At 37.6% G+C, this 55706-nt stretch overlaps 5 protein-coding genes and 1 long non-coding RNA gene across 10 annotated transcripts; 3 read left to right on the top strand and 3 right to left on the bottom strand.

Moving 5' to 3' along the window:
- Positions 1-380: 380 nt before the first annotated feature.
- On the top strand, positions 381-3939 carry LOC114458137 (uncharacterized). Its single transcript, XR_003672987.1, has 3 exons — positions 381-564; positions 3179-3238; positions 3308-3939. It is a non-coding gene; the product is annotated as an uncharacterized LOC114458137 (long non-coding RNA).
- A 17-nt stretch (positions 3940-3956) lies between these two features.
- grcc10 (gene rich cluster, C10 gene) lies at positions 3957-7920 on the bottom strand. The gene is made up of 4 exons (XM_028440437.1): positions 7731-7920; positions 6961-7014; positions 6711-6887; positions 3957-4313 (listed from the first exon to the last, which is right to left on the bottom strand). Exons 2-4 carry the CDS (start codon positions 7010-7012, stop codon positions 4174-4176), a joined length of 369 nt encoding a protein of 122 aa, XP_028296238.1. The 5' UTR covers positions 7013-7014; positions 7731-7920; the 3' UTR covers positions 3957-4173.
- saysd1 (SAYSVFN motif domain containing 1) lies at positions 7804-13010 on the top strand. The gene is made up of 2 exons (XM_028440436.1): positions 7804-8116; positions 12081-13010. The coding sequence occupies exons 1-2, from the start codon at positions 7931-7933 to the stop codon at positions 12402-12404; spliced, it is 510 nt and encodes a 169-aa protein (XP_028296237.1). The 5' UTR covers positions 7804-7930; the 3' UTR covers positions 12405-13010.
- Positions 13011-13641: 631 nt separating this feature from the next.
- Positions 13642-23283, top strand: bpnt1 (bisphosphate nucleotidase 1). Of its 5 annotated transcripts, none has more exons than XM_028440430.1 (10): positions 13642-13796; positions 15271-15416; positions 15505-15609; positions 16870-16977; positions 17095-17143; positions 19559-19636; positions 19765-19856; positions 19914-20111; positions 20356-20461; positions 23057-23283. In XM_028440430.1, exons 2-10 carry the CDS (start codon positions 15300-15302, stop codon positions 23206-23208), a joined length of 1005 nt encoding a protein of 334 aa, XP_028296231.1. In that variant the 5' UTR covers positions 13642-13796; positions 15271-15299; the 3' UTR covers positions 23209-23283. The 5 variants fall into 5 exon arrangements, with proteins under 5 accessions (XP_028296231.1, XP_028296235.1, XP_028296233.1 ...); XM_028440432.1 differs by having other exon boundaries at positions 13662-13796; positions 15293-15416; XM_028440431.1 differs by having other exon boundaries at positions 13694-13820.
- Positions 23284-23910: 627 nt separating this feature from the next.
- Positions 23911-32947, bottom strand: LOC114458134 (serine/threonine-protein phosphatase PP1-beta catalytic subunit). The gene is made up of 8 exons (XM_028440435.1): positions 32822-32947; positions 29394-29525; positions 28216-28446; positions 27918-28022; positions 27776-27847; positions 26790-26941; positions 25951-26085; positions 23911-25886 (listed from the first exon to the last, which is right to left on the bottom strand). The coding sequence occupies exons 1-8, from the start codon at positions 32871-32873 to the stop codon at positions 25782-25784; spliced, it is 984 nt and encodes a 327-aa protein (XP_028296236.1). The 5' UTR covers positions 32874-32947; the 3' UTR covers positions 23911-25781.
- A 1558-nt stretch (positions 32948-34505) lies between these two features.
- LOC114457900 (phospholipase B1, membrane-associated-like) lies at positions 34506-55364 on the bottom strand. Its single transcript, XM_028440039.1, has 42 exons — positions 55210-55364; positions 54115-54165; positions 53761-53821; positions 53595-53629; positions 53225-53297; positions 53073-53127; positions 52553-52633; positions 51748-51813; positions 51613-51665; positions 50840-50915; positions 50641-50748; positions 49065-49139; positions 48909-48980; positions 48713-48787; positions 47930-47990; positions 47747-47805; positions 47596-47669; positions 47469-47512; positions 47246-47354; positions 46969-47020; positions 44932-45012; positions 44781-44846; positions 44604-44704; positions 44421-44502; positions 44243-44347; positions 43583-43678; positions 43418-43489; positions 43100-43177; positions 41614-41674; positions 40728-40786; positions 39811-39878; positions 39681-39724; positions 39495-39594; positions 39359-39410; positions 37958-38038; positions 37818-37883; positions 37621-37715; positions 37410-37491; positions 37226-37330; positions 37054-37149; positions 36908-36982; positions 34506-35285 (listed from the first exon to the last, which is right to left on the bottom strand). Exons 1-42 carry the CDS (start codon positions 55259-55261, stop codon positions 35010-35012), a joined length of 3273 nt encoding a protein of 1090 aa, XP_028295840.1. The 5' UTR covers positions 55262-55364; the 3' UTR covers positions 34506-35009.
- Between the last annotated feature and the right edge of the window lie 342 nt (positions 55365-55706).

Here is a 55706-nt window from a genome sequence, read left to right as displayed (position 1 = left end):
AAAAAAATATATATAAATGAATAAAATTATGACAAGGTTCTAAAGTTAAATAACATTGTCTCTTTAATTTTAGTTTCTTTTAAATACATTTGACAGAGAAAAAAGGTCCTGCAAAAAATTAACTAAAATATTAAAGCTACTACTGCTACTGATAAATTCACAATTATTCTACATATTTGAAAACAAGATTATTGTGTCAGCTGAATGTATAGCAAGTGTTTAAAAGCATTTCTGCCAAGAAATAACATGACGAAACTAAATAAAACCCTGGAACAGTCATGTGACAAATCAATCAACAGTTCTTGTTGAGAAAGATTATTATTATTCTGGATACAGTGGAAACAGAAACTATAAAAAATAGTTATATTGTGAACCTGTTTATATTGTAGGGAAGATATTATATACAAATATGTAATTGGAGTCTAAAGCCACAAAAAAACACCACTTTAAAAAGACAATAGACTAATATAAGACCTCTTTACAGTTATTTGGGCGATGCGGCGATGATGCTCTGGTGACGACATCATCCAAGATGGCGGCAGCCCGGACTACAGCCGACACTATGTAACTATGGATATAATGGATATAATGAAAAGAGTGGCATAAACATCCGGACTTTCACACGGACACACACGGACTTATTAAACACACACTGACCTCGGTAAACGGAACAGGCTTCACCGACAGGCAGGCACTAGGACCCAGATGCGGAGTAAATGCGTCCCCGTAAATGGACTTGATATATATATAGCGCTTTATCACCACACTGAAGCTCATTCACCCAATCACTCTCACATTCACACACCAGTGGGACAGAACTGCCATGGAAGGCGCTAGTCGACCACTGGGAGCAACTTAGGGTTCAGGGGCCCAAGGACACTTCGACACATAGTCAGGTACTGGGATCGAACCCCCAACCTCTCGTTCAGAAGACGACCCACTACCACCTGTACCACGCCCACAGCCCTTACTGCATGTACAGGCTGTAATATCATCAGTTTATCATTTTACCAGTTGTTAGAGCTACTGTCTTTACCAGGGAGCAAATAATTATTCCTGGTGGTTGTTTTCCAGAGTTTTACTGAGCTTTTTACGGTGATTCGCTCCTATCTCGATTCCGCTCGCGGCCCAAACTGAAACCGTAGCCACACACGCACGCACACGCACACACACACACACACACACACACACACACACACACACACACACACACACACACACACACACACACACACGAGTGTGTCACACACGTCACACAGTCACATTAAGGAAGGTTGTGGTCATTATACGGGGTGGATTAAAGAATGAATAAAGGACTGTTTTATCCCGTTCTTCTCTATGTTATTATCACGTTATAAAAAAGTTTAAAAATAGCAGGTATTAGTGCTGGTCTCGAACGGTCTTGACGGAAAATCCCGAGTCCGAGACAAGACCGAGTCAAAATGCTTCAGAGTCCGAGACGAGACCGAGACCTTTAAAATTTGGTCTCGAGACCAAGACCGGTCTCGACTACTACAACACTAGTGACCAATGATCTCCTTCTAGCATCAGACAGAGGGATAATCTGTCTGTGTATCTTAGAGACCTGTTAGTGCCCTATCGTCTGGGCAGTTCACTCCCCTCTCAGTTTGCTGACCTTCTGGAAGTTCCTAACGTGTTTAGAAGTAGAACAGGAGGAAGAGCTTTCAGCTACCAGGCCCCTCGCCTTTGGAACCAGGTTCCAGTCTCAGTACGGGAAGCTGCTACTCTCTCCACCTTTTAGGCTAAACTCAAAACCTACTTTTATGCTGAAGCGTATACCGTATAATAGCATTAACTTAACGGCTAGAGTGGACAAGGGCTCATCCGTAAACGAGTGCATTTACAGACCTTGGAGTCGCTGTTAGCTTACCAATAAACGGATAGAGATTTGTCATTTCTATAAAAGTATTGACTAGGCCACTGGGAGTGAGGCCAAAGGCTTTACATTTTTAAAAATACACATATTTTTGACATTTCCTCAAAGGAAACTGAATAGTTTCAGTTCAAACATCAGAAGTATAAAATCACAGGATTTCAGTTGCGGTGACTGTAATGTGGGAGAAGTTTCTGATCAAAAAAGGACACACAGGAAAGATGAGACTCCTGCATAATAACTCAATTTATTATGCAGAACTCAAGGAAACATCAAAGCGATCAGCAGACACCTCTGAGGTAGACTGGCAGTTGACAGTCGAAACTTGTCAGGAGATCAAAGTCAATCAGGTCATTCTGAGCATGTGAATCATGCTCAGATTGACCTGAGACTTTCAACATGGCTGCTGCTTAGTTCAAAGGTGTGCAACGTCAGATTTGTTTGGACTGCAATGATACCGTTAATGAATTATTTCATAAAAATGTCTTAAATGCAGCTTTGCAGAACAACTCAATGTTGACAGGTAGTCATGGTATCTCAGGATAAGTTGAATGCTGCATAGAATCTACAGGAGTAAATACACAATGGGCTGTTAAAAATCCTAAATCCTAAAAAAAACCCCGTATATATTGACCAGCAGGTGTCCTCAGTGAGCAATATTTGTAACTAAGTTGAGTAATAATGTGTGTGTAATTTAGAATTAAATTTGCATTAGGGAATTGAGTATTTACAAGGTCAGATAAAATAGTATTTAAGTTTTATTCTGAATTAAAGAGGAATTAATGTTTCCATGAAAACCATCCATGAAAAAGCAGCTTAACCTTTAATTTTTATTATCCTTTAATGTTGCTGCTCTTAAGATGTTTATGCACCCATGTTTTATTATTCTATTATGATGTTGCACTTTTATTTTTACCACAACTCTGTACAGCACTTTGTGATTTTTTCTGCAAAAAGTGCTTTATAAATAAATTTCTTACTTACTCCCACTTTTCTATAGCCAGACATGCTTCCTATTGGCACTGCACAAGTAATATTCAAAAAGAAGACTTGCTGGAATTAAGCCACAGCAAGTCTAGTCCTGGAGGGCTCCTGTCCTGTATGTTTCAGATGCTGATTGTAATGAGTAGCTCATTATCAGACTTTATGTACCGCTGCTTGATGACACCATCATTAGATTCAGGTGTGTTGGAGCAGGGAGAACATCTCAAACATACAGGACAAGAGCTCTAAAGTGTGTTTAGGTTGATGTCACATCTGTATTCATATTTTTGTTTTTTACAGAAGAAGAACCTTGAGCTGGCTTTTAAAACAGGAGAGAGCATCGGGATCACAGCTACTCTGGTGAGAAGTTCAACCTGAAAATGATTTAACTGAATGGAAGATGGTTTACAGCAGGTGTTTCCTCCTCAGACACCAGAGATCATCCTGAGGGACGAAGGGCCCGACTGGCAGAGAGTACTGGGATACGTAGAAAGTATTTTCTGTCATTTTGAGATGTGAGGTCGTCCTTCATCATCATTCTTCCTCCACTGGCTTTGTTTTCCTGGTCAGAAGATGAAGAACTGAACTAAAGTTTACATGAGGAATGAGATCGACCGTAATTTAAAAAACCAGGGTTTTAAACATGACAATATTTGACTAAAGCTCAGCCATTTTTAACCTTTGGGCACATTTAGTTCACTTCCCTGCACAGCTGTGATAGTGGACAGACACATATCACTGATTCAGCACATTCTGCCTTTAAATGAAACCACTGAGCACTTTATAATTATTATCTTGGTGGATCACGTAGTTTCATCTTTCCTGAGTTTCCTTTTTGATCAGAAACGTCTCCCACACTACAGTCACCACTACTGTTTGCACCCAAAACAGAGAGGATACAGAAACCCTCTGATTTTATATGTCTGTGAGGTTTTAACTGAAACTATTCAGTTTCTTTTGAGGAAAAGTGAAAAATATTTGTGACTTCATTCATGAATTTTCAAAAATGTGTTTGACAATAAATAAAACTTGCTGAAATAATAAAGTATGTATTTAAAACAGTTGGATGTGTTCCTTATTACAACAAGAACATTTATTTGTCAATATACAAAAAACAGTTTAATAAAAATGAAACTATGTAACATAAATATTAAAACACAAAAAAAACTTTTGTACTATTTCTCTATTAAAAAAAGTTGAGTCTGTGCATCAGTTATGTTGTAACGTTAAATAAAAAAAGCAGTATAAGCAAATCAAATCGCTTTAAATAACATGGTCTCTGACTAATAGAACGTCTATGAAGCTGGAATGGTGCCCCCTATAGGGGGGGTGGAGAGGGGCGGCAGCAGGAGGGCCTTCAGCTTGGAGGACATGGCGGCGATTTCAGGATCCTGGGTCTCGTACATCTTCACCAATCTGGCAAATTTTAGGACACCTGAAAGTGAGAAACTGAAATGAGCTCAGCTGCATCGGCATAGAAACACAGAACCTGATCATATAGAAGCAATAAAGACAGGAAAACTAGCATAAACTTGGTTTAGTGTGTAAGGTTCTGATTGTATTCCTGGTGAGACCTGTTCTAAAACACAGGTTACCATTGCTCACTTCTTTGTGTGGATTTGGGGTCTTCATGTTTCTTTAAAATCCCAAACAGATCAGAGCTCAGTCGGGGTCAGACCATCTGTTTCCTAACAAAACTGCATGTTTGCTGTTGGTGGGAGACTTTTGCCTCATGGTATTCTACAAGAGAATATGAACAATTTTTTTAAGTGCCTGAGACCTGGGAATTTACCTTCAGCTTAAAGGCGCAGTCTGCAACTCTCATAAAAGTTACTTTTTGTCATATTTGCTAAAGCTGTCACTATGTGGTGCATGTGTTGTTCATGTGCGCGCAGCAGCCTCCGTTTGGGTGCTGTAAGTGACACTGTGTTGTTGCTGCTGCTGCTAGAATGGTGTGTGCACATAGCGAGAGAGAAGCGCTGGTAGTAATATGCTTTTAACAGTGCATGCTATATTACTGTGATGTTGCTGTCTGGCTAACGTTAGCTTGTTAGCTCCTCTGAGGGAGGGACTTTGGAAAGTTTGGAGGCATGGGAAAGAGAGCAGTGGGGAGGGAGGGGGAGAGAGGGATCCGATAGTTGCGGACGGCACCTTTAAGGGTGTTCATGCGTTTACATTGACCTCTCTGTTACATAATTTGTTTTTATAGGATTTTTTAAAGTAATTTGTCAGGGTCTTCTAATTTATTTAATTTTATTCTGTTGCAAAATATGCTAATGTTTAAACGAGTTATTTTGTACTTTTAAAATAATTCTTAATGGATTTATTAAGGTTATTTTTAAGGGTCTTATAATTTATATTTTATTCAATAGTAGAACATTTTTATGTTTAAGGTTAAAATATATGTAACCCATTAGTTAATAATAAACGATACATAATTACTTAATGTTGCTGACTGTTATCTGTTTGAGTAATATCACATGATGAGGAAATGTACTGTATGTGTAATCCGTGCTGATATCGGTGTTGCATCGGAAGTGGGAAAAGTCATTTTGGGACACCCCTACTTTAGACATTCTAAAGAGTATTGAGATGAGGAATGAAGGTCACCACAATGAAAACACATCTTCAGTTGAAGTAAAAATTTAAAAAAACTTATTAGACTTTTTTTTTTTTTTTTTTTCCTGAAAATGGTTTGTAAAAGAGTTTTTTATCCTTTGAGAAATTCAACTCTAAATCTAGTGACTACTAAGGAAAGTAGCCTTTTTTATTTTATTTTTTTTAAAGTACCGGTATGTAAATGAGTATTCATACAATAAAACACAGGCAAACATTATAAATCTAGAGTTTTTTTTGTTTTTTTCTGTACTTTTTATTTAAATTGTCTTGCACACTTCATAATAACCATCATCTAAATAATGCTAAATAGATAGTTAATGAACCTTTAATTAATAATCATGTACTGTTAAACAATGAAATGATAGTTAATAATGTTTTTTAATGATTTGTAATGCTATAATTGATGTTATATTAACAGTTTATTGATGCACACATTATAACATTTTTATACATTCATAAAGTAAATTAACTAAGGATTAGTAAACCTTGATGATGTTTATCAAACATCTATAAACATTACAGAGACAAGGACCAGATATATTTGTTAATAGTTTATAAATGTTTTATGAAGCATCTATTATCATTATTTGGACGTTACTATAAAGTTGGAACTGAAAATTATAATCCCTTACTAATGCTTTATAAAGCATCTATAAACATGTTTTAGATAGATAATTAATACTTTACTAATGTTAATAATTGGTTTATAAATGTCTACAATCACTATCTGGATGGTTATTGTAAAGTTGGAACAGATGTTTATAAAGTAATTGAACTCTAAATCTGGTGACTGCTGAGGAGAAGTTGCCTTTTTAGGTTCTAAAGGCCATAGGAACCTGTTGTTCTTGCTCTTCTTGGGTTTTTTCGGTTTTGCTGAACAAATAGATATTTTGGCGCAATAAAAAAAAATCATTATAGGCGCCAAAAATACGATGGAACCGCATGACCGGCAGGTTTGCCCGATTCATACGAACTTCGCCACATGTATTCTTGATCCCAAGATGAACAACTCCTTTGGACCCTACAACGCCGCTTGCGGCTTTAATTTATTTTTTATTTTTTAAAGTACTGGTATGTACATGCATTTTTTTAACACTAAATAAACATAAAATGACAGCTTTTCATGTCCTAAAACCTTTTAACGTTATTTTGCTCCAGTTTGCCTTAGTTTCACCCCTAATGTTAAAATTAGAAGTCTGCGCTGAGAGCTCACCCTCGCCCTCGTTGTTGAACCCATAGGCTTTGATGACTTCCTGTTGGATCTGAGTGGCCACAGGCAGCACCAGCTGGAGCATCTTGCCCATGTCGTTACAGGCGCTCTCCCGAGCCTCCTCCATCCGGGCGGCGTTCTCTGGCACAGAAAAGGCCTGGATCACCTCACTCAGAACCACTGTGGAGGCAACACACAAGGAATATTAATATTACCAAACTGCACACAATAAATGAAAGTCTGTTATCCTCACCTCTGGTCTGTTCCACAGTCAGGGTGGGCTGCTGTGCTGGAGCTGAGGCCATGTCTACAGGAAAGACAAAATCAATCAGAAAATTCAGAATCAGAAATTACAAAATCCTTCAAGTACAAAAAAAAAAAACAAAAAAAAAAAAAAAAAAAAAAAAAAAACCTTAAAGTACAAAACAGGACATTTGTGTGTGAATCTGAGGACATTTATTGTTGATCTGCAAGATGGAAAACTAGTGCCAAAAGTCATATGACAGCTTAAAGGCACACAGTGGACTGCTATGTATGAGAATATTTTTTTTGTAAACGTTTCATATGTAAAACATGCTGTATTTGTTCAATAGGTATGTTTCTTATTTGCAAAAGAAAATTAGTTTGTTGATGGTTTGTGTTTTCAAACCACACTGGGTTTGTTTTAGAAGTTGTGTGTGTTTGTGAGGTTTTTGCATGATTTTTAACTCCATTGTGATTTCAGTGTGAGACAACGACGAACTCTAGCTTCAACCAACACAGCTATCCTGCTTTCATATTATCTTTGATGACGCCACGACATTATTATTTTCACAAATCATCCATTTCAATATGGTGTCAATAGGCGTAAAGTATATAAAAACCCAGTGAATCACATCCATAATGTCTGGATGAATGAGTCACTTTGTTGCGGTTTAACTTCGCTCCTTTAATTATGTCATGTTTAAACAACATAACAGCCTAATGATCCCAAAAACGAACACCTAAAGCATGTACATTTAAAAATAAAAGGAAAAAACTCACCACAGATGGAGACAACCGTGCTGAAAAGAGAAACGTCCAACCGTCGCAAAAAAAGGTTCCTGATTTACGGCACCACGCTGTTTTACGGCAGTCACCGTAGCAGGTAAACACAGGACGTGTAATCCGAGGCAGAGGATCTGGATGCGGCCTCTGAGCAGGTTTTAGACGTTCATTGGAGACGCGGAAGGAGGCTGTGATTCATGGAGAAGAAGCTGTTAGAGTTCCGAGCCAAACGACGGGCGGAAAAAGCTGCTAATACGAGTCAAAGCGAGGCTTCAACGCCGCTGGAACAGACCACAGCGCAGACAGCGGAGACGACAGAGGCTACAGATGACCGAGATCTGCCGAACAGAGCCGGAAATAGCCGAGAGGCAGCTCCCGCTGACGTAAGCAAACAGACACTCTGACAGCATTCAGTAAAATCAGGGATATATTTTAAAATCACTCAAAATACACTAAACTAAATGCTTATACAAAAATACACTAAAATGACATATTACAGAAAAATACACCAAACAACAACAAAAATATGGAAATGACTCAAAATACACGAAACTCAATACACTAAAATGACAACAGAAATGCACAAAACTACACTAAAAAACAAGCTAAAATACACAAAATTACTCCAGAATCACACTACAATGGCAACAAAAAACAATAATTATACAAAAAATTCACAAAAAGACAACAGAAAGATAAAAGAAATACACATAATGATGACTAAAAAAAACATACATTACCGAAAAATACAACAAAAATATGAAAATGGCTCAAAATACACAAAACTAAATATTTATACTAAAAGTACATAAAACTAAATATTTATACTAAAAGTACATAAAACTAAATATTTATAATAAAAATACATAAAACTAAATATTTATAATAAAAATACATAAAACTAAATATTTACACATAAAATACACAAAATGACTCCTGAATCACACTACAATGGCAACAAAACGATAATTATACAAAAATGCACAAAAACACAACAGAAAGATACAAAAATACACATGGCCCCAAAAAACATAACAGTACAAAAAAAATTTAAATAAAAAAAAAAAACAGCAAACATTTATGCACAAAAAGACAACAGAAAGATACATAAATACACATGACTCCAAACAACATATGTTACAGAAAAATACACCAAAAAAAGTGATGATGAAGTCATGCACATGTCCCATAGAATTAAACCAGGAAAATTAGACCCGCAAATATACCCCCTATGCTCCCACATGAATGTATACTTCCGACGGGCACTGTACTAGTTACTAAAATTTAGTAAAAATTACCTGACAACACAACAGGGACATTTGTCTTATCAAGACGTTTTAAAACAAGTAAATACATGTTTTAATCTATATTAAATTCTAGGTTGCAGAGAAGATTTAGACTTTTTAAATTCAAGATATTTACCGACTTTACTTTAGCTTTTCGTGTATATACCATCTTTCACTTTTTGTTGTCGTAACCCGCTTTTAGACTCTAGAAAACTGTATTTATCTGGTTTTAGTACAGATTTTATGTGTCTAACTCAGGGGTCACCAACCTTTTTGAAACCAAGAGCTACTTCTTGGGTACTGATTAATGCGAAGGGCTACCAGTTTGATACACACTTAAATAATAATTAGGGAGATTTTCAAAAGGGCGGGGGGGGGGGGGGGGGGGGTGTAGTTTGCCTTTTAAAGAGAAAATGAAATAATTCAATTTCACAGTGTTCTTTTATTTGAAAAACACATATAAAGTAAAGAACAAATTCCACAGTACCCGTGCAAATGGTAAATGGTGGTAGTAGTAGAATAAATAAAATAAATAACATAAAATTAAACAAAAAAGGCATACATTGCATAAATTATCCATCAATCTATGCAATGTATGCTTGAAATAAAAATAATCAACAAAAGGAAAATTAAACATAGCCTATACAACAACGGCTATAACCATAACAGAAACACTTCCCTACACACGGTTGGATTTGATTTTCTCCCGATTTCCTCACTGACATTGTCCGGGCGGACCATCCTTCACTGAGCGTCGTTTCCGGCCGGACAATAATAACGATTACACCTCTTCTTATGCGGTGTAATCGTTATTATTATTACAACAATATTATTATTACAATAATATAATTACACCGCATAAGAAGAGGAAGAAGAGTCTTCTTCCTCTTCTTATGAGGTGTAATCGTTATTATTGTCCAGCTGGAAACGACGCTCAGTGAAGGATGGTCCGCCCGGACAATGTCGGGCAGAAATCAGGAGAAAATCGGGAGGGTTGGCAAGTATGTATTAAACACAAAAAACACTTTACATTTTAAGTGTTTATATATATGTATTGTCATTTCTAAGTTACATGTAAGTGTGATTTAAACAAGAATAGCTAAATAAATAAATCTATATATATAAAAGCTCACTGGTAAGTGCTGCTATTTGAGCTATTTTTAGAACAGGCCAGCGGGCGACTCATCTGGTCCTTACGGGCGACCTGGTGCCCGCGGGCACCGCGTTGGTGACCCCTGGTCTAACTTGTCCATGATGCATTGCAGTCGTCTTCCACTATCAGCCACTTAACTTATTTATTTTATTTAGCATATTTATTTATTTTTAGCTTGTGTGAAGTAAGGGATGTTATGCCTTATTGTTTGTCTGTTTATGTATTGTGCATTTTAAGTTTTTTTTCTTTTCTTTTTTCTGTGATGTTGAGTTCTATTAATTGTTGTCACTGTTTGTTGAAGGAACCAATATATTGTTTACTGGAATACTGCACTATAATGGTGTCACTGGTAAGAAAGACCCTATTTTTTGTTTACAGAAAGCACTATTAGAGATACTTATTCATTTACGTTGATATGTTGACACTTACTTACAGAAATGTTGCACTAAAATAGTGTCACTGTTCATAGGACACTTTTTCAATTGATCGTCTTTCAGAGATATAAAATAAAAATTATATTTTTCACTTAATCTTTTTTTTATTATGTCATAGATTATTGTAGATTGATTTCTGACCAATATATTGATAATCGCAATATCCTCATATCGTGAGATTATTGCGTATCGTATTGTATCATGAGGTACCCAGAGGTTCCCACCCCTAATGAATAGTTTCCAACAAGTAAAGATTAATTGATGGATAAATGTTATCGAAATTATTATGCAGCTAATGAAACTATTAGGGATGTCCAACTATAGACTGGGCCTCATCATAGCACCTGATTTAGTGAAAATTACAGGTATATCAAAGAATACCAAGTAAAATATATATGTAAGTCGACATTTACATCTATGAATGATGATAAACAAGATCGAACATTCCTTTAATTTAAATGCATAAATAATTTGTTGTTCAAACTGGGCTAAATGTGTCCCTGAACAATGGCTCAGCCAATCAGATTCTCTTCATGGCATTAAAGGATTCCTGTAGTAAATCAATGTGTTTAATGTGTTACTAATAAACAAAATATGTGCACCTTTTTATAATAATAAAAAAAACACGTTAAAAGGACAGCTGCTTAGCGCCGAGAGCTAACAGAAAAACTACATTTCCCACAATGTAAAAAGACCTGTTATGCCTCTACCTCCCACAATGCACCATTTCTATGAAGCAACAGGCCAAGCCGATGAACGAAAGTGCGTCTCATTCTGTCCAAAATAGCAGCTCTCCATAGTTTATGCCCAAAGTTATGAAATAATTCTAAAAAGTCATTTTAATGTGTTTTTTATAAAAAAAAAAAAGGTGCACATATTTTGTTTATTGGTAAGACTGTACATTAATACATTAAACTAGAGCTGCAACTAACGATTATTTTCATAATGAATTCATCCACGAATCAAATTTGGTTTTAAAACACAGTTTATCTATAAAGCACATTTAAACCCTGCTTAAGCTGATTAAACTGAAATAAAAGTGTCTCTCATGCACAAACGCTCACGCAAACAAGTGGTATACAAACACTGGTAGTGCACAAACAACCGTGGTGTGCACACACACAAACACCCGTAGTGCGCGCACCCAAACACTCGTGGTGCACAAACACCCGTAGTGCGCGTGCACACAAACACCCGTAGTGCGCGTGCACACAAACACCCGTAGTGCACGTGCACACAAACACTTGTGGTGTGTGCACACACAAAGCTAAGCAGGTGAACAAACGGCTCTGTGTCACGGTCAGTGACACACAGTAAATCACACGACGCAAAGAATCATTAATGAAATTAATTGCCAACACTTTTATTAGTCGATTTTTATCGATTAGTTGTTGCAGCTATTTTTTGTTATTAATATTTTCACTACAGGTACCCTTTCATCATCTTCATGTCTCTTGCTTTCTGTCCTGTGTAGGAGGGCAGAGACTGGTTCTTGGACAGCTCACTGGGACGATGGCTGGCCTCCAAACGGTTGGTCCTCTCCAACGTGATGTTGCTCAAAGTGCTGCTATGGTTGGTTCTGCTGGGACTATTCGCTGAGCTGGAGTTCGGCCTGCCTTTCTTTGTCATCTCCCTTTTCTACTGGCTCTACGAGGGACTCCGCAGCCCAGCCCCTCGCGAGCCTGGAGAACTGAGCGCTTATTCAGTATTTAACCCCGACTGTCAGCCTCTGTTGGGCTCACTGACTGCAGAGCAGCTGGAGGGGGAGATGGGCTACAGACCTCTGGCAAACAGATGAAATGTTTACAGAGTATTTATGGAAAATATATATATATATATGTAAAGTAAACAGTGTAGACATGGTGGTAAATTAATCAAGGGAAATATTGGATTCTCCAAACAAGTGCCTTTGCAATGAATCAATATAGTATTTAAATGGTTTGTTCATGTAAGTACATATTGAGGTTGAGTTTCTTCTGTATGTATTTAGATGTGTATAAAACCTTTGTTTGGGTCATGTTGAAAAAGTCCCTCCAGTGTAGAAAGTCTGGAAATGATGGAACTAGAGCTTGCTTTAATAAGTAACACATTTACAGCTGCAAAATGCAAGTGTTTCTTTATTTTCATAAGCGCTGATGCAACACTGGTTGTACTGGTTGTGCTCACATGGGATTTAACTGGTTAGTATGAGAGCTCTGACCTGAAAGCTGGATTTTCCTGTTTCTGAGAAGAATAAAGGTGTTAAACGCAAAAGTCAACATGACACTATCAAGTCTACTACAATAGTGCTTGTGTATTTTTATTTATTTTAAAAAAGACAGACACTATAACATAAATGTATTATTTTTTTCTTTTTTTTCCAAAGAAATAAACTTGATCTGTATGAGAACTTTAGACACACTAACACTGGTATAAAAATAAGTGATTTTAGTCATGTAAAACTTCTACAGATTTCGACAACTCAAATCATTTTAGAATAGAATACACCTTTATTTATTCACATCGCAGCAACTCAATATAAGAGCAGAGTAAGAACAAAAATAAATAGTAACATAGGATAATAGAGCAATATGTAAGACACACATAAATTAGAAAAAAACAACAGCAGCAGAAATAAAACGTGCAAATGCCAATTGAGGAATTTGGTTGTTGTCAGTGTGGTTATAGTTATTCTGAATGGAGTAAACTGAAAATAGTAAGAAATAAGATTACTAAAGACTTAATCATATTAAAATATACATTATATTTATAGCAGGAGACTTAATACCACGACTAAATTATAACTTTCTGTCAAATGAACGCTGCTTTTCAGAGGGCTGTTGTTTTCAAGTCCCTTTGAGTAAAGATAGAGGCGCTAAAACACGTGTTTCCAGTCGTTTCACAGGGATCTCAAACATCAAGATAGTTCATGTATTCCCAACATTAACGTTGGCTTTTCACAATAACCGAAGTAGTTTATTTTCTATTAATTCAAAAATTAAAATCCTCAAGACTAATTGGACAGAAGTGTTAATGTGTTAGGTTTAAACTCAAGTTATTACGTAGCAGTGTATTAAAAACGTGCACATTTAGCTCGGCACGTAGACGTGTGGTCGTGTGTGTGCAGGGAACTATCTTGTGCTTTGTTTTCAGCTCTTTGTGGGTCAGAGGTTAGCATACTTCCTGCTCTGCTAAAGTGAACTCGATAAAAGTGAGTCTCTGCGTGTCAGCGTCGGTAAATATCTGTTATATTATAAAACATATTTATAGCTAAAAGGAAGCGTTTGAAGCTGTTAGCACATTAGCTCCGATTGTTCGTCCCGTCTAACTGGTGTTTTCCGAGGCATTCATGATAAATCAGTGCTCAAAATACATCTTAATAATGTCATAACTTTGAGTTAAGTCATGTGTATCTACTTATTGTTGTGGTCAAATGGCTAAATGTTGGTAGGTTTTAATCATAGAGAAGTAGCCTTTTGCTAATGAACCTGCCTGTGTTGACATGGTTAATATATGAGCTACATTAATGTAAGTGCTTTCCAGCCAATCACATGGCGACATTAAGAATAAACGGAGTTTATTATGAGCATTTGAACGCAACATGGATGCTGGTCAAAGACATTGTGGTCAATCTATCGCAAACTGCTGAATGACAGGGATTTGCACCAACAACCATCTTAAATGTTTATAGACTAATGTCCAAAAAGTTCCAGAAGCTTTAAATGGAACAATATTTAGGACATTTTGATGCTACTAATGTACATTACTATTATTTGGATTAGGATTGGGATATGCACAAAATGGCGATATACAATATAAATCTAGATATTTTTTAAACTCAAAGTTTTATCAGAAAGACAGTTCTGGGTTAAATTTGCTGATGCAAAATGCTCTACAGGCACATTTATTACAGAACAGCTATTCTTTGCTCTTTCTCCTGTAAAAGGAACAGCACGTGTGAGTGAGTTCAGTAGTGTGGCTTGTTTAGTGGAAGGTCTTGGTTAGAACGCACTCAGCAATCCATCTAACTGCTTTTTATTTAGTCCTGAGAAGTAGCATAAAGCAACAACTCTCGTAACATAGTTTAGGGTTATGGTTAGGTTTAGTTAGTCTGTAATGTAGTTTAGGGTTAGTTAGTCCATAATGTAGTTTAGGGTTAGGGTTAGTTAGTCTGTAACGTGGGTTAGGGTTAGTCTGTAACATAGTTGACGTATTAATATAAAACGGAAGTACAAGTGCGTAGCGTCTTATTGGCCAGTTTAGGTCACATGATAGGTAACGTGCACCTAAAACTGGCCAATGAGGGGCGTTCCATACGGATAGAATGCCGGTGTATGGATACGTGTTACGTTTTGACAGCCACTGCCATAAAAAAAGAAACTATAAAATAAAAATATATGAATGTAGGCATTATTGTAATTTACTATATGGCCATAATAGAGAACTTGATATATCTTGAATATCGATTTGTTGTCCAAGCCTAGTTTGGACACACCTTTTCATTTAAATTCAATGAGAAGGTTTGGTTCAAACCTTTTTATGCTAAAGACCATCTTCTTAATGGTTGTTTATATGACAGTTTGTGGTCTCCACATTATAAGGCATAAGGTGGTTCTAATGTTCTGGCTTTCTGTGTGATTCATAATGTTTTTTTTTTTAATTATCTATTTTCGTTGGTGTCTTAGTTTTCCTTCCTCCCCGTCACAGCTGAGCCATGTCTAGTCCAGCTGTGCTGATGAGGCTGGTGGCCTCTGCGTACTGTGTGGCTGAGAAGGCTGGAGCCATAGTGAGGAAAGTCCTACACAGTGGAGAGCTCGACATTGTAGTGAAGGTACGACTTAATTATGAACCTTCAGAGCAGAGTGTAGTGATGGAACAGACTGGAGCTGTTCATCTGTGATGGTTGCTCTCATCCACAGACCGGAGCCAATGATCTCCAGACGCTGGCAGACCGACTGGCTCAGCAGAGCATCTGTGCCTCACTGTCCAGACTTTACCCCAAAATCACCATCATTGGAGAGGAGGTAAGTCGCTGAGTCACTTTATTGTGAAACTAAAGCAATGCTTGGAACTGGAGAGTGTCCCTGTTTGGCAGGGTTAGGTTCAATTACAATTACATCTTCAATTATCCATGTTCAATTATAGAATCATTTTATTTAGGGATGTCCCGATACAACTTTTTCCCTTCCGATATGATAGCAATATTGCAGCCTTGCGTATCAGCCGATACCGATATTAATCTAATATCAGCATGAATCATACATACTTTTATTACTTATTTTGTAGTGTGGAATGTTAGAAAAGGCTTGATGAAGTGATGTTACTCAATCAGAAAACAATAGTCAGCAACAGCTCATATCAGTGGTTTTAGATGAAGTCGGATAAAATCCAGTATTCGTTTTCTGGCTGATATCGTACCGATATCCGTTATCAATATCAGATCGGGACACCTCTACTTTTAATGTCATTGCACTAGTACAATGACATTGCACATGCCCCGCCCAACAATGTTCAAGTACACTTCAGAGATTCAAGCCAAACAGACAATCATCATAAAAACAACACAAGTTAAGGTAAAAGTCTGTCGGAATAAAAAGTTAATCAGTATAAAAGTTAATCAATATGAAAGTGCACGGTATAAAATGTAAAAAAAAAGAGATACAGTATTTAATTTTTCATATATTACTAGTACAACTCATGATTACAGTAGCTGGCAATTTTTCCAATTAGAACTAAAATTACAATTGTTATTTTCCCCCTGAAAGTCAATTACAGTTACATTCTCAAATACTGTGCCTTTAATAAATATTAGCCCTCATAAAATGCAACCTTCCTCTTGTGTTAGTATCTCTTATGATAACTTAAATCAGCTATAAAATACACTAAAAAATATTACCTATCATATCATTAGTTTTTCATCGCTCAGTTATGTTGTTAGGCTTCCAAATCAATGAAAACATTGGTATTAACGCATTTGTTCTAAGCCTTATTTCCATCAGTATAGCCCTAGATTTAAATGTTGTTTTTCTAATGGAAAACTTGATATGAAACATGTTTTATTGATTGTTCACTATGTATGTGTAAGCCATAGAATTATAACACAGTGTTAATGTACTTTATCTATAGAATTTCCATGGCAAAGTAATTTATCTGAACTCAATTACAATTTAATTACTATTACAACAGCTTTTCAATCACAATTATAATTACGTCATAATTGTAATTAATTATCGAATTACATGGTTACAATAATGAAGGACCCCAACCTTGGTTGGTTTTTGCAGGATTTAGCAGCTGAAGAAGTGCAGGAGGACCTGATTGAGAGCAGGCAGGCGGAGGACATCCTCACTAAAAGCTGTCCAGGGGAATACAGTGAGCTGAAAGAGGAGGAGGTAACCTGGTGATCTTCACCACAAGCTCATTCTAAATCTGAACACATGTCAACATGTGCTGACATCATCACAGGAAGCTCTGGTGGTGGTTTGAAGGTGTTTGTGTTTGAATCTCAGCTCGTGGTGTGGGTGGATCCTCTCGACGGCACCAAGGAATACACTGAAGGTGAGCGTCTTCTGAGCAAACTGCTGCACCTGAACCTATGATTCACCCATTTCTGCCTAACGTTTCATCATCTTTACCTGTTTAGATGACTTTACTGAATATGAAACTTCCTGAAATTATGCTAAACATCCTAAATACAGTGAATACAATCAACTACTTTTATTAATTTGATATTTTAAATGCTGCCGATGATTTACAAAAAGAGAATGGCTACACTTGAATCCCGTTCGATTAAGTTAGCGATGTTAGCCACACTGCTAAACACTCAGCAACTCATTTAAACAGTTAAAATCCCATGGGAATGTGTGATTTGGTCCCAAAACATTATTTGTGAAACCATAAATTACCAACAACCGGCGAATCACCCTCAAGTTTTGCACCAAATCCCATGATTGTAGATGCTTCTGCTGTGACGTGCAACAGGTAAAATGACGACCAGTTTTAGCCATTACACCATCAGCTAAACCTCTCTTTGTACCAGTGCCTTTTCAGATTTAAATGCAGTCAGAATACTCTAAGGGGCAGATTCACTAAGCTCTGAAATAAAGGGTGGTAAACCAGGTGCGTCCCTAATTCCTTTGGTAGCGCTGTTTGTTCACCTGCTGTGGGGAATTTACTATTGTTGCGGCACTTAAAGGTGAGCGTATAAACGTGGTTGAGACGGCCGTATTTAAATGAACATTTTGCTTGTTCATGGAGAGGTGAGTGCACAGAAGCACATCTAAAGTTTGAGAGTTTTAGGGTCAAAACATGGAGAAGAAGACACAGGAGCTCCCTGGAGTGGTGCGTCCAGAGCGATATCCATGGAGCTCCACCTACAGCCACATCACACTCCACATGCACTGCCTCGGGTGTCCAGCTTTTTCTCTTCCTCACACACACTTTCCAATGTATTTTCTTATTCAGTAGCTGTTAATATTGATTATTGTTTTATTTCAATTATTTTCTTATACTAAAAAGGTTAACTGGAGCATTTTTTTCCGTTTTCGGAGAAGATGCTCAGTCCTGATTCCCTGCGGTTTGTATCCTTTATTAGCGCATGGAGTGACGTTTGCACACGTTTTAATACCCATAAATCTTTAGTGAATCCGCCCCTATGTCGCTTGTTCATCACAACACATTAAAGTTCTCCATTAGGCAAACTTTCTAGACATCCAATCACCCGTTCTCCTGTGTGTTAGTGTGTAAATGTGATATTGTCCCAAAACTTCTATGTGAGTAGGGTTGGGCATCGAGTGGTCCTAGGACTAACTTTCCGATTCTCCAGGAATTGTTCAAATTTTGAAAGATTGATTGCTACTTCTGATACCCAGTCCGCTGACCGATGAAGACGACTTTGAACACCAACAAAGAAAAATCCACTGGAAGTGTTTGAGTTACCGCGCAACCATGAACAGTGTGCAGTGGTGTTCTAAAGTGTGGCTTCACTTTAGTAAAATTAACACCTCGGCTCTGTGCAACACTATATGTAATGTTATGTCACATGTTTGTATATATACAGGGTTCCCACGAATTCTTAAAAAGTCTTAAAAGGCATTCAATTCGTGAATCTAAAAATAAAGCCTTAATTTTAATTAAAATGTCTTAAATCAACTTTTCGAAAGTCTTAAATTTTAACACATAAGATGATTTTATGATTGGAATTAGTCTCACATTTTTAAATAAATAGTAACATTAATTTTTTCAATGTATAAACAACATGGTAAAATGTAAATTTTATGAAAATTGCCTGTCCATGCAAACATTTTTCTTAATGGTTTTGATTTTTTTTTAATACAGATTTCTGGCTATTTTTGTCGTCACCTTGTGTTTTTGGAGTTATTTTGATTATTTTAGTCTTTTTTTTGTGTATTTTACTGTCATTTTGTGTGTTTACTGTGTGGGGGGGTCGCCAGTTGCACGTTTGCACTAGAAAAAAATGACCCTAACCTTATGTAATGTGGCGTTTTTTTCCACCCAATTATGTTTACTGTGAAGTTGGTCTTAAATTTTATTTCAAATGGGAATAAAAAGTCTTGAATTTAATTTGACTGAAGCTGTAGGAACTCTTAACATTGGATACAATACACACAATTGCCTCTTAAAGGAATCGGGAATCGTTATGAATCGAAACGAGGAATCGGAATCATTCAAATGATGCCCAACCCTACATGTGAGGCATTTCATGCTGAGGCCCTACACCTGATGTGATTTTACTTTATGATTGATCAAAGACATGCAAAAAGCCCTCAATGAATCAAAAACCACATGCTGGAGAAACAAGTCCAGGTTCTTAGCCTCAGCCTCACCTTCAGTTCTTTGCTTCTCCCTCACAGCGTCTCTAAGTCAGTTTCACATTTCTTCATCTCTTCTTTGAATATTTCTTATATTGTTCTTCCTCCTCCTCCTCTTCCTCGCTCTTTCTACCTACTACAGCGATAAGGTTCCTCCACCTCCCAGCTGTGACAGCTCACACAGGGCAGGACACCTCTCAGCCTCACAGCACAGCTCGCTGTATGCAAAGACCATTCTTATCCAAATCCTTTATTCTGCAGTAACAATACAAAAGCAAATGTGGAGCTCAATCATTTATTTCATGTGAAAGCAGTAGAAAAAAATAAATGAATAACTTGCTACTTCAGGGCTTCTGGATAACGTGACGGTGCTCATTGGCATCGCATACGCAGGCCGAGCCATCGCAGGAATCATCAACCAGCCGTTCTACAACTACCAGGTAGGAAACTAGCTCCGGTGTGAAGGTTTCTAGAAGCTGAGACACGTTCTTCTGCAGCTGGGACCAGGAGCCGTTCTAGGGAGAACCCTGTGGGGAATGCCGGGGATGGGAGCGTTCGGGTTCCAACTGAAAGAAGTGCCAGGTGACAGGCGAATCATCACCACCACCCGTTCCCATAGCAACAAGTTGGTGACAGACTGTGTGAACGCCATGGAGCCTCATGAGGTCTTGAGAGTGGGAGGAGCTGGGAACAAGGTGAGTTTGGATGGTGTTGTTCCATCTTTGACTTTATGCTTGGATATCAGGATAAATCTGAGCTGTTCCACATAAAATCAACTAAAACTGCTTAAGTCTCAGCTCCCCCCAATCACTCCATGATTTAAAAAAACAAACCCTTTCAAAATAAAACACAATCATGATCTAACATTTTTATGGGCCATATAGCGCCCCCAACCCAGCAGTTTAAAACCCAAAGGTTCACTGAGTCTTCTTTCCACAGATAATCCAACTCATTGAAGGAAAAGCTTCTGCTTATGTTTTTGCAAGTCCAGGGTGCAAGAAGTGGGACACGTGCGCTCCTGAAGCCATTCTGCATGCCGTCGGAGGTAAAACATTTTGCTTTTTAAATCCACTCTGTGTGTCGAGAGAAATTAACCTAACGTCGACTAATCCTAGAGCTGTTAAAATTTTGTTTGCATTGAACATCATTTGGGTCAGTGTGAACTCACAAACAAAGTCTAGAGTAGATCAGACGAGCAGATTCTAGATGGATTGTTTTGGTCGGTCTCGGTGCGTTTCCAATCTAATTTACGGCTCTGACAAAAAGCTGACTCAGCACTGCAGCGCACATAAAGTTAAGTAAAATAAAACACCATAAAACATTAAAACAGCTCATGTGCAGATGGAAAACAGCGAATGGGAGTGTGTGCGTGTGTGGATGTTTGAATTTTGCCTACAGGACAACAGGCTGCGACGTACTGTTCTTTGTCTTTTTTACTGCTGAACATCATATCCACACTGTATGATCTGAGTCAGTGTTTCTCAAATGGGGTACGCAGTGGCACTACAGGGGGTGCTTGAGACAGGGAGAGAGTGGAAAATTAACAAATGAAAGCATTATAGCAGAACTAAGTAACTTTTTCGCCTTAATAAATCCTAGTGGAAGCATATATAATGTAAAGAGTATTAGTCCCAGAACTGAACCTTGTGGAACTCCATGATTAACTCTGGCATGAGCTGAGGAGAGATTATTCACATGAAGAAAGTGGGTTCTGTCTGATAGGTAGGATTTAAACCAACCTAGCGCTGTTTCTTTAATCCCAAAAACGCTTTCCAGTCTCTGCAGCAGTAGATGATGATCCACTGTATCGAAAGCTGCACTGAGATCTAAGAGCACCAGAACTGAGACCAACCCTGTGTCTGAGGCTAAGAGGAGATGATTGGTTACTTTTACTAAGGCAGTCTCTGTGCTGTGATGGGCTCTAAAGCCAGACTGAAAGCTCTCGTATAAATTGTTCCTAAGTAGGTGATCACATAGTTGACCTGCAATGACATTTTCAAGAATTTTGGAAAAAAAAGGGAGATTGGATATTGGTCTGTCACTTGGATCGAGGGAGGGTTGTTTAAGGAGAGGTTTGATTACAGTAGTTTTGAAGGCCTGTGGTACATAATCTGTTACTAAAGATGTATTAATCCAGTTCACCATGTTAGTGCTGATTAGTGGAAGAACATCTTTAAATAGTGGAGTTGGGATTGGATCTAAAAGACAGGTTGTTGGGTTTAGAAGCACTAACTATTGAGGTCAGTTCAGATAGACCAATTGGAGTAAAACTACTTATGTAAAAAAAAAAGCTGCATGTTGGGGATACCTCAGGAGCTGTTTTGTTTAAGAAATTATTGAGCACTCCTGCAGGGGGACATTAGCTTTGTTTCTAATTACTAGAATTTTATCAGTAAAGAATTTATTGAAGTCGACACTGCTCAGGTTGACAGGAATAGAGGGTTCGACAGAGCTGTGGTTTTTGGTGAGCCTGGCTAGTGTTGAATAGAAACCGAGGATTTTTTTTGTTGTCCTCTGTTAGAGTTGAGTAATAAGAAGTTCGCGCTTTGCAAAGAGCTTTTTTATAAGTTAAACTCTTTCTCCAGGCAATATGAACTTCTACCATGTTTGAAGAGAGCCACTTCCTTTCCAATTTCCGCGATGCCTGTTTTAAAAGACGCAATTCAGATTCATACCAGGGGGCGACCTTTTTATGACGTATCATTTTCTTTTTAAGCGGAGCAACAGCATCCAGAGCTGTGTGCAGTGACAACATTGCACTGTTGATAAGATCATCTATTTTCTCTGTTGGTAGACATTGATAGCTACTCTCTATTGAGATATCATATGGATCAGAGGTAAGCAATGATGGAACTAAATCTTTTAATCTAGCTACAGCTTTTTCAGACAGTGATCTACTATAGTGTATTCTTCTCAAAGAATTTAAGCAGGCTGATATTTTTAATTCAAAGGATAACAGGAAGTGATCTGAAAGAATTTTGAGGATATATTATCAGGTGATCAGTATCTAAACCATATGTTAGAACAAGGTCCAGGGCATGATTAAGATCATGAGTTGGTTTGTTTACATTTTGTGTAATGTCGATTTAATCTAATAGTGAGGTAAATAATTTATTTAGGCTGTTTTCTTCATCAACATGAATGTTAAAGTCACCTACTATGATAGCTTTATCAGTGCTCAGCACCAGATCAGTGAGAAAGTCATTAAATTTAGAGAGTTCAGAGAGAAACTCCGAAGATGGACCAGGAGGACAGTAAATTAAAACCAGTAAAGTGGGTTTTTCTATTTTGTTTTTGGGATTACAAATTTCAAGTGGGAGGCTTTCAAATTCAGAAAAAGGAGAAAGGGGTACTTAAGCCAAAAAGTTTGGGATTCAGTGAACTGAGTCGTAGTGCATCAAAAACAAGCCGCTCTGTAACTGACACGTTTTCCCCACCATTTTGGAGCGGATCAAAGAGTGCGCTGTGAACACAAAAGAGCTGAATCAATAAATGATAAAACTATCAGCTCTTCTTCTCCCATTTGTTTCAGGTCCAGGACTATACTGGTGTGAAAGCAGCAGGATGTGTTCAATTAGTGGTTGTTCTGTGATCTGAGCATCAGTGTGAATGTTTTTCTCCATCTTATTTCCTATCGCAGGTAAACTGACCGATATGCACGGGAATCCATATCGCTACGACGCCAATGTGAAGCACATGAACTCTGCGGGGGTTCTCGCCACTCTGCGTAACCATGACTACTACCTCCAGAGGGTCCCACAGTCAGTGCAGCAAAACCTCAAGTCAGACTGAAGTCTGTGTCAGTGATGATAAACCACTTCTCTAAATTACCGTGATTAAACTCCTTAATTCTGTCTCAGAAGAATAAATCAATAACATAGAATCAGTGACAAGCAAGGAGAAACTTGACAACACTTCCATTTATTTCACACTGAATAAATTCATACAAATCTCAAAGAGATCAACAGAAGTTAAAAAATGTAAAAAGAAATTAGAGGATGTTATTAAGCTTGAGATGACTGCATTCAATGGAAGTAATGCTAACGTGATGCTAACATCACCCCACACTTTCACTTTTTGGCTTTAAAGTTAGCTTTTATTGGATGTTGTACAATTACTGGAGTTCAAGGGAAACAATGATTTTCAGGCTTCTTTGCAGAGGCCTGTCGACACACCTGAATGCTGGAAGTGCTGGATAATGTTGAGTTGTGTTCTCACTAACTTATACCAGCTCTTTAACAAACAAATGCTTGTTCAAAGATGAGCAGAAAAGGTGCACAGGTTGTTGAATCATCCAATGAGAAAGACTGAAGGTGTAGCTGTGACGTTAAGCACTGAACAAAAGCTTTCATCGCTTGTAAAGGTTGAGTTTCTTCTGCTTGTAAATCTTCATTGCACGTCTTTAAATTTGAAGGATTTTCATCCGTACCTCAGAAACATTCCCAACACATCCACTTTTTAATCACCATGTATGTTTGTTTTTATTCCTCCAGCCTTAACTTGGTTATAACAGAGTGAAATAAAGAAATGTACTGAATACCATGTAATGCTTTTTCTTTTTTTTTTATCTACTTAAAACCAAAACAAACAGGGCCTCCTTGTGTCCCTTGGTTGAGCCCACACGGCGTTTGTGATTCATCGTCTGTTTGACTAAAAACTAAGTGTCCAGGGGCCTCATTTATAAACGCGGCGTACACAACGTTTGGGATTTATAAAAAACTGACTTGGCAAGCACAAAATCAGGAGAAACGGGAAACTCCAACCCCAACAGGAGAAGGATGAAATTAAAATGAAACTGATACATTTCACAACACATCACATATGAAGAATTTGTAAAAACAAAGGAGAAAACAATTAAACTGACGCCGCAGGAAGTGCATGAGTGAACATGTGCGTGCCTACAAATACAGTTTCATAATATTTGTAATTAAATTGACATGATTATTGCACAAAACTACTGATCAATTAACTGCAACACTGTAGCTGTTATAAAAGGCACACACTCACAATGCATTAAGATGCACAGTCGCTTATCTGCATCGCTGGAGGACAAGGTGCTGTGGAGCCCCCAGCCTCACTCACCCCAGCCACAGCATCACTGACCCAGTAAACACTGACTAAATGAAAACATTGTTGAACTTTTGAATTGAATTTGTATTGTGAATTACGTTCCAAAAGTGTTTTACTACATGCTAATTTTATTATTTGAAACAAGAAGATACTATTTAATCCTGTGCTTCCCCCTTCACCTCTGTTACAACACTGAGGGCCCAAAGATACTCTCCAGGTTTTGGTCTATAAGGGTAAGCTCCGTCCTTTCCACCACCTGTTGCACAGACACTCTTCCTCTAGAAAGCGATATGCCTTTTCACCTCCGCTTTTATATCGGTCATTTCTTTTTCACCTCAGCCACAGTCTGACCCTCTGAGGCAACGCTCTTCTGCCTTTCTAGCATTCGTGATGTCCACTGTGTCAACAAATTAGTCTCTCCTGTGTGTGTCCACCTCACCAATTAATACCTCCACCTCGCATTAAGTGAAATTTGTTTAATTCGCTAATTTTCCCCCTCGGTCCATGAGTATCAGTGAATATTCATTAAGGGCTTTCACCTGACCTTTTATAGGCACCATAAGGGCAAAGCAAAAACGTTTTCTCACGTATGACAACCTTAGAGTAGGTTGTGATTTATAAATAGAAACAGGCATAGAACGTGCGCCCTCTTTTATAAATCTGAACCTTTTTTTTGCATATGCACTTCCTGGTTTTTAGTACGCCAGCTGAAGTGATCTTACCTACGACCAGTTTTATAAATGAGGCCCCTGGAATTACTGAAACAAACAGAAAATGTGTTAGTTGTGCACCTTTTCAGCTAAATCACGTTTGTCCACTGTGCATGCAGCTGCAAAATCACGATGGGAAATTGGAAGCATTTCTCTCCACATTAAACACAAAATCAGCCGCAACAAGGTCTCCTGTTAAAATACCAAAAACATGCGTTGGATTGTGTGTTTCCACCCTTTTGTATCAGAAAGCTACAGCTTCAGATACAGCAGCTCCTTAGCTAATGCTAATGTACACCACCCTCGAAAAAGTCCCATGATGGCAAGTGTGTTGGTGTTATCCACCAATGATGTTATGGATGATCAGTGTAATAAACACAGAGCATTTGGCATCAAATAAAGAGGAAGAAAAACCACTCAAGTGTTCAAACATCCACGAAAAAAAGGAGAAAACACTGTGGGAGCTTTTCATGTTCACTTAACCACACGGACTGAGAGAAGGCTGGAGTGTTTGAGGCTGCCTGCGGGGTGGGGGGCGCCAAAGGTCGGCCTGTGGGGAGGAGCAGAAGAGTGGAGACCGCCCGCTCACCTCTTCTTTGGCGCCTGAGCGGTACGTGGTGGGGTGACGGGGCGTCCTGCGTTCACGCCCCCGTACTGGTACTTCGCTTTCTTCTCTGACGGCTTCAGGATCTAGAAATGCAGTGAACGGTGACAACATGTCTAGCTGAAGAAAAACAGTTTGTTTTACTTTTACCTGAAAGGAGCACATGAGCGACTCGTCCACGCTCATCATGCCGCCGGCGTTGTCAAACTCGCCGCAGTAGTTTGGTGCTGAAAACAGCGTGACCAGCTGCCGCTTCGCAAAGAACTCGTAGCCGTCCTCAACAACCTGAGGAGCAGCAGAGACTGAATCAGAACAAGTAGAGCAGCAGATTATAGCACTCACTTCTTCAATCTTTACATATTTTTAGTTTGTCAGAATAAGAAAGAAAGCTGAACTCTTTGATATTTTGATGATTAAAACCTGTAGCATAAGCTGCTGGAAATGATCATTTCATATCAGATAAATCCATAGTCTCAATCTTTTCATACCATCTAATGCAGGGGTCACCAATACGATGCCCATGGGCAACAGGTAGCCCACATGGACCATTAAAAGTTGTTTTAGTAAACAGTAAAATAGGAAGATGATAATTTTCTATGAAATGTAATGAAAATGAAACGACTGCATAAATTAGGAGGAGAAATAAAGTGTTGCATGTTGAAACTTAAACATTTCCAACCTTTTTAAGTTACTCCTTATTATCTTAGCCTCTAATTAAAGTGAGACCATGATCATTTAGTATTTAAAAAGTCCTTTTCTAACTGTTAGCCCTTTGGACTATACAGTACCTATGAAGTAGCACACAGTTTCAGAAAGGTTGGTGACCGCTGGTCTATTGTGACTACATGACTACGTACTAATTTTGACGTCAAACTTAGTATGAGTAGTATGTTAGTATGCCATTTCAAACACAGCCTGTGTCTTTATCTGATTAAAGAAATGGTCGTAAGCAGCTTTAGTTTAAAATAAACCGTGTCTCCCAGCCTAACCTGATGTGCCCGACAGATGAGGTCCAGGTCGTGGCGGTTGAGGAACTTGCTGACCACGTCGGCCCCGAAGGTGAAGGACACACCTCGGTCGTTCTCCCCCCAGCCCTGAACATCTTTGTCTGGATCTGACCACAGTAGGTCACACAGCAGGCCTGAGACACAGACAGACAGACAGACAGGTGTGATGAACACGTCTCAAACCTGTGACACACCTGTGTTACTTTTATAGATTGAAGCCATAAATGTGTGATAATATGTGGTAATAACAGATTAAGATATAAAATATCCATATTACATTCAGAAATATGTATGTATATGTTATATATGTAGACCTATGTCTAAATTACACTGGTGAAGATTTAGGGTACACAAGTGGTTCCAAACCTTTTTTGGATCATGACCCCATTTCGATATCACTATTTGCTTATGCCCCAAAGACATTTTTATTTTTCTAGAATTAGTTTTTGATCATGTTTGTTACAGCGTTACAAATAGAAAATTAGTGACAGACTGTGCCATCTCAGATATTTTTATACTGCATTTTATTTGAACTAGATTTATATTTCAGAAAGTGAAAGTACAGAATACAGTTTAGATGCCAGGCGATCCCAAATGGGGCCACGACCCCAAGGCTGAAAAATTCTGGGTTAAACTCTATTCAGACAGGCTTTTAACCATTAAAACTACTTATCATGAGTTTTAATGTTACAATGACTTTTAAAACTTTCATTATTAGAGGGTTGTTTTTTTAAAAGCGCAATATAAAAATAAAGATATTATTATTGTGTTTTGCTTATTTTTAATTGCTTTACTATGTTTTTTGTATGTACAATTTTGTTAGACTCCAGGAAGAATAGCTACTTCTAACTGCTCTGCTGCAGCTAATGGGATCTTAATAAACAAAACTAAACAACACATTGAAGGGATGGATCTTAATGAGGTTAGTAAGGTTATGCGTTTGGTTGACCATATGCAGTATAGCAGACCTGTATCTGGGACATCAGTGGGTCTCATAATGCGTCGGATTTGTTCCATAGACTGAAGGTCAGGGGACAGTCCTGAGATGAAAGAAAGTTGGATTATCCATCACATTTATTTTACACGTCTGCTGTCTGATGCAGCACAAACCTCCGTGACAGCAGAAGATCTTCTCATCAATGATGGCGGCGATAGGCAGACAGTTGAAGCAATCTGTGAACGTCTTCCATAGCTTTATGTTGAACCTGCGTTTGCCTGTGCAACAGATTTAAACAAAGAATGATTGCAAGTCAGATTTTTTTTTGGTAAAACTCAATAGGCTGTTATTGATCTTTGCTTAAAAAAAAAAACAAAAACAAAAAAACAATCAAATAAACAATAAAAACAACTTAAAAGGTGATCCTTTTGTTTTTACAGAGATGGGATTTTAATGGGTTTTCTGACTCACACTCATCATAGAAGCCATAGATGCGGTTGATGGAGGCACACTCGTGGTTTCCTCTGAGCAGGAAGAAGTTCTCGGGGTATTTGATCTTGTAGGCCAGCAGCAGGCAGATGGTCTCCAGTGACTGCTTCCCTCGGTCCACATAATCACCCAGGAACAGATAGTTGGCCTCTGGAGGGAAACCCCCGTACTCAAACAGCCTCAGCAGGTCTGTGTACTGTCCATGGATATCACCTGACAATTAAAGGTTCAGCATGAACTGTATTTTAGTCACATCCCACACTTTAATATTGACAAACGTTCATAAAGCAGTACTGCGTGTTTTAAAGAGTAACTCAAACACAAATCTGGTGAAAACAAATTTATTTAAAGAAGTGTTGTTGATTGATGTTCAACTTCTATATAAACTATCACCTGTGGACTCTGCATTCTGTTGTGAGTGGTTGGATTGAGAGAATTGTGAAAAAAGAGCTATAGTAAGTATTGAGTAGCTAGTTAGCATAGCATAAATTGTTCTTTGGAGATTTTATAGTATAGACTGGGCGTGTCTTATCTGCTCCAGGAGCCCCACCCATAATCAAGGCATTTTCGGAATTTCAAGTCTGGACACACGTAAGCCAAAACCTCAGGGTTTAGTTCCTCTTTAAGGCACGTGTGTCAAACTCAAGGGTCAGGGGCCAAATCCGGTCCTAATGAACATCCAATGTGGCCTCGCAGGGGAAATTAAAAATGACAGAAAACATGAATCATTGTGTAAATGACCAACTAATACAGAAGTAGATATATCTCAGTCCCTCCACATTATTTGCAGAGCTCATAGATTTCCCCTGCTTTTATCATATGATTGCAGTCTTTTTAACGACAAATTGTTGAAAGAACTGAGTGCACCCATAATACTTCCAAAATCCTGCAGTTTTTACCATATTAAATCAAAATCACTCACCAAATGATGGAAATATAAAGTGACTAAGTTTAGGGTCACTCTTTGCTTGGATACTGTTGGTGCCTTACACTTGCATACTTCATATATCATTTATACGTGGAAGTACAAACTACGGCACATTCATGTTGAAGTTACTTGTTTTCCCGACTATAATCCACATGAAATCAAACTGTTCCATATTTGGCCCCTGAACTAAAATTAGTTCGACATTCCCGTTTCTGTTTTTAGGGATGCTTACCACAGATTTTTAGAGGAGCCTCCAGTTCCAGCAGAATGGGTTGACTGAGGAAAATCTCTCTGGACTTGATGCAGAGCCCTCTCACCTCGGCCTCCGACATCTGCACAACCTTCCCTGGACGACATCCTCGCACTGAAAGGCAAAGTTTAGAAGCTGAGCAAATGATAAATCCTAGTCTGAAATGAAGACGAGATGTTAACCACAAAAAGGATGCAACTAGGAAAACTAATAAAATACACCATCAGTCAGCGTGATCTAATGCAAGACTCATTTCTGCTTAAGTGCCAAGTTATGTAACCAATACGCTGTGGTCCCTTAAAAAGAGCAGCCTTGGCTAAACCTCACTAAGCACTGTGTGGTTTACCAGCATTTTCACATCAAGGAGACGCAACATCAACCTGGAAAGGTTCATTTTAAAGTCAAAAGCCCCTTTATGTTGTGTATTTAAGTGATAGTGATGTGATCTGGCATGAGCTGCTCTCTTTGCTATGAAGGCGAGTTGGAAGCCAGTCTCTACAGTGTGGTTAACTGACTTCTTGTTTTGTTTACATTTGCAGAACAAATCAAAGAAGGAGAGCTGTTGCATTGGTTCTGCTCCAGTGACCACTGGACTCTACCAACAAGCACACAGCTCATCGTTGCCTCAGCTGGGAGCTCATGGGAAAGCCGTGTCACACAGGGAGGACAGAAACATCTAGAGGATGACATCACGTGTACACACATATATAACAACACTGATGTAGAAGTTTGGCCTCAGTTATCTTACAGTTACAGATAAAGTACATGTGATATTAAGAATTAACACACAAAAAACTTTGGAATAATTGAAATACAAACATGTTAAAGATGATTTTACACTTCTTTTGTTGCAGTGTTTGCAGATAGCTGAGCCTTCTGTTTAATAGCATTTTGTGTGTTTTTCTCTGCAGGAGGTTCACACATAATGAGACAGTTACTGCCTCAGGGATAAGATCAGACATGTACAATGGCAGACTGGGGACAACATGTGACCATTGGTCTAATTTTGAGCAGCACAGAATGACTCCAAAAATAAAAAAAAAATGACAGAAAAACACTAGGGGCCTACATGTACTACAAAGCTGGATTCCCTCTTACCGCACTAACTTTCAGGATTTATTCAATGTGTCCTGTAATAAGACGCTGGCTAACCTCTTACGGGGCTAAATCACCATAGTAACTTAGGCTGAACACCTAACCTGGTCGTGACCAGGTTATGAAGTGGATAAGATCTGAGCAAGTACAAAAGGCCCGCCTCCAGACCAATCAGTTCTCATGGAAAATAAGCTGCCCATTGTTAGGAGATCCTTGTTGGTGCAGATCTGACATATGTGTTTAGGAAATAAGATAATTAATGACTAAATGCAATTCTTTTATTTATGATCTACAGGCACCTGATGAAGCCTGTGTCGCACACTTTCCGTATCACGGACAGATTAAGTCATTCATTCTTTCATTTATTAATACACATGCTATAATGACGCAGACAGCATCAGCAGGAACACTACAGTGAAACAATGCGCTGTCATGTGTCTGATAAATTGAGGAGGACTCCCTGATTAGAAACATGTGTGTGATGTAATAAAGTGAAACTGATCAGAGCGCTGTCCGAACGTTTATCATCCCATGGATTAATATTGTATAATCTCACACTTTTAACCGTGTTCCTTTTCTCCTGCTTTCTCTGCAGCAACAGTGTTGTTTTTTTGTCTAATTTATGGATTTTAATTCTACATATTTTAAAAATAATTATTCCTCAATTGTGACGTAAATTGCGCTACACCAGGGGTCACCAACCTTTCTGAAACCGTGAGCCACTTCATAGGTACTGTAGAGTCTGTAGGGCTACCAGTTTGAGAAGCACTTCTTAAACACTAAAAGTTCACAGTTTCATTTTAATTTGAGGGTAAGATAATAAGTGAGGCTAGCAGTAACTTTAAAAAGTAGGAAATGCTTCAACATGTAACACTTTATTTCACCTAATTTGTGCAATTGTTTTATTTTCATTACATTTCATTGCAAAAAAATCATCTTCCTATTTAACTAGCTAACAAACAAACAACTTTTAAGTAATCTCATAATATGTAACATTTGTAAAATGTAACATTTATCTCATATTTTATGCAAATCCACATTGCTTTTAAAAAATACGTTATATCATATTATATATATATATAACATACTCCAGATCTGCAACACTTGAAAACATTTTTACAATGTTTTAGTGAAAATAAATGTTTTAAAGATGGTAATATAATACTAAAGCTTTATCACGTGCATTGGTATTCAACTCTACTTAGCACTAACTACATCTAAAATATGTAATTTATTTACTTTGTAAGTTTGAATCCTGGAAAGTAAATCAGACTTTTAGATGGAGCTCATTGGTGACTAGAGCTCCTGAGGGACCCTCACATGGTCCATGAGGGCTATCTGGTGCCCGCGGGCACTGTGTTGGTGACCCCTGCTCCACACAGTTTCTCCGTGTTTGTGATTGGTCTGACGCTACAATCTCCACTCGTAACCGGAGCGCGCACGTCAGCTGTCTGAAATCACCTTGCTTAAGTGAACGTGTTCATATCCCGCTTCGTAGGACAGGGGCTCTCTGACAGAAAATGTTTGGTTAGGTGAAGCCCGGTAACGAAGAGATATCTCGAATACATTTATCCAGCTTTGTAGTACAGGCCCAAAATATCAAGAAAAACACACAAAATGAAAGAAAAAAAATATTAAGTGACACAAAACATGCACAAAATGAAGATGATATGCACAAAAGGCAGTAAAAACACAAAAGTAACAATAATAATGTTCAGGTAGGTTGGATTCTAAATACTGATGCATAATATATATCATAATGTGGCCCTCGAATCAGACAATCACATTTTTATGGCCTCAGCTGTGATGGGAGTTGCCCATCTCTGCATTAGAGGGACAGTTTTGTTATGTTTTCTCTGCCTGCTTATCCTGTACAGGGTGGTTTCCACACGCAATAATGTAATGTTGTTAAGTCCAACGTAAGGGGGCGTGTCCGTGCTGATAGTATTAGCTTCAGCGCTAAGCAACAGGAACCGTTAGCGTTACTAAGCAACCACGTTTTTCTTGTTCTCCCACCCACAGACCCCCGAAACGGCAACACTGTCGAGTTGTTCGACTAGTAAATATCAAATAGAAGCACATTTATCTTCACCACATACCAAGTTAGCTAACGACACCATTGACTGGCCACTAATGAATAACGAGAAGGTATGTTATTCAGGTCACGGTGGAGCCTTTAACGCAGGGCATGCTAGCAACCGCACACGTCGTAGAAATTATTCCCACCGTGTCGCAAAGTCACAGCGTTCAAAGAGACACTTTAGTCGGATTCCATTTCTACCAACGACAGGGAAGCCATGCTGGTGTGGACGTACCTTCCAGGAGTCGAGAGATGAGGCTGTCAACGTTCAACTCGCTCTCCGCCATCTTTCTGCAGCTCCTGCTGTCAGGCTGGTTCAGGCAGGTGTTGCGACACAAAACGTTTCCCTGCTACGACGGTCCGCGACTGCGGTAGTGCGCATGCGTCTTATGGAAGCATCCGTCTCTCCCTCGAAGCCCAAATACCACATACATGAATTTTATGAAACCCTTTTTGTTTTTTAATCTTGACATTTGTATTTCGACTTTATTCTCGAAATTTCGACTTTATTCGAAATTAATAAATATTTGAAAAATATTTTCTCTATCAAAATTGGCCCTAATCCTCGAGTCAGGCATTTTTTTTTATCTTTCTGTAAATAAAAGTATATTATTTTCACAATAATAGTAACTATTGTTATTTTGTTTTAAGGCCCCAACAATAGCTGCACCATGTTATCTGCCTAATTCCTGGTGGTGCTACTGTAATACATGGGGCAACTTTCTGTTCAAAAGGAGGAGAAACACATGTGGCAGATAAATATTAGTGCATGTTTTGAAAATATTTATTTGTAATTTAGCATATTTAGTTTAAGCGTTTAAAGAATACCTAAACCCGATGTTTTGGCTGAAGTGGATCTAGGCTGGATTTGTTTTTTAATGCTTGATTAGGGGCGGTGCTCCAGAAACAGTTAAGACACGCCCAGTCTATATTATAAAATCTCTCAGTCGACAAATGCTAGTATATATATATATATATATATATATATATATAAAGTCACCAAAACGCCACAAACTTCCATTTTCAGCCAATAACAAAATTATATTACAGTAGCCTGGTTTCAACCAGCAGGGGGCAGTCACTCTCATTTGACAACATAAGATGCCAAATCAAAATACTTTGATTAAAATGTCAAAAGTTGGACAAGGATCAATGAACAACACTACTTCATACCCAAATACATTTGTTTTTAGCTGAAAAAAGTTGTTTTGGTTTAGTTACTCTTCAATAACCCAATTAAAGGACAAATTTGCATATGAATGAGGACATTTCTTTCTTATTTTTTGTGTCTCTCACATAGAATAACAAAATAGTGTAGCATTTTGGATAGAAAATATATGTAAAGAAGATTATTTAGGATAAACAAAGACAAGTCAATATAAAGTTACATTTTAATCTATGAATAAACCTTGTGTCCTGACAAAATGTCACATCAGTAAAACTTAATATACAATAATCATACAAAACACTATATATGATGGACAAAAACAACTTTTTCAAGTTTTTATTTCATCAATAAATACAAATACCATTGATAGAGACAGAAATATATACAAAATGTATCATCTTTCAATTACAAATATTTGCAGGAAAAAAAAAAAATCATAAATTATAAATAAAAATTAGACATGTTTTACACAATAACAACAGCTTCCGGGAAATGTTCATAACCGCTAGTTAAAGCAGAACTAAGTAACTTGCACTTAGCGCTCCCCCTAAAGGTCCCCTTTGTCGTAAAAACTCCACACCCCCGCCGCCTGCCCCACTCCACAGCTACATGCGCACCTTTGCTCCCCCTTGATGGTAGCAACCAATCACTGAAAAATCCTAATACAACAGTGACACTAAGGGTGCTTTCTCACATGTGACCATGTGAACAGTATGAGGAAGAGAGACAAGCAAAATAAATGAATGATGTGGGCGTAATACAGAAGGGAGTGTGGAAATGTGTGTGATGTGTTTGTTGGTGCTGACAAAGCGGCTCTGAAAATGGATGGATGGATAGATAGATAGATGGATGGCTATTTGTGTGTGTGCTGCCTGACGGAGCGTTGGGTTGCAAGTGTGTGTGCAGTCCTGTTGCCGCCATAAAGCTGTTCGTCTTGCCACCGCGTCGGAAGCAGGAAAGTTGCAAGTGCTGTTTTCTGGCCAGAGACAGCAGGGAGAGATGACAGATCCCCCAATCACTCTATACACACTTGTATTACCATCCCAGGGACTATGAGAAGAATTAATTAAGGTGAAAAAGTTACTTCATTCTGCTTTAATATTAAATGTGAATCACTTTGAAGAGACAGCACTGGTATTTCTGTCTTTATTCATCTGTTAGATGATTGCAGTTGTTCAACAATAAACATGTTCTTGTGATGTTTGCAGTATTGCTTAAAAGAGACAGTTGACACTATATTATATACTAAGCTACATTATAAACCAGTTGCTTTCATTTCCTCTCCTTCTTTGCTGTATTTGTTCTTCTTATTGTTAGTACAGGACATTATAAACCAAGCCACAATAGTCCCAGCCAATAAACTCAATGTTCCCACCAATACTGGCACCCATATAGGTGTGGAGATGGGACACTTGGTCTCAGGGAAGGTCGGGTCAACAGTGGGTGCAGTGATGGTGGTTGTAGTGGGAACGCTGGTGGTTACTGGAGGACTTGGTTGACTGTTGGTCTTGGTGAAGATGAAAGGACTGGCCTATAGGAAACACAAACGGCTTCAAAACTAAGGAAAGGACAACAGTGATTTGACCTGAAACTTTATCAACGACTTCCAACTACCCCGAGTGTGTGCATGCATCATTTTGGAGTAATTTGGTGTTGAAAAACATTCATTTTAATTGTAAGAGTACGGCTCCCTCTCGGTATTGAGCGTGGTATTAAACTCTCTACTTCCGGTTCTGGGTTCATGACGTCACTGTGTAGCAGTTTGTTTGGGTTTAAAAAAGAATGTCAATATTAAAAAACATTTCATGGGAGAGCACACACACACGCCCTCACCACACGTAAGGTATTCGTAATAAAAATATACTAAATTAGTGAAATAAAACAAAAAACTAAACAATATATATACAAAAACTATACAAAAACGACAACAGAAATGCACAAAAATATACAAAAAGGCTCCAAAAACACACAAAATGACTGCAAAAAACATACATTACAGAAAAATACACCAAACAACAACAAAAATATGAAAAACAACAAAAATATGAAAATGACTCAAAATATACAAAATGACAACAGAAATGCACAAAACTACACTAAAAAACATACAAAAATACACATAATGACTCCAAAAAACATACATTACAGAAAAATACACCAAACAAAAAATATATAAAAATGAGTTATAAAATAAACAACAAACACATTTATCATGTGCATCTCCCATAGAATTAAACCAGGGAAATTGCAGACGCTATTTTACTTTGCACCCACACATAAACGCCTTTATAAGACTACAGAGTACAGAGTATGTACACCTCTTTGTACATCCAACCTTCAAACACATACTCATTTGGCCATAATTGACAATGACAACTCTACTTATGCTCCAACATGAATACATACTTCCAACGGGCACTGTACTAATTTTATTAAGTGACGCTGATTTAATAAATGATGTTAAACAACAATAACAGATTTTTAAACAGTTTTAGTTTGTAATCCAATCTGTTCCTGTTTCTCTTTGAATTGATTAAAAATAATGACTGGTTCAAAATATTGGTTCAATAAATTAATATTTAAAAAAATATTAATTTACTTAATTCTTATTATTAAATCTATATATTCTTATCCATTATTCTATATATTAAATTCTTATATAAATTATTTGAGCGCTACAAGATGACTATTGTTGTAATTAGCGCTATATAAATAAAGTTGAATTGAATTGAATTGAATCATTTAATTATTTTTATAATTCAAACCGAATTTTAAGCAACTGTGTTCTATACTTTCACTTTCTCAAATATAAATGTAGTTCAAATTAAATGCAGGATAACAATATCTGAGCTGGCACAATTTGTCACTAATCCTGGCTACTCCGTATCTTTAACACAGGATAAGAAACATGACGATCAAATACTAATTCTAGAAAAAAATAAATGTTTTTTGGGTCGCCAGAGAGTTGTGATATAAAAATGGGGTCACGATGCAAAAAAGGTTGGGAACCATGGCACTAGCTCCTCCCTCCCTTCTCCACTTTAATACTTTAACGTTCCGTCCACCCTTTCCTTCTTTTATTCTCCAAAAAGTGAACAGAAATGTGCATGGAGATTTTTTTCACGCAAAAAGCTGATTTGGCTTCACACCTACCTCAGACGGACAGTGGATCTTGGTACGGTCGTGTGTGAAGTTGTTGTACGCCTGCTTTCGGCCGACTGGCTCCAACTGTTAGAACAGGTCAGTGAATACCGGATCACATTGCTAATACTTTGGATTCTTCAGTGTTTAAACCTCACCATGTTATTCCAAAGTGCGATGGCCATCTCAGCATGAGTTCGATCGCTGATGTGGAAACAATCCAATGAGAAGAAATCTGGGTTGGCCATGCCATCCTGCACAACAAAGCACATTCAATACTGCTGCACTTCAAATAAAAAATACAATGTTGTGTATATTTCAATCACTCACTCCAGTTTGAGGGATAAAAGAGCTTAGCAAAAATGGTTGGAGTACAACAGCAAAGTCTTCTTTGCCATCGTAGCGATCGCTAGAAAGAAGATACTGAATCTCAACCTGGGAAGAAGAAAATAACAACAATAATGATTTAAAAAAAAGTCTGAGAACTATTTATTGACAGGTAAAAGGTGTTCACCTGGTACTGGTGATTGATTCGCTTTATTTCTTCCATCTCTGGGGAGTTTTCTGAAGGGTTTATGACACAGGGACAGCTTACCCTGTTACATTTAGGAGACAAACACTGATTGGTTGTTGGTTGGTTCTTTGCTGAGTCAGCGTGTTCGCTTTACACAGGAAATATGATCTTTTTTGTCTATATTACATTAAAACAGAAAAATAAGACCAACCTCTGCAGCAGGGAACAGCCCAGTGTGTTCTTCTTCACTGACTTGACCACTGCTATCTGCATGATCTCCACAACGTTTACCAACACTTTCGGTACCTTTAGATACAGACAGACAAAAGAAGAAAAGATAGGAACTATTACTTTGGATAAACTCCCACAGACAGTTTTTCAAACTATTGATTTACTTCTTAGTCTTACCTCTTTGTAAAGCATGTCCAAGCCCAGCATGAGACTGTGGCTGTAGTTCTTTGGCGACAAGTTATTCTAAGAACAAATCATGAAACATGTCAGGATATCTTCATATTTATGTTAAACACATTTTAGGGGGAAATACTTACTTGGTCTAAGCAGTAATGGCAGAGATCATTTCCCCCGATGAATATTGTCACCATTTTCCAGTCATTTTCAAAGTTCACCTCCTGTAGAGCAAGAACAAACAACATTAAAATCCAGTGTGAAGGAGCTCACTATGCATGAGGATGAGGTGCTCCATACTTTCAGAATATCGGTAACTACTGTACTCATTCTTTCTGACATTTGGCACTAACGACTGTTCTCAGGTGTTTGTGATGGATTTAAATAAGTATTTCACATACGTAGGTGGAAGTTTAATTTCATCACTGAGTAGTTTTACTTTAGCCACACTTGATGGTTTTCTCGCACATTGTTTTAGATCATCCTACAATTTCACCAACAAATCAAAGTATGGACTTTGATGAAGCCGCTCTTAAAATATTCTTCTGTGTAATTCAGAGGGAAACAAACTGCTGTGTTTGGATTAGGGCTGGGCGATATCGACCAAAATTCCTCATCTTTTTTTTTTTTTTTTCTCAAAATGGCGACATATGAAATAAATCCTGATATTTTCAACTCAATAAATTCTTCCCAGAAAGACAATTCTGGGTTAAATTTCCTGATGCCAAATGTTAACAAACACAATAACCACTTTTGGCTTTTTCTCCTCTGAGGGACAGCATGTGTGAGTGAGGTCTGTGGCTTGTTGAGGGGAAGCTCATGCTGTTCTGAGAAATAGCGAAAGCAGCAACTCCTAAGATGAGTATTTCAATACAAAATAAGCTATAAAATAGAAAACATATCGTTATAGGAGATATTGTAATTTTCTATATGGTGAAAATAGAAATCTTATGATATATTGCCCAGGCCTAGTTTGGATCACAGTTCTTCTGTATGCAACCCAATAACCCTGAGGCTTCAGTTCTGATGGTAAAGTATCCTTTAAGATGTCCAAGAAACGTTCAAGAAGTAAAGCAAGTTCTTTCAGTCCTGAACATCTCTACGCATCACACAACCAGCATAGCCGTTTTTAGCTATAGGCAAACATTGTAATTGCACAGGGCTTCATGAGCCAATGAGGGTCCTTCTCAGAAAGCCTGTCAGTTTTACTGAAAGATGTAGCAAGTTAGGTTTCTACTTTTGGTTTGTTAATCTACAGATGGTTTTTCAATGTCAGATGTTCGTGTCAAATGTTAAACCAATAAATATGTTTTTTTTGTCTTCCTTTTCTTTCTTATAGTCAAATTATAAACTTTAACTATAGTTCCTGGGACTTTTTGCATGAGTGGACAAGCTGATGATCTGTGTAGTTCTGGCAAGCTCGACAGTTTCATTTTTTATCTTCATGGAAGTAAAATAATGAAGAATCCTAAATTCTGATTAAAAATATGATTCTATGTCAAATGCTTTGCAACTTTCCATCAAATACAAGTTCAGTGTCTCACCTTGTTGCCTTTTAGGGCTTGAATGAGAGCTTGCACTTGTGCTAGAATGTCTCTGTGACAGAACGAATACATCTGCAGATGTTAGAGAAAGCACTGATGGAATGGTGGTGGAGATGGTAAAACATGGTCTACATACGAGGTCTTTGCACCAGCGACTGCCATGTTGAAGCCCTTCTGTCTCACTGTCGAACCTCGAGAGAAACCTTTTAAGGAAGGGTTGAACTTCTTCAAGATGTCTAAGGAAATACAGAGAAAAAGATGTGTTAACAGTCACAGAGAGGCGGATGTTTCTGCAGTCGTATCCATAATGTGAACATCTTACTTGGTATAGTTGTGACTGTGTCAAGAGTTCCATCTCCTCCAATGCTGAAAAAAATAAATAAATCATAGACTTATGTTAATTATTCAATGAACTCAAACCATAAAAGAAGTCCACTCATGACTTGCTGCACCTCCATGAAACTCCTCTGTCGTTCCTGTCGAGTTGAAACAAATTCTGTGCCTTGGCGCCGGTGGCTGCCTGTGAACACAGAACAAACAGGGAAAGAAAACAGAGGGAAAGTAAGGTTATGAGCGGTGAGATGAAGACTCACAGTTATCGGTTTTTACACAAAGCCAGCTCAGAGAACAGTTGATCCTCACAACGTCAACCTAATCTGTGTGGCTGATAACAAACTGATTAGATGGTACACAGTTGAGAAACACGTACTGTAGTTCTTCTTTTGTTACTTTATGTCCATGCTGCTTCTTCTGTGTGATATTTAGGTTTCCTTTTTATGTTAACATTAATACCCAGCACTGAAAAGCCTCCACTCCTCATGTGGATCTTGGCTGTTCTTTATAAATGTATAAATGGCAATTTTACAGTAAGTGCTACATTAAAATATGTAATGTTTGCAGATGACACTAATTTGTTCTGGAGATAACTTAAAAGAATTGCTGAGAATAGTAGAAATAGAATTGATATAGTTAAACAATTGGTTTGGTCTTAATAAGCTATCACTAAACAAAAGTAAAACAAAATGAACAAACTGAAATTATCCAAATCTATTTATTTTCTTTACAAAATAAGGGATTTACTAAAAATGAACTGCCTTCATTTACTGTACTTTTCATTTTTAATTTTCATATTTAATACTGATAATGTTTTCTGATTTGTTTGATTATTCCTGGTACTTGATTGGTCTATTCCTTTTTCAGTTGTTGTATTATATATTATAATGTATTAAATTACATTATTTTTGTTTTTTAACTGAAATAAAGTATAGTACCAACTAAGGGTACTTAAGATCTTTCAGGCTATGTTAGCCTCATTACAGCATTGACTAATTTTCATTCATTTTTTTGCACAAAATGGTATGTGACTTACCGTTGTGGAGTCTCCTAAAGCTGCTACCACTTTGATATCTGCTGGTCTGAGCTTGTGCACTACAGACATGAGACAAAATAGAAAGAGCAAGTTTGAGAACAAAGGAAAACTAAGATCTAATCACAAAAAGCTGCACCTAATATGAATGTGAATTTTTCCCTGAGAAAATAAAAAATAAAAACAATCAACATTTAACTTTAAAGCCATCACTACACATGTAAACTAGGCAAAACCTGTATTTGTAAGACGGATACGTATTTGGCAGTTGAAAATTGGCAAAAATGACAACCTGTATCTGGATTTGTTCACAAGTCATATAATACATAAAAAACAAAAGTCTGACCTTGACATTAAATATGACCTTGTGTGAAGGTCAAGGTTACACATTGAAAATAAATGTTGTTCAATGGTACGAGTATGAGCACTGTCTCTCAATTTGTGGCCAAGTAATAAAATTTTAAATTTTTTTGTGACGTCATGATTTTGAACCCCTACCGATCTTTATTACTGGTGGGTCATACAGCTTCGATCCAAGTAAATAAAATACTCCACTCGAGATGAGCTTTTCATTAATATAAGCATTGAAGTTGTAAGATAAATATTCGTCGAGATATAAAAAATTTGGTTTTTGACACTTGACGCAACCTTGACCTTGAAATTTTGGCTCCAAAAAAAGACTACTGCACATCCCCTATGAGATGGCATACGTGCCATTAGTGCTGCATTAAAAGCCTAGGAGGAGTTCTAGGACAAAGCAAGTTGCGGGAAAAAAATAAGAAGAATAACTCCTACAACTAAAGCCTTTTTATGGTCCTCATGGCACGTGTTCATTGATGGGTGGATGTGATGAAGCAGTATTATGGTCTTTAGTCTGTGGTTGTCTCACCTGAGCTTGGTACAGTTTCTGATGGACTGTGGTTGTTACATGAGAAGTCACTTCCCCAATTCTGTGGTGAAAAGAAGAAAAGGAATTTGTGAGTTCTCTAAAAAATTATGTTGAAGCCTACAGTACCTATAAGTTTGAAAGTGTCAGCATTTTGTGCGTTTCATAGCCCAAATGACTAAACATCGCTTTTCCTGGTACGACTGCACAGTCTCACTTCACTGTATGGCAGGAAGAGGCCACACACCCTCCAAAAAGCACATTGCTTCTCTGCCTCTGTAGCGTGTTTGCATATGCTCAATCAGTTCCCCAAGATGAAAACCATTTAGTAAAAAGGCAGCTCTCTACGCTGCCTTTGGAAGTAACCGCGCTATGCTAAATGCTATAAGTTCACAGTGCATTAGTGAATTGATATCACATGGCCGCTGCTGCTACGTTCTCTAGCTAGTGAGCGGGATAACACTACATGCAGCATGAAAGCGCTAGAGACAATAAAAAAACTTTCTTTTGAGGAAAAACGACAGCTTTTAAAAGATGGGAGACCAACACCTGAGCTACCAGACCTTCAGCAAAGGTAAAGTCAGAAAATTGTTCATATTTTCTACAGTGAAAGGTACAAAAGGAAGGATTGGCTTTGTTGTTGTTGTCAGTTTCTCCGTGTTTCAGTGTTTCCAACACAAACAACGGATGTGCTGCCTTGTCATGAGATACATCTTGTTGGGAGAGTATGGAGCTATATTAAATAATTGTTTATGTTTCTTTAATGGTGTTTTACGATGTTGATTTTGTTAGATGGCTAAATGCTTGTTCATGTGGATCTTGTTGGGTTTTTTTTCTTTCTTATTATGAATTGTATATTTTGATAAGCGCATTGAGATTACTTTGTTGTAAATTGCGCTATACAAATAAAGTTGAATTGAATTGAATTAACAGCAGAATCATATGAAATTGTCATTGGTGTTGACATTGGTGGTCTCGATTTGCAACGCCCTGCCTACCCTACCCTAGTGCTCACGGCACGTCACTGTTTCTACTCAACGTGTGAATCATAAAACACTTTGGGATTGATCAAGAAAACACTTAAGTTCAGACGTGACTACTCCCGTTTTTGGTTGAGTAATCGCTGAGTTTTATTTGAAGACATTACGTAACTTACCATAAAGAAATCCAACTAGTTTATTATTAGACTGTTTAATCTAAGTTTGATGTGAAGCTCAGAAAACTTTCCTTTATTACTATCTGCAGGTGCAATGATGATATTCCGTTAGCAATAAAATAATCAAGCTTACTTCTGTATTATCAAGCGTCTGCACAAAGACCTTTGATCAATCATTTGATTCAAGCAGTATAATCATATTAATAAGGACTGAATTCCACAATGTAACAATTAATAATTTTGTCAGTCTTTATTACCGGTACTTTTGTAGATATTACAAAAATCTAAACTCCCAGCTTGAAAACAGGAACATGTTGTGTCATAAATACTCACTGTTACAGGTCCAGGAGTTGGAGAAGGGCCAGCATATTCATACTCGCTGTTATTGTACGTTCGAATAAAAGGTGAATTCTGTGGTGAAAAAATAAGAAATGACATAAGTGCAGAATTTCACCTTTTGTACCAGCATTCCTCGTTCAAGACCGACGGATTGCTCCCTCCTCCAGGGTTCAAACATGGATACAAATTAATCACATGCAAACACATTCAATAGGTTTTAATCTTTCATCTAACTAATATGCCTTTTTACATGTATTGCAAAAGTACATCCAGTAGTAAAGTAAAGACAGCTCAGATCTTGATTTTATATACCTTGCTTGGACACTTTAGGTCAATGGGAACCATAAAATCCTGTTCAACAGTCTTATTACCCAGAGGTTCCAGCTGTTAGAAGAGAAGCACAATAGAGCAACATTTAAGTCTCCAGCAGAATGTGACATCAGGTCAGGGTTTATTTCAGCTCTTTCAGGGTGTTACCATGTTGTTCCAAAGGGCGCGAGCCATCAAAGTCTGAGACTTCTGGCTCAGATGGAAACAGTCTGCGCTGAAGTATGAGCGATCGGGACGCCCATCCTGAGATAAATACAACTATTCAGTACAAGTTTAAAGCCTAGTTTGACACACTACTTAATCAAACTGAAGACTGATATACTGTAGTTCTCAATTGACCTCGCCCCCAAACCCTCATGAAGCTTTAAAGTGAGCCCTGCAACCTAAAAATGACAGAGAGCATTTTTAATCTGAGAGAATACAATGAATCACAGTATTACGAGATGTAATAAACCAAGATATATGAAGTTAGAGGTGGACACTGAACATTTTACATTCAATAAGCTTCATTTAAAAGACACCAGCAACTACAACAGAACCTGCATTAAAACTTAGAAACATCAGTCCTTTTAAAACGCTAACACTTAAAAGAGTAATTTTGAAGCACATATCAATTACTTGCAAAATAAAAGCACAGGAGTCTTTTTTTGAATCCATGAAGAGCCTGTGACCCACTATGAACCTATTTCTGAGCTCTGTCTACAGGATATTGGCTGATTCTTAGTTTCTTTCATGTTAAGTTAGCCCTCGTCTCTTGCGCTCAGAGATCTGCATACATTTGTGAAAGCAATGAATTCAGGGACTGACCGGCAGCTTTGGGACGACGATTTCCCTGAAGAAAGGCTGGACTACCACGGTGAAGTCTGGGCGAGTGTCATAGCGGCCAGACTCTACGAGCTCATTCAGAACACGCTGAAGAAAAAGCATCATAAATAAATGCCTTTGGTGCTGACTGAACTGAGTGTGTTCGCTCAGGTCATTCTACCTGGTAACCTCTGTTCATTTCTTCAGCCATTTCAAGAGCTTTAGAGTTTGGCTTTGGCAGGATGACACACGGACACAGAATACTGGGAACAAAGACATTAAGCCGCTGTAGTGTTTGCAATCACTTTTAGAGAGATATGTCAGGTTTTTGTGAAATTTTGATCCAGAAATCTGCGAAACTCACTCTACCAGCCAGGTGGGACAATTCACTGAAGAATTCAAGTGCATTTCTCTTAGTGGTGTGATATGAAGAGGCTCGATTAGATTCACAAAAGCTCGAGGAACCTGGACGAGGCCACTTTAGTCAAAACCCACACACAGCATAAACATACATTGTCACTTATTTAAGCACTTATTTCACCTGCTGGTGGAGATAATCCAGGCTCTGACGGACATTACGAGCATAGCTTTCCATGGAGTAGCGCAGCTGCGAGATGAGAGCAAAACATTCTTGCAGTCAGTATTTCTCACTCTGGGGACTTTGAAAATAGTCTCTGAGTGTTTAGACTCACAGAGTTATAACAGAAGTCACAGAGGTCGTTTCCACCGATGAAAACGGAGATCACTTTCCAATCAGTTTCAAAGTTGATTCTCTGGAAACATAGAAAATAAAAATGTACTTTATAGTGTGAACTGTACCTTGTTTTGAACCACTGTCTTTTATCAGATGTGAAACTCCCTGTCATACTGTTGTATGCCACCACTTTGGAGGGAGTTGTGTGTAATTGTTGGGTGTGTGCGTGGTTGCTTTGAGTTTTTCTGGGCACATGTGTCTGATTGTGCTTGTCAGTGGAAGTGTTGAAGTGAAAGATGTGATGATTGTAGGTGCATGTGCATCTTTGGGTGAGTGTGGACGCATCCCTTCAGTGTGTCACAAGTTAAACACAATGTACGCATGTTGCTGCTGTGTTTTTGTTGTTTCTTTTTTCAATGAAAACATAACTTTATATTTTGTGATGAGTGCCATGAGATGATTTCTTGTGTATAAGTAAAGTAAAAATTGATGTTGGCATCGGCTTGAATGTTTCAACCTAATTTATTACCTGTCCATTTAATGGTTCTATGTCATTGTTACAGAACATCTTTTATCTTTTGATCATCTTTGCTTGAATATCTATATCTTCAGTGGCGTGCACAGGTAGACACTAGGTGGTGCTAAATTACCTCCCCTTTGCCCTCTGGACCAAGCAAGTGGCCTTTTAAAAAATTTTTTTTTTTTTTTTTTTTTGTGGCCCATGCTTACATGATCATATGTAAGTGCTCATCGAGTAAAAGCGTGTGATAATAATGCCCCAATTAATATTCCCCCCACCTGCACACACCTCTGTCAACGTGAATGCACAGAGCGGACACAAACGGAGGCAGCAGACAGTGCACAGCTGCAGCCCAAACACACCTCCTCCCCTGCCCACCAGCCAAACACATACATGAATCCATTTATTTGTCTCTGTTGTGAAGTAGCCTGTCTCAAAGCCACACAGCTGGGCATAAATTATCCGACTGCCCACCAGCTTAACAAGCGAGACGCTTCCCAAAATCAATAATAGATATGACGTGATGATGATCACCGGTAGAGTTTGTCATTGGTATCCTACAGCAGTTTAGGATTAGTAGTAGATTTAGTAGGCTATTGTGTAGGTTTACATTAGGCTACATAATTAACACTTGCAGTAATGTATTTGCTAAATGACAAACAGGTCAGAGTCAAGAGTCATGTTCACTGTTTAGGGCTGTTTTGAACTGTTCCTCTAATTTTACTGAAATATCTTAAAAGCTGTCCACATTTTATTTTAACTACACAAATTGGTTTGGCTGTACTAAATTAGCATTAAGCTATTTTAGATAATTCTGTTATTTTGTACCAACAAGTTATTTCTATGTTACAAGACTTGCAGTAATCTTGTATTTACCTTAATATGCTATATTTAACCTTAAAAAAATAGGCTATCACTAAAACTATTATTATTCTATTCTAGGCAGCTACAGCAGGGAAGCAGTAGGCTAGGAAAATGACACTTTGTACAATTCTTTTGTTCTGACAGGGGAAAAAGAGTACACCAATCTATCATTGTAGCTTGTAACTTGCTTAAAATTTTTCCATGTGCGTTTATTCCAAAGAAATAAAACTATAGTGACTGACTGATCAGTGCTATAGTGTGTAACTCTAACAGTTCAAAGGTCGAGTCATTTTATTAAGATATTGACATAAATAAATATGCAATTACATTCAACATGTGCCTGTAATGTTTATTTATTTTTTTAAATCTCACACTGCTATAATAAGGCAGCCATCAGTTCTACATGCAGCATAAAGTGCCCTTATTTTGCACTGGGCACCTGCCCCCCAAAATGTCTGTGCACGCCACTGTATATCTTGGTCAAAGTCTGTCTGTTCCAGTTTGACAAAATGAACATAAAATATCATTAAATAAGTTTTAAACTTTTCACTCATACATAGATTTTTTATGTAGTTAATATTTAAGATACACAAAAAGGTTCAGGTAAACATGTGTATCCACATGTTGTGTGAGTTTAGATGTTAAACTTACCGAGTCATTCTTCATCCTCGCCACTAGGGCTTGAACCTGTGTCGGCACGTTCCTGGATAGAAAATAATTGGTGAAATGTAAATGAAACAGACATGAACATAACTTTAATCCCCAACCTTCACCCATCATTTGATATATTTTACTGTAGAATGAATGATCTACTCTGGGATTGATTATGGGTTCTGTACATGTTGCAAAGAACATGATACTTAATAGACTTCCCTGTATTTAACGCCTCAGAGTCTATTGACGGATATGTAAACAGAATTGGACTCACGTGCTCTTTGCTCCTGTCACAGCCTGGTTCAGGAAAGCTTGAGGAGTATCCTGTTTTCCCTTCCCAACCGAAAATCCCGTAACACTGGGATTGAAATACTTTAATATATCTGCAAAAAATTAAAACGTAAGCTCATTATTACATTATTTATTTTTGTGTCATGTATCATAATAACCATCATGTCAGAGAGTAGCAAGATTATATAGCCATTAAAGAGTCTCACTGGGTAGAGTGGTGACAGTTGTTAGGTTATCATCTCCTCCAACACTGTGAAAACACATCAAAATTAGTTTCAGATTAAGAATATTTTTTACATGTATTTCCACATGGCTGTAGGAGCGTTGACCAACCTCCAGGATAAACCTCTGTACTGACTCAGGACGTCCAGAATATTGTTGGGACCCGATGGAATTCCATTCCCCGCCTAAAATATTGCAGTATAAACCTGGTAAACATTTACACATTTATATAAATAAGAAGGGAATTAAAATAAGCTCTCACTGTCAAAGAGTCGCCCACAGCAGCCACCACTTTGATATCTGCAGGCCTCAATTCATGGACTGGGAAAACACAAAAGAAAGAAATGTTGATATTGGCATTTAATGGCTGTCAGATGTAGTTATGAAGGTAAGAATGGAAAGAAAAAGAAAGGTAGTATTAGCTCTTCTTTGTATTGCCTCTCACCTGTGGTGGGTGTGGACTCTGATGGGCTGAAGTCATTACAAGGCATGGCTGTTCCTGTAAACTGGATAGAAACATAGGCTTTGTTTGAAATGGCATATACTAATATATTACTCATACTAATATTGATGTCAAAATAAGTATGTAATGCGTTCACATTAGATAGTATGACAAGATTGAGTATGTGAGAAATAGCCAGATGTATACTATAGCAGAACATTTTTTAAGTATTCACGGTGAGCACACGAGTCATACTCAACCACCCCACGATTCATTGTGAGTGTAATGTAAAATCATCCTGGGACCGGCTTCAAGCTAAAAATCAAACATCCCCTTTTCAAAACAAAAGCATCTTTCCTTGTCTTCCATTAGTTTTGAATACTAAATAGGGCTCTTGTTTTGAAGTTAACCAAAAGTTTAGTGAGTAGCACAATAGCGGGTCTCTGAAAATCTTGTAAATGTTGGCATGAAATGTGTTTCAGTGAGTTTTATAAATCAAATTACCACATGTTGATATATTACTTGGTCAAAAAGTGGAGAATCAACGGAAATGATTTAGCCTCAGTGTGCCTCAGGTTTTTGTTGTTGTAGGTTCGAAATGAATTATGGGAAAGTTGAAGTAATCATCCTAACCATACTTATAGTACTGTATATAGGTGACAGTATATATTCATTGAGTTTGTTATGCATAGTACAGGGTGTGCCATTTCAAACACAGCCATAGATCTATGTGAGCAAAGCAGACAGAATGCAGCATTTACGATCGACGCTGCAGACGTCACTTACTGGGTGAAGAAGAGGGGAGTCGTTGCTGTGGTGATATGAAGGAGAGTTTCCCTCTGTCCTGAGAAAGGCTCGCTCCTTAGAGCATGAGGGGGAAGAGAGGAAGAAGAGTATCAGTATGGCGCTCAGAATAATCATTATGCATCCACTGGGATCCAGATTGAACTCTGTGTATGGGTTCATCAGCACAGTTAGTCACCTCAGTAGGACATGGCAGCGTGAGCATCTCTCCATTGTTCTCTGCAGTGGGTTGGTCGACTGTTGGCTGCAGCTACAAGACAGAAAACTCTTTGTTCTCGTGTTTGTTATACTGACAACAGCAGAAAGGCAAGTGAGAGAAATGCACTGGGCTTACCAGATTGCTCCATATTTGCACCGTCAGTCTATCAGAGTGTTGTGAGGCCTTGGAATCAGAGAGAGGTGTCTTATTCTGTAAATAGAGATAAGAAACCATAAACTTACATCTTTGACAGAGCACAATGAAAAGAAACGACGGACATCAGATATTTAAATACAAAAAGATTGTTTAGATTTTCATCTCAAGCCCTATAACTACAAGGAAAATTGTATTTCTTTAATTGTTAGCGCTACTTGAGACGATCATTTTTCAACAGATAAAGACTATGGTGTAGAGCCAATCACTGTCCTTTTCTGACAAAGAAACACAAGAAGTTCTTGTAAGAAGCATAAAGTAAAAAACACTTTGCATACATCCACGGGACTCCACATCCCACAATGCAATGCACAAAACCTTTTCAACATGTCAACAAACTGGAGATCAAAACAGACTTTCGAGCGGCAATTTCAACCTTCTGCATTTGTCTAGATCAGTGGTTCCCAAACTTTTCACATTCCCGTTCCCCTTCAGACATTGAACCTGAAGCCATGTACCCCCTACTCCCATGTACCCCCTACTCCCATGTACCCCCTACTCCTACAAACTTAAAAACACAATAATGGAATGACATATACAATGTAGCCCTAGAGCACAAATCTGCATGGCCCTTTAGACCATCAAATTAGGCCTGCAGGAAAAAGTGAAAAAGACAGAAAAAACATAGATTATTGTCCAGATTACCAAATAATTCAGTTGTGGATAAATCAGCTCATATATTTCAGTTATCTAAATACACAAATTCAATGTATACACAATGTCCACAATATTTGGAGGATCGCAATTCATCCCATGCTTTTTTTCCCATGACTGCAGTCAATTATTTAACACAATTTCCACAAATTAAATACAAATATGTCTCAAAATTAATGAAATTTGAAAGAAAAAAATCATGCAGGGACTGACGTGTCACCTATTGCCTTACATACTTTATGCATGATTGATACGTTGTGTAAAGTACAAACTTGGGTACATTAATCAATGTTTTTTAAGTTTCTATTCATATACCCCCTGTGACAATTTGCGTACCTCACTTTAGGAACCTAGGGTCTAGATAGATAGATGCATTATTTTATCGTCATTCAAACGAAACATCAGAAACGCACTGCAGAACAAAATTACGATGCATTTGGCCACGATAAACTGTGGCTAAACATCACAGTGGAATATCAAAAAGAATAAAGAATAAAAACCTGGAAGGAGGAATGATAAATATGTGAATGTGTTGTATAAATATATGTGCAAAAGTCTATAGTATATCATCTGTGATTTATTGATCTATGAGGGCTACACTGATTAATTCAGTTGAAAAATGAACGTCTTCAGAGCTAAAGTCCTCAGATTATATTATAACCAAATAAAGCTCACAGTGCTGAGAACTGCTCTGTTTAGAATCTAAATGAACTCTCCTGCTAACTGTCACATTTACATTTCTTTGCAGATGTTCAGTAATGTGCAGTTAGAAATCAATAAACCCAAAGTAAATGAAACCTTTAAAGATGGATTAGCCAATAATCAGCCACTAGTGGCTACTTACAATAAAAAATGACTGGTCTCCGATTAAAGGGACGTCCTGCAGGGTGACGACGAAATCCTCTCTGTCACTGTACCACTTCCTCTGCACCATTAGCTCATCCAAAGACTCCTGAACAACAGCGTTTGAAAGAGATTAGGATCTAACACAGTGAAAAACATAACAGCAAAATATGGCTTTGATGATTGGTGAGCAAACGTACCAGCAGAGCATGAGTCAGCATGGCCTGCTCCAGTCTGTGTTCACCATCACTGATTCTGTCCTTACACACACAATCACTGTGGGAAAAAAAAAACACATTCAGTCATCAAAACTGAGCGATAAACAATGGATAAAAGTGAACGAGCAAACAATCCCACAAAAATATCATCCCACGTTGAGTCTGTTGGTTACAGGCCTACTTTGCGTGGAAAGCCTGCGACCAAATTTAAGCATATATCCTGAGCTGATAGCACCACTGCTAACTGTTATAAGACCAAATGTTCAAAAATCTAAATAAATTAATAATAATAAATAAATTGTTATTTAACCAACAATCGTATCAAGTTGTTACATCGTAGGTCCCTGTTCTAGTTCATTTCAGCTCAGTTATTTAACTAATTTAGTTATGATTTATCTTCACTTTGTTTTAGTTTAACCCCTATTTTTCCTCATTATTTTTGTCCTTCTTGGATAGCTTTGTTTCATACAAATGTATTTGAGAAACATCTGCCTTGTTTATCCACCTTGTTTTTTTATTTTTTTTAATTTTTTTTATTCGTATTTTAGCTAACAAAGTTTAGCCTTCCTAGGTTAAACTGAGCCTATTTTTAGTTTCTTACATTTTAAATTAACTTCAAAAAAATGTTGTTAGCGTTGTAAATCAAAGTTTTATCCTAAAATCTAGTGCTGGAAAGCAAATTAACACACACAAAAAAACCCTAAAAACATTCTCCAATCAATCAAATACTGTAAATTTGAGCCAGTTTCACGTACTTGCTCTGGGTTTCTCCATCCCATAATGCAATGCTTACGATTGTCCGTTGCAGCTACGAGAAGAAAATGATTGAAAATGAGTTAAATACTAGTGCAACAGAGAGGAATCATTACAACCAATGATGTGAAATACACCTGAGAGTGTAGGAAGTGCAGAGCTTTGTCCACTTCAGTAACTGCTGATCTGATGACAGAGCTGATCTGCAGCAAAAACACAGAGCGGTGTAAACACTGTAAACCTGTCTTATCTTATCTTGGTTTCACCATGTTATTCACTTGTAAATATGCAGGAGAATGGACATGACCCCCACTAGAACACCACCACTTTGGCTGCCAATTCTCTTGGGACTAAATAAGCATAGCAACCAGCTTCTATAGGCTAAATGTATATAATAAGGACAACTATCAAATCACTACATTAAAAAAATTATTTTGTGATATTCAACAATATGCAAAACTTGCAGCATGTTAGTACATAAAAAAAACAAGTGTAGTAGTTTATTTACATGTCTGTGGTGTACATCTATTCAATATTGCAGAAAGAACCATAACAATATATAATAGATCATTTTAGGATATTATTTTTACATAATGTGCAATATTATAAAACATTTCTAAAGTATTATAATATAACAATAACATACAGTGTATTAGCCATAGGCGGCTTTCAGTCTAATCTTGTGCAATCCACTAAAGTAAATGCAAAATAACTTCAAAAACACAAAAAATGACAACAGCTAAACAGCTAAAAACAATAAATGACTCTGAAAACATACAAATTGACTCTGAAAGCATACAAAATTACAGAAAAATATACAAAAAAACAACAAAATTGCAGAAAAGGACTAAGGTCTAAATGGTCATGAGATTAATCCACAGGCACCAGTGTAGGTACACGTGATTTAAAGTGTTTGTGTGAGTTCTGACTTGTGTAGTTTACCTGCTGCTGCTCACAGACACAGAGCTGGTCCACCTGAACAAAGAGAAGCACCAACTTCCAATCTCTGTTCATGATGATGTGCTGATAGGTGAAAGAAAGAAGAAAAGTCAGATCAACTGCTTTTAAGATGCCAGTAACACTTATGTTGTGTATCATGTATTAGCAATTGATTGTACAGCCCTATGTATTACATAGAAAAGTGTAGCATTTAAAAAAAGAACGTACAGATTTAATTTGTTTTTTAGATTTTTCTACTAAAAGCCCAGTGTATAATTCTTCATGTTACCCTGAGCGTTGTTATAATTTGCACATTGGATTAATGGATTGAGATTGATGGAATTTCAGAAATATAAGTAATGATTTCAAATGTATTTGAGCTGACAATAAAAGTTGTAACAAAGTTGTTCATTTACATTTTCACTTTTCATATTGCGTGGCATGATGAAGAATAAATAACTAAATGCCTTTTCTTCTATATTTGTCATGGCTTAAGAGCCGGGTTGTGACCGAGTACACATACCTGATTGTTCTGCATATCAAAGGTCACCTCCTTTGCCTGCACCACTAGTGAGTTTCTGTGAGCAGAAGGAGAAACATTAGAAACACATCACGTCAGCTGACACTACTTTTACTTTACATGTCATATATAGCCCAAACTAGTGGTTTCTGTACCTGTGCTGTCCAAAGGCATTTGTGTCATCTGGAAGGTGACTGATCAGATCGGGGTTATACATGCTCAACAGATCTGATTAAAGGAAATACACGCCCAAAAAAAAAAGATGTGACCTAAAAGCCAACAAATGAAGCACTTACAGTTTGTGACCCTCCGGCTTTGCCTGAGTCAACATCATATCTCACAGGTACTATTTTACTCAGTTATCAGAGTACAGGTACGTTGATATCAAAGTGGCAACTTTATCACATAGTATTTGTGATATAAAATCATATCAGTGGAATTAAACTGATTTAGTTTGACTGTGAGGCAATACTGGTGAAAGTCAAGTTCATCCAATCTGAAAACACGAGGAGACGTCGCTCTCACCTCTGAGTCTGGATGAGACTGTGGACAGCTCCGAACTGCAGGAGACAAAAACCTCAGCGTGAATTCAGCTATATTAATATAGTGCCAAATACAACATGTCATCATCTCATAGGAAAATATGAAGTTATGTTTTAGAATGCATGAAATATTGGAGAGATGAACTCACCTGGGTGATTTAAAGCCAATAAAGGAAAGTACGCTCACATCTGAGGGTCTTACACTGTTCACTATCGAGACAGAAAAAAAACTATAATGCACTTAAACATTGTTGCACAAATAAGGACAATAAGGATAAATTTTTTATTTTTTTATTTTTTTTGGCAGAAGAGACAAGAGATGCATTAAATTTACTGGCATTAGCATAAATGGGTTTGCATGAACCTTTTATCACAACAGTAGAGAAGAAGCAACTGGTTACTCATATCCACATAAACATTTTTAAATAAAGATTGGACATAAAAAAGAGAGGAATTATTATAATCTACACAATTATGAGGAGAAATTGGTGTGAAAGTCTTACCAGATGATGGAGGGGGCTGTGAGGGGAACATCTTGGTGCAGGAGAAAGCAGCTGTCAGAGGACGTATGGATCAGGTATGAGAGGATTGTTTAACTGCAAATGTGTTTACATTCTAACAAATGCCCTCAGAGATAATATCACAATCACGCAACTTTGTAGATTTACAGTATTTAACCAGATTAGCATAAAACTAATCAGAATCAGAACGTTTTTTTTTTGCCCTGTATGTTTGTACGTACAGGGAATTTGGCTAAATTAAACAAATATCAATTATGATTAAATAATACCAATCACAGTGTGTTTAAGAAACACATTAAGAGTTTATAGATCAGGAATTCCAAAAGTGGGATCAATAAAAAAATACAAGCAAGAATGGAAATTCATGAACAGCCTTCAGATAAATACTTATATGTGTCCACTATTTATTTATCTTTGTCATTATCATCTTAGATTCCGTAGTTCCACAAATGTTTTTAAAAAAACAACAACAACAACAATATTTTGTACATTAAAATGGTAAATGAACAAAAGCCTGATATAGCAAAAAGATTCAAATAGTTTAGGATCCAAACATAATTTGTAACATGGTTATCTGCATTATCATGGATGAGCATTTAATTACATATTTAATTTACTTCAAAGCACTATGTTTTTTGTTTTTGTTTTGGTAGTATTTTTAGTAATTACCTTTACTTTTTAAATTATGCCTCTTATGATTATTTCATTCTTTTTTTGGATGGTTGTCATAAATTTAAATATTTTCTTTCTTTCTTTAAAAAAAATTCAGAAGTGAAATGATTCATTATAAACTGTGGTGTGGTATTACTAGATTATGGTCAGTCCTGTGGCCCAACCAGTAAAAACCACTATAAGAAATACTGTAAACTAAACTCATTTTTTGTTTGTTTGTTTTTACACAAGGGAAACAACCCTAGTTATCGGTTATTCAGTTCTTTGGACAACAAATTCTCCTCAATTTACTTATACTTTATACATTTTTTCTTGTGTTGCTTTAGCAATAAATTAATTTCACAACAAAGGCATTTTATTTAGACTTTAGATTAACAAAGTAGCAGATTAAACAGCCGTAAAGACCTGTTGTCCATATGACACCCAGCACCAAGATCAAAACCAGTTGTCGCAGCATCCTCTGGAAATGTTGGTCCTCGTCAAAGTTTTCTTTGCTTTCCGGCAGCTTCTCTTTGCGCACTGTGGTCTCCCTACATTATCATTTATACTCTCCCTTTGCAGCAAAAGCTACACACGTGGATAAATCTGCAGAGGGGAGGGGATAAACCGTTTGTTCAAAGGACACGACCCTGAGCTTTTACAACCCGACAATTGCTCTGATAAGATCTAAATGAAGCCTTATTGGAATAATGAATTATTAATGTGACTTTGAACATTCACACCATTAGCAGGAACTTGCAAAAGCTTTCACTGTTAGAGCACAATGAATATATGACCTAATATAATCAACGGTCTTTAACAAGCCCAAAAAAAAAACAGTTGCACTTTGATCTAGAACAAAGGACAGTAACCAGTGTCATAATGCTCAATAGTAAGTTGTGGGACTGGTGGCTGGGCGGGGC

Source organism: Gouania willdenowi, chromosome 24 (assembly GCF_900634775.1).
Source record: "Gouania willdenowi chromosome 24, fGouWil2.1, whole genome shotgun sequence".
Taxonomy (NCBI): Eukaryota; Metazoa; Chordata; class Actinopteri; order Blenniiformes; family Gobiesocidae; genus Gouania; species Gouania willdenowi.
The sequence above is the reverse complement of the archived record's forward strand: the minus strand, read 5'-3'. Positions and strand labels throughout refer to the sequence as shown.

Excerpts from the sequence above, each read along its gene's own strand:
- LOC114458134 (XM_028440435.1), bottom strand. The coding sequence starts at position 32,873 with ATGGCGGAGAGCGAGTTGAACGTTGACAGCCTCATCTCTCGACTCCTG. Across the intron at positions 29,526-32,821 it reads CATCTCTCGACTCCTGGAAG|TGCGAGGATGTCGTCCAGGG; the intron begins GTACGTCCACAC and ends TTTGCCTTTCAG. Across the intron at positions 25,887-25,950 it reads CGCTCATGTGCTCCTTTCAG|ATCCTGAAGCCGTCAGAGAA; the intron begins GTAAAAGTAAAA and ends CTGCATTTCTAG.
- saysd1 (XM_028440436.1), top strand. The coding sequence starts at position 7,931 with ATGGAGAAGAAGCTGTTAGAGTTCCGAGCCAAACGACGGGCGGAAAAA. Across the intron at positions 8,117-12,080 it reads GAGAGGCAGCTCCCGCTGAC|GAGGGCAGAGACTGGTTCTT; the intron begins GTAAGCAAACAG and ends TGTCCTGTGTAG.
- grcc10 (XM_028440437.1), bottom strand. The coding sequence starts at position 7,012 with ATGGCCTCAGCTCCAGCACAGCAGCCCACCCTGACTGTGGAACAGACC. Across the intron at positions 6,888-6,960 it reads GACTGTGGAACAGACCAGAG|TGGTTCTGAGTGAGGTGATC; the intron begins GTGAGGATAACA and ends TTGCCTCCACAG. Across the intron at positions 4,314-6,710 it reads GTTCAACAACGAGGGCGAGG|GTGTCCTAAAATTTGCCAGA; the intron begins GTGAGCTCTCAG and ends TCTCACTTTCAG.
- LOC114457900 (XM_028440039.1), bottom strand. The coding sequence starts at position 55,261 with ATGCTGCGACAACTGGTTTTGATCTTGGTGCTGGGTGTCATATGGACA. Across the intron at positions 53,822-54,114 it reads ACAGCCCCCTCCATCATCTG|TGAACAGTGTAAGACCCTCA; the intron begins GTAAGACTTTCA and ends CTGTCTCGATAG. Across the intron at positions 47,670-47,746 it reads CTGTGGGCGACTCTTTGACA|GCGGGGAATGGAATTCCATC; the intron begins GTGAGAGCTTAT and ends GCAATATTTTAG.
- bpnt1 (XM_028440430.1), top strand. The coding sequence starts at position 15,300 with ATGTCTAGTCCAGCTGTGCTGATGAGGCTGGTGGCCTCTGCGTACTGT. Across the intron at positions 15,610-16,869 it reads TCACCATCATTGGAGAGGAG|GATTTAGCAGCTGAAGAAGT; the intron begins GTAAGTCGCTGA and ends TGGTTTTTGCAG. Across the intron at positions 19,637-19,764 it reads GCCTCACAGCACAGCTCGCT|GGCTTCTGGATAACGTGACG; the intron begins GTATGCAAAGAC and ends TTGCTACTTCAG.